Raw genomic sequence first — 72,089 nt, forward strand, 5'->3', positions numbered from 1 at the left:
CTTCATTTCACTCTATTATGATAACTTCTCTCATACGCTCCGAGTAATTGGATTGTTTTATCCATATTATTCAACGGTGATAAAAATTCTATTTATCAACTCATATTCGTCATGAAAACAATTTTATTGTTAGCCATGACGACCTTACTCAAATTTCGGGACGAAATTTCTTTAACGGGGAGGTACTGTGATGACCTAAAAATTTCTGACCAAATTTAAACTTAATCTTTAATGTTTCCGACACGATAAGCAAAGTCTATGAAGTTGAATCTCAAAATTTTGAACTATTCAATTACCCTTCGATTGTTCTCAATGATTCGCGAACAATTATATGTAAATAGATGCATATACTATAACTTGAAAACTTGACAAACTGCTGAGTATATGATACTGTGCATTAAACTTATTGGTTTGATTATCCGATTGATATATTTAACTACGGAGTTAAAAGATTATGCCAAACAATTGATATTTATTGAGTCCTTAAGGATTATGATATTATTATGGGTCTCTGTTGTGAGGTCCACGTTGATTTGGGAAATCATTCATTTTTAACGGTATTCGGAATAAATGGTAAAGTGTTCGTTTAATTAACGTAATTTGGACACATACAATAATAAGGAATATTAACTGTTGGAATTAGATATATGAATAACTTGCGATATGTATTTTAAAACGTGTTTATCAATATTGAAAATATATATTTAACAATACGATAAAATATAATATTAACTTGGTCATAAAAACGAATTGTTATTATATATATATTAACAAATAGCGAGACGATGATTTATAGAAGTAAATGATCAAAATACTCGAAAGTTTAAGATATACTTTGAGTTGTATAGTTTATGGATAATTTAAGGCTATATTTTGACAAAGGTACGTGACACGAAATGTAAAATACAAATTTGTACGAAAGGACATTTGAAAAACCGGAACCGGGACATAAGTCGAGTGATGACGTACGACTTATCGGAACAAAAATTACAAGTCAACTATGCATGTGAATTTAATATAATATATAATTAATTATATAAATTAAATATATTATATATTTTTTATAAAATTATGTCGACAAACAAAAAGTTAAAAGTTTGTGAGCTGGATCAGAGGGCCATGCGATCGCATGGCCTTGAAGCACAAATCCCATGCGATCGCATGGGGTACTTTTTCAGAAAAGGTTCTATAAATTGCACGATTTCAGTTCTGTTTTCTCACACTATTAATATTACTCCGTAAGTATTTATTATTATTTATATTATTATTATTATTATTATTATTATTATTATTATTATTATTATTATTATTATTATTATTATTATTATTATTATTATTATTATTATTATTATTATTAATATTTTTATTATTAAGATTAATATTATTATTAATCTTATTATTAATTAGTATTATACATAAAATACTACGACGAGGTCTTGAGCGTGTCACTTTCAAAATGGTTTTCAAGCGGGATAGAGCTAAGAAAATTATGGGTAATGTTCGGGGGTATAATTATGAATCAAACCTAGTGTTTATCATCTCCGTTACGTCTACGTACTTTCCTACAATATTGAATCTCAATATTGATACGTAAGCACTCATATTTTATCTTTTATATATTAATTGCGTATCCATGTCTAGTGCTCGAGTATATATATTTATACATACGTGTATGCTAAATTTCGTCGTTAAACAGTTTATAATGAATCACGAATTAATTACATATATTACTGGTAAAAGGTATATGATATATATGTTTTTGGAAAGCTGGCGAAAAATCAATAACTTTTCATTTAGATATCGAATAATATCGATGAACGGATTAAAAGATATGATCAACTGAATTATGATTAACGTTAATTGAAATTGCTTTTGAATTTACAATTAAGATTTAAACAACTTGTTTACGAGATTGATAAATTGTATTTTTGAACATTACCAACCGAGTAAATGAATCCTTATATAAGGTACGTCTCGTTTTGTTAAACAACTGTCAAAATTGTCTTTTTGAAACAACTTTGGATAACTTTTGTATGTCGATCTCGAGCATTAGGATTATGATACACTATGACGAGACCTAGCTTGGTAGACATTTATTGACTGACATATGCTCTCTAGGTTGAGATCTACGGTTATTTGGTATTCCGAGTTTCGATCACATTTCGGTGAACAACTTTATGTACTGCTAAGGTGAGTTTCATTTGCTCCCTTTTTAATTGCTTTTGCAATCTATATTTTTGGGCTGAGAATACATGCAATTTATTTTAAATGCAATGGATACAAGTACATACTAAATTCTACACTGAGTTTAAACCGAAAATCCCTTAGCTTTGGTAACTAGTAACTGCCAGTTATAAGAACTGGTGGGCGCGAGTAGTAGTATATGGATCCATATGGCTTGATATCCCCGTCCGAGATAGAGCACTAGCCTTTTAACGGATGTATGCTATTTGAGAAGCGTACACGTTGGTTTGCGTGTATTATTAAGATGATTATACAAAGGGTACAAATTATATATACGTTAAGTTTAGTTACCAGGGTGCTCAATTTCGTAGAATATTTTGATAAACGTTTTTCTGGATGAAACAACTGAAATCTTGTGATCCACCTTTATGTACAGATTATGCAAAACATTAAAACTATGAACTCACCAACCTTTGTATTGACACTTGTTAGCATGTTTATTCTCAGGTTCCCTAGAAGTCTTTCGCTATTTGCTTATATGTTAGACAAGCTATGTGCATGGAGTCATACATGGCATATTTTTCAAGGAAACGTTGCATTCACCAAATCATCACCATGTATCTTATTTTGACTGCATTGTCAACGGAAGTACTATTGTAAACTATTATTTACGGTGATTGTCTATATGTAGAAATCATCAGATGTCGAAAACCTTTGATTTAAATATTCATTTATGGTGTGCCTTTTCAAAAGAATGCAATGTTTACAAAACGTATCATATAGAGGTCAAATACCTCGCAATGAAATCAATGAATGGCCTATTGTCCATATGGACTTGGAGCGATCGTCACATAAAGCAAAGCCTTCTCGGCTTGACTGAGAGCACCGAGATGCCTTAACCGGGACCAACCTGCCGTCAGTACCGTCACGGCGTTCCATCCCGGCACGAAGATATTCTCCCGGGACAAACCCGTTGTCCCGGAGAAAGTGAACTACCCCGGAAAAGACACTCTGTCCCGGAATGATCACCTGATAACGGAACGAGCATGTAAGCAAGTTGCATGCCACGTCAGCTCGCAAATCTACGGAAGTTCGTTAGGATCTGTTATCCCCCACGAAAAGGACAGGTGCCACGTCACCCCTCGGGATTGACAAGGTTCGTTAGAACCACGAAAGGGACATGTGCCACGTCACCATTCCCTCCTAAACATCTATAAATACGTAAACAAGATCTTTCATTCAAACAACACTGGATGCATTAATGTTACTCTGCCCAAATCAATTGCGGTAACATCACTCCAGTCGTTAAACCAATTCCGGCCGGTGCTCCGATCATCGTCGGAATTAATCCTCACTCTTAGATATTAGCTTATTCGATTCCGATCGAATAAGGCTAATTCAATCGATTGTTTTACACCCTTGGAATCCAGATTCCAAATCGGGGTTTGCACAATTATTGGAGTTAAAACATTCGACTTACTCTTTTTCCCAAATTAAGCACTCAAACCCAAAATCTAATCACACTTAACGATTTTGGTTTGATCATTACAGTAATCTTTTATTTTCATAATCAACCCATAAATTTTGGTTAATTCACAAGTGTTAACTAAATCGGCGGTTATAAATTTGGTTTGTTTATTTCATTGGTTATCTAGGTTAGTATGGTTATATGTTAATTCGATTTTTTTCTCACTCCTAGCCTCGACCCCCACCATTGGCTACTGTCCGAGATCACCACCAACAGGGTGATAAGGGAAGTAGCTGATCAAATTTGATGGACATGAAAATGGGTGTGAAATTTTATCCATGTGTTCATTGACTTAGATCACGAAACCGAATCGAATCTTCTATTGAGAACCGAACAGATATTTTATGGTACGGTCATGAGTTCGACTTTTTGCTATAAAATGGAACTCAAGGCGGAACCGAACCGAATTAGTTTGGTTCGGTCCCGTAACATCCACAATCAGAGGCGAACTGATATTTTATGGTTCGGTCCTGAGTTCGACTTTTTGCTATATCTTGAATTTTTATAGCAAAAAGTCCGAATTCGTATGCATGTATTTTAATACGTATATATGTATGTATTGATGTGGATGATAAATTATCATCCATATCCGATTCACGAAATATTTTGATCATGCATATCCATATTTTGATCATCCATATTCATATTCATTTATCGTCCATTTACATCATCCATATTCATTATATATGGATCCGATCAAGTCAATATTCATGAATGGAACATCCACATTCGTAGTCCTCATCTCATTTCCTTTATTTTATTTGGTACAATAACTCGGCAATAGAGCTGCTGCTCTCTTTAGAAAAATAATCGACGTGTTAACCGCTTCCATCAAAATGAGGGCTTTATGGGAAACATGAAATATAAAAATACGAGTGATTCCGGCTAAAATTATTTTCCTGACACCTCCTACAACTCAAACTAATTCCATAAAAATGATTATCTGATTTTCTTTCTTTTCCTTTTCCGTTATAACCTAGTCAATCAAAGGGTTTAATGAAAAGATCAAAACAAGCAGAGAGATTTGGGAGTTAAATGACAAGCCCACATGTAATTACACTACGACCTCTGCTTATAAATACATTCAAAGTTTCCTAGTCGTAGTCTTGTAGAGTGTACATAACTCTCATACCGCAATTTTAAAAACAACAAATAATTCATTTTGTTTGGTAAAAACTCTTTGATACTAGTCAAATAGTATCAAATATCAAATTCATTTCAAATTCATTCAAATATATATTAAAAAAGGAAAAAAAAAAAAAATACTTGAACCGAAATATGTAATTGATTTGGCAAATTAATTTGATATGAGTTAAATGTGACTTGGATTTGGGCATATCGCCTGATATTCATTTCAAGGGCAAAAATGTGTCGATGAACTAATGATATTTTTCGTAAACCTGCAGGATGTGTGGGTGAAGAGTAATATGTACGTATCCTAAACAAAAGCAGCAAATTAGATTAGATATTGGTTTAAATTTCCTTTTCAATGTGCACACAAGGTGTTTGACAAAATGCTTGCAAGGAAGAAGGTACAAAAGTCGCCACATTAAATACATCAATAATAAATAACAAATGATACGGTGATCCGAAAAGTTGCTGAACCGGCCGGGTTGGGATCTATACAAAGCAGAAACTATAATATAATTTTAAGATGTTTTGAATAAAAAAAATGTAATTTTAGTACCGAAAGAATCTTATTACTAGTATTTAATTTGGAAGATGTCAAGATGTTATTATTCGATGTCCTGCTTCATGCTTTGAAGGTGCCAAATTGGGTTTGGAAAACAATGTTATATTAATTAATCTATATGTGTAGTTGATTGATAATTGGCATGTTCCACACGTATTAGTAAGTTGTGGCAAACCGCATGATACGGGTATAATTCATATGCATATACATATACATACATATATAACTATTACTAATTGAAAGTCAACTCTCTTGAGAATTTGTAACTTAATCTCTCATCATGTGTCCCTACAATTGACCATATAGTTGGTACTCTCTCTCTCTCTCTCTCTCTCTCTCTCTCTCTCTCTCTCTCTCTCTCTCTCTCTCTCTCTCTCTCTCTCTCTCTCTCTCTCTCTCTACTTTATATCTTTAAATAGAGTTGTTTTAACTAATAAAGTATCTTATCTCATCAAATAGTTCATCTTAGTTACTAATGCGTAAGGCATGATGCAATACCTTAGCAACTTATGAAGGGAAATACCCCCTTACATGTGCATGCATATGTGTGCTTTTTTTGTACACATAAAAAATAAAATATATGTATATGTATATACATTATAAATTATCTGTATATATTGGTCTTAGTAAAAGTACCAAGCTTTGCAAAGCCATTTAATATGGCTCAACTAGTTGGTTCGGAAGAAATTGAGTCGCTGAGAGTTGAGCTGTCAGAAATAGGAAGAAGCTTACGATCATCTTTCCGTCGTCGTGCATCATCTAGTTTACGTGCTAATTCGAGTATAACTTCTGCAGACAACCATGATGTAACAGACGAGAATCTTGTTGAGTGGGCTGCAATTGATAGATTGCCAACATTTGAACGTTTGAGATCGTCTTTAATCGTTGACGAAAATGGGAAGAAGGTGGTTGATGTCACAAAGCTCCTTGCTCCTGAGAGGCACATGTTTATTGAGAAGCTCATTAAACACATTGAGAATGATAACCTTCAGTTATTGCAGAAACTCAGAAAACGAACCGATAGGTAAGATTTATGTTGTTCATATACTTAATACTACTATTTAGTTTTTATATTTGATATTTAAATGTATGTAAGCTTAATTAGAGTTGAATATGTTTTAATTATAGAGTTGGAGTTGAGTTGCCATCAGTGGAGGTGAGATATAAGAATCTTTGCGTAGAAGCCGAGTGTGAAGTTGTTCATGGCAAGCCACTCCCAACTCTTTGGAATTCATTGCAAAGTCTGCTTTCTGTAAGTATATAGTTGTGCTTGTTTATATACTTTGAATGCAACGTGGGTCCTGATATGAACTGATGGTAATTTGAAATGGGTAAAATTTTGTTGGGTCAAACTTAATTTCCATTTTCCAGTGAACCTAATTCTAACTCACTCCCTACCGGGAAACATGATTAGTAATAATGTTTTGACAAATGTTTTACTTTTCATCTTGATAAAAAAAAGCTCGACTACAGACAGTGGCGAAAGTATGTAGTGACAGAGGGGGGCAGATGCCCCTAGTCAATCAAAAATTTTAATAGTTTTCATTTTGTCCCCAGGGATTTTTTTTTCCTTGCCCAAAAGTCTCCATATTTTGCCCCTAGAGCCTCCCATTTTTTGCCCAAAAACCTCCATATTTTGCCCAAAAAAAGTTGCTAAGCTTTTAAAAAAAATTTCGCCCCCGGTGAAAAAAGTTTCTGGTTGCGCCACTGACTACAGATATATCATCTGAAACGTGTTATTAATTACCAGAAATATAAACAAAACTAATGGCCGGAGGTCCACTCGGAAGCAATCTCTCTATTCGTCGAATAGAGAGAGGGATGACTTTCACTACTTTTGAGAGTGTTTTCACTCTGGGTGGAGAAATGACTTGTCTTTATTCTCGGATAGGGGAAGGATTGTCTACATCTCACCTCTCTCATACACCACTTAGGTGGTATTGAGTTTTGTTGTTGCTGTTGTATAAACAAAACTAAAAGATCTAGTGATTCAGTTCTCCGGACTAGTGTTTTGTGGATATCTTTCCTTGAATTAATTGTGAAATCTTAACTCTATTATTTGTATTCAACAGGGCATTGTCATGGTACCTGGTTTAAAGTCTAAACGGGCAAATATAACCATAATAAAAGATGTCAGTGGTGTCAATAAGCCGGGAAGGTAGGAATTAAAACATTTCAATCTCTCAAGCCTCATTTATTAATGTATAATTAAAATAAGCAGAGTATTCAAGTTTTGTCCTGTTTATTTCTTTCAGGATGACTCTGGTTCTTGGTCCTCCAGGTTGTGGAAAAACCACATTTTTAAAAGCACTTTCAGGAAACCTAAGCAAATCTCTCAAGGTTTTGCAACTTCCATTTTGAATATTTTTATAAGCAAGATATATAGTTTTAATACTGTTTATATACTTCTTGAAATATTAATGTGGATAACTCACTTTTTTCTTCATAAAAAATAGGTTAGTGGTGAAATTTCTTACAATGGATACAATCTTGAAGAAATTGTGCCCCAGAAAACTTCTGCCTACATAAGCCAAAATGATTTGCATATTCCCGAGATGACCGTCAGGGAAGCACTTGATTTCTCAGCCCGGTGTCAGGGTACTGGAAGGCGCGCAGGTGTGTTTAATTTCTTACTTCATGCGTTTATAAACTTCATACTTATATGATCAAGGTCTAAAGTCTTGATCTGTAAAGGTTTAAGAACTAAATGATGCTTAATTGTTTTCTTCTGATTAAGACATCATGATGGAGGTTAGCAGGAGGGAGAAAGAAGGAGGGATTATTCCTGAACCAGATATAGATACTTTTATGAAGGTAACACATTTATAGTTTTTTGTTCGTATATTCCTTTATTAATAGTAATATGGTGCAATTGTTGCTTAGTGATTTATTGTCATCTATAACTTTATAGGCCATATCTGTTGAGGGACAAAAGACCACCCTTCAAACAAACTACATCCTGAAGGTAATTGTTTTATATGTCCGTTTCTAAGCTGTTCTGTATTTGGATATGCATAAATGTTTCTTTTCCTATCATTAAAATGTGCTTTCAGATCCTTGGACTCGATATATGTGCCGATACAATGTTTGGAGATGCCATGCGCAGAGGAATCTCTGGTGGTCAGAAGAAAAGATTAACGACAGGTAACTTCATGTCAGTGAGTACAATTTCAAATGCTACCTTCATGTACACAGAATCTAACCTCTAAGGTTGTTGGCAGGGGAGATGATTGTGGGTCCTACAAAAGCTTTATTTATGGATGAAATATCGAACGGCCTAGACAGCTCCACTACGTATCAGATTATCGCTTGTCTTCAGCAGTTGGCACACATAACAGATGCGTCTGTACTCATTGCACTTCTCCAGCCATCACCAGAAACATTTGATCTGTTTGATGACATCATGCTGATGGCAGAAGGGATGATTGTGTATCATGGACCTCGCACTAATGTTATTGACTATTTTGAAGGTCTTGGTTTTAAGTGCCCTGAAAGAAAAGGTGTCGCTGACTTTCTCCAAGAGGTAGCATTGTCACCATCTCTCTAAAGTTTGCTACTTTTTAATTATTGAGTTATATTTTATGCAATAAATTATTTTTTAATTCACAGGTTGTATCAAGGAAAGATCAAGCAAGCTACTGGTGTCGAACTGAAGAACCGTATAGTTATATCTCGGTACCCACCTTATCAATGAGATTTAAGGAATCTGATTTGGGTAAAGATCTAAACGAAAAGATATCAAAACCGTTCACGAAATCACAGAGCCATGAGACAGCCATTTCATTCAATGTGTATTCCCTTTCTAAGTGGGCTCTTTTTAGGGCTTGCATGTCTAGGGAGATTCTTCTCATGAAAAGAAATTCATTTATCTACATCTTTAAAACAGTCCAGGTACTTCAAATATACCTTCCATTACTATATTGTTTATTACCAAGGCCACTCAAGTATTAAAACAGTTTTGCAAGGGAACTAAGTATTAGATAATGTATGTATCTGATATTTGGGCAGTCTATACATACATTGTCCCATATTATTACTTCCTAAAATTTCAAATAATGAAATAGATTATTTGTTGCAGCTCATCATGATTGCAGTAATCACTATGACAGTATTCTTGCGAACTAGATTAAAGGCTGATATACTTGACGCAAATTATTATCTTGGTTCACTCTTTTATGCACTCACAATACTTCTAGTTGATGGGTTTCCAGAAGCGGGTATGACAGTTGCAAGACTTCCAGTTTTCTATAAACAGAGAGATTTACGTTTCTACCCTGCTTGGGCATATGCAATTCCTGCTTCCATTCTTAAAATTCCGTTATCAGTTCTCGAAGCCACTATTTGGACGTCTCTCACTTATTATGTTATTGGATACAGTCCTGAACCAGGAAGGTGATCATAAATATTATTTTATCATTCTTCATGGTTTTTTAAGTCTTTTCATCTTTTAAATTGTACAATTTGGAATTATCTTTTGGTTTGTAGGTTTTTCCGCCAGCTAGCTCTACTTTTTGCGGCACACTTCACGTCAGTATCTATGTTCCGTTTCTTGGCATCGGTTTTTCAAACGATTGTTGCTGTTACAACTGCAGGGAGTATATCAATTTTATTTTTGTTAGTGTTTGGTGGCTTCATTATACCACACTGTAAGTTCTGTAAATACTTGCTTATTATATGATATATATGGAGTCCTGTAAAGACTAAAAGATCAAGGGGTGGAAATATTATGCAGCTTCGATGCCTGGTTGGTTAAAGTGGGCATTTTGGGTTTGTCCACTTTCGTATGGTGAAATCGGCCTTGCGGTGAATGAATTTCTTTCTCTCAGATGGAACAAGGTAAAAAAAAAAATTTGAAATGAAATGAAATAAGCTTCAGAGCATATTAATGTACTATATGTTATGTTTTCCAATTACGTAGATGACGGCTACAAACATAACCATTGGAAAACAAACACTTCAAAGTCGTGGGTTAGACTTTGACGGATACTATTATTGGATATCACTTGGTGCCTTGTTCGGCTTTGCAGTGTTATTTAACATAGGTTTCGTCTTGGCTTTAACCTACTTTAAAGGTAATATATTGTGTCCTTTAATATAGTAGAATTTAAACATAGGGAATGGCATGTTTTCATCGTAATTAAGTGTACTTTGAATACTTCAGCTCCTGGTACTCGTGCCATTATTTCGAAGGACAAGCTATCGGAAGTACATGAAGGTGAAGTATCCATACGACATACTAACGGGAATAAAACAACTAAAAGTTACAACAATATTGACTCCGAGCCTTTTGAAGGTTAAGACATTTTTTTTATTCCATGTTGGAACTCGGTGCGTTAATAGATATTAAATAAGCATTTTATGTTGCAGAAAAAATGGTGCTACCTTTTGAACCGCTAACAATTACCTTTCAAGATCTACAGTACCATGTTGAGCCCCCACCGGTAAATGTGTAAATGTATCTTAAATAGTAGATATAATATGATCTTCTAAACTTAAAATGACCTTTCTAATCTTGTCATTTGACATTAGGAAATGAGAGAGCATGGATTCACAGGAAAAAGACTTCAATTACTGCGTGATATCACAGGGGCATTTAGACCTGGTGTTCTTACAGCATTGATGGGTGTAAGTGGTGCTGGGAAGACAACACTTCTTGATGTTCTCGCTGGACGTAAAACCAGTGGCGTCGTTGAGGGAGAGATACGAATTGGGGGGTATCCTAAAGTCCAAGATACGTTTGCTAGGATTTCTGGTTACTGTGAGCAAACTGATATACACTCTCCCCAAATTACAGTTGAAGAGTCGGTCATATTTTCTGCGTGGCTCCGTCTTCATCCCGATATTGATTCAAAAACTAAATACGTACAAAATATCTGTATCAAATATTTACAAAAACATTGTCTACATAATTGCTTTTTGTTTGTAGATGTAACTTAACTAATGACTTGTGCAGAAATTCATAAGACAAATTCTGGAAACAGTCGAGCTTTATGCTATAAAAGATGCATTGGTTGGGATTCCTGGAGTTAGTGGTCTATCAACAGAACAACGTAAACGTCTCACAATCGCTGTGGAAGTTGTGGCTAATCCCTCTATTATTTTTATGGATGAACCTACGACGGGACTTGATGCCAGGTCAGCTGCAATTGTCATGCGAGCTGCCAAGAATATTGTTGATACAGGTAGAACAATTGTTTGCACCATTCACCAACCGAGCATCGACATATTCGAGGCCTTTGATGAGGTAATCTCGACTTATATTTAAATACTACACGAATAATGACAAAAAGAATCTCATGTATTGCCCCATGCATCCTTGTTCCTGCAGTTGATCCTTTTGAAAAATGGTGGACGCATGATCTACTGTGGGCCACTAGGTCGGAACTCATGTAGCGTCATCGATTACTTTGAGGTTTGTTGAATCGAAACAATGCAAATTTTAAATACATATCATATCTCGTGTTCTTACACTTACACGTTCATTTTATTTTACGTTCGCATGGAATTAATGTGTTTGAATCAGAGCATTAATGGGGTGCCAAAGATTAGAGACAACTATAATCCAGCAACATGGATGTTAGAGGTTACGTCAGCATCACTGGAATCTGAACTTGGAGTTGATTTTGGACACATCTATTCTACATCAACTTTGTATGAGTAAGTTGCACCTTTTAGCTTCATCGCGTTTGACAAAACAAAACCATGGTATCAACCCATTATATGCATCCCATTATCCATGTCTACTTTTATTTTGATGTGTTATGTGTTATGTTAGGTGCAATAAAGAGCTTGTGAAAACATTAAGTAAACCACCGACTGGTTCAAAAGACTTGTATTTTCCAACGCGTTTCCCACAAAACGGTTGGGGCCAGTTCAAGGCTTGCCTATGGAAACAATACTTGTCCTATTGGAGAAGTCCCTCATACAACTTGATGCGTTCCCTACATATGGTCTTTTCAGCGTGTATTTTCGCAATACTCTTCTGGAACCAAGGGAGAAAAGTGTAAGTTATAGTGCATTTACGCATTCCTTGTTTTCTTTTTGCGCAATTCTGTTCTTGATAGAGATAATATTCATTCATTATTTATATTTAGTTTGTTCAAACTTTAAAGTAAGATCTTTTCGTGTGACAGACATAACCAGCAGAGTTTATTCACCATTCTTGGTTCGATGTTTGCTGCTGTACTTTTTTGTGGTATAAACAACTCCTCTTCCGTTCTACCTTATGTCTCCATGGAACGAACAGTTCTGTATAGAGAAAGGTTCTCTGGGATGTATGCATCTTTGGCTTACGCTCTTGCACAGGTATCAAAAAAAAAAAAATTTCTTTTTTTTTTCTCCTTTTTTTTTAGTTCTGGAGCAGATTGTGTTCTTATCTTTTGTGGAGATTTATTTGAAATATCATGTATTAAGGATTGTTTTTTATTACCATATCTGGTAGGTGACGATCGAGATCCCTTATCTGTTTGGCCAGACGCTTGTATTCACTTGCATCACGTATCCGATGATCGGATATTATTGGTCAGCCTACAAGATTTTCTGTTACTTTTATACATTCATGTGCACAATGATGTACTTCACCTATCTTGGAATGCTACTTGTTTCGATGACACCGAGCTTTCCGGTAGCCGCCATTCTACAGTCTGCATTTTACACTCTGTTTAACTTATTTGCTGGATTCATAATTCCTAAACCAGTAAGTCTCTAAATTTCTAAAATTTAACAAATTTATGAATATGAAATTGTTCCGAGTCGAACTTATATTTATTTCTTGTTGCAGAAAATTCCTAATTGGTGGATATGGCTGTACTATCTGATCCCTACTTCATGGTCCCTTAATGCGATGCTTACTTCTCAATTTGGCGATGTTAAGAAGGAGATCGAGGTTTTTGGGGATACTAAGCCTGTTGACGCGTTCTTAAGAGATTACTTCGGGTATCATCATGAACAGTTACCGCTTGCATTTGTTGTACTTGCACTATACCCTATTGTTTTTGCTTCTCTATTTGCTTATTGTATATCTAAACTCAACTTCCAGAAAAGGTAGATTTTGTAATCAATCATACAAACTTCTTCATATGTGAATCTAGATTGAAAAATAGGAAATCTTGTATTGCATTTCTTCTTCTATATCCTGCTCTGCTTATCAGATAGTTGATCACATTATCGTATATATTCGGGCCTACCGTGGAATTATTATTCGACATAAAGTTTTGTAATTTGAAATGTTACTATAAATATCCGAATAAACGGAATTTAATGATGCCTAAGTATCTGTAAATAACAATAGTATTGTTGAGCAGCTATCAATCAAATATTATTTAAAAAAATAACATAAAAAAGAAGGTATAACAACATAGACTACTGTACTTTCCGTAATTAAAGTTGTTTATATCCAAAACATGAATGATATAACGCGAGCATGACGAATATGTGATAAAAATGTACCAGCTCTAATCGGACATAACATTTGTGTGATGGAGCAAGAGTAGCAATACCGGACATAACTTGTTACAAGAACAGCCACACCCCCATCCTTGTAATCCGCCTCCAATGAGTATGTAGATCTAATTACGATAACATGATGTGTTGGAGATACAGAGAACTTTAAACAATTAGAGGAAAGATTCCGGGAAACTCATACGAAGCTTTCACGAAGTTGTTAGGAAACTCACATGTAGCTTCCACGAAGCTGTCAGGAAACTCACAAGCTGTGAGGAAATTCACATGTAGCTTCCACGAAGCTGTCAGGAAACTCACATGTAGCCTCCATGAAGCTGTCAGGAAACTCACATGAAGCTTCAAGAAATTGTTTTTAGCTTACTCCTTAAACCATTCTATAAATAGACCCTCTTGCAACTCATTGTAAACACATCACAAATATTCAGTAAATACATTCTCTAGTTGGTCCGTGGACTAAAGCAATCACAACGATTGCATATAACCACGTTATCTTTTGTGTCGATTTACATTTCTTGCATTTATAATCTTTCGTTCATTAAGTGGGTTAGTAATCTTGTAGAATTACTATTTGTGAGTGATCTTGTTGAATCACTTGCGTTGTTTTGGGTCCTAATATCCTTACAACTGGTATCAGAGCTCAAGGTTTCGACTTTGGGTACGATGGCGGAAGACGGAAAGTTTAGAATCGACCGATTCGATGGGAGAGACTTTGGCTTTTGGAAGATGCAAATTGAAGATTACTTGTATCAAAAGAAGCTACATCAACCTCTGTTAGAGACCAAGCCCGAAAGCATGAGCGATGCCGATTGGACGCTTTTGGATCGTCAAGCTTTGGGTGCGATTCGTCTTTCACTTGCTAAGAACGTTGCATACAACGTTGTGAATGAGAAGACGGCGTTTGCTTGCTTGAAAGCACTCTCTAACATGTATGAGAAACCTACCGCTTCTAATAAGGTTTTTCTCATGCGACAATTGTTCAATACGAAGATGAAGGAAGGTACGAGTGCAACGGATCATATCAATGAATTTAATAATATCGTTTCAAGGCTTGAATCGGTAGAGATTAAGTTTGATGATGAACTAAAAGCACTAATCTTGCTTTCATCATTACCGGAAAGTTGGTCGGGTACGGTTACCGCGGTTAGTAGCTCTACGGGAACTACTAAGCTAGCGTTTGAAGCAATAAGGGATTTGATTCTTGGTGAAGATACTCGTAGGAGAAACTCGGGGGAATCGACATCCGGTTCTTTGTTATGTACCGACAACCGTGGTAGGAAATTTGATCGCGATGAGAAGAAGGGTAGAAAGAAGTCTAAGAAGAGGTATCCATCGAAAGATAGAAGTGAAGCTGTTTGTTGGGGTTGCAATCAAAAAGGGCACTTTCAAAGGAATTGTAAAAATGGTCTGGCGAAAGGTGTGAACTTGACCGAGGAAGAAAGTGATGATGCACTTTTATGTAGTGTTGAAAATTCTATGGAGTCTTAGATTTTGGATTCGGGAGCTTCATTTCATGCTACTCATGTCAAAAGCATGATGAAGAATTTTCGTCCATATAAAGGCAAGGTGAGATTGGCGGACGACAAACAACTCAATATAGAGGGCATTGGAGATGTTTTATTGAAGACTACTCTTGGCTCTAATTGGACCTTGAAAAACGTAAGGTACATTCCTAAATTAAAAAGGAAACTTATTTCGGTTGGTCAATTAGATGATGAAGGTAACGCGGTTACTTTTGAAAACCGCCAATGGAAGGTGGTTAAGGGTAGTTGTGTAGTGGCTCGTGGACATAAAAGGGGAACTCTTTATATGGTTGAAGTGTTTGATGAAGACACGGTGGTTGCTACGGTTAATGTTGAGTCTGAATCAACTTTATGGCAACGAAGACTCGGGCATATGAGTGAGAAGGGTATGAAGATGCTTGTTTCGAGTGGGAGAATTCCGGATTTGAAAAAGGTAGAACTTGAGTTTTGCGAACCATGTGTATATGGGAAGCAAAAGAAGGTGACTTTTGGGAAATCGGAAAATGCTCCTAAGTTGGAGAAATTGGAGCTTGTTCATACGGATGTATTTGGTCCAACGAATGTAGAATCACATGGAGGTTCTCGCTATTATGTCACCTTCATTGATCCACTCGAAAGGTATGGGTTTATTTTCTTAAAGCTAAATCTGATGTATTTAATACATTTGTGAAGTGGAAAGCTATGGTAGAAAATGAGACTAACTTGAAGGTCAAGTGCTTGAAGTCGGATAATGGAGGGGAATATGGTAGTCTTAAGTTTAAAGACCATTGTGCAGAGCTCGGTATTAGAATGTTGAAAACGGTACCGGAGACACTGCAACACAATGGGGTCGCCGAACGTATGAATCGTACGTTAAATAAAAGGGCAAAGAGTATGAGACTACATGCCGGTTTGCCTAAAATGTTTTGGGCGGATGCGGTTAACACGACTTATTTGATAAATAGGGGACCTCAACACCGTTGGGTTTCCGAATTCCCGAGGAACAATGGCATGGTAAGAAGGTGAGTTATGGTCATCTTAGGATCTTTGAGTGTAATGCATATATGAAGACCAAAGATGCGGATAGAGACAAGCTTGAAGCTAAGTCAAAGAAGTGTATTTTCATAGGCTACGGGTCGGATGAAATGGGTTATCGTTGTTGGGATAACGAGGCTAGAAAAGTAATTCGTTCTCGCGATGTTACTTTTGATGAAGATTCGGTCTATGGCAAACCAGAAACGTGGAGTCCTAAACCGGGTCATGTTACTTTTGACGATATTTCTATTGATGATCATACATGTTCTAGTGGGAGTACGGGAAACAATGAATTACCAACAAACGGTGAGGCGTCGGAAAATGCTAATGATGGGGATGGTTCGAAAAGCGGTGATGATTTCGAACATAGTGCGAGTTCTAGTGATGAGGAGGACAGAAATGAAACTGGTCCAACCATTTCGGTTACTCCTACACTAAGACGCTTGACTAGAGTGCCCAAACCTAATCCTAGGTATTCTCCATCAGCAAATTACTTGCTCTATACCGAGAATGGTGAACCCGAAAGTTACTTTGAGGCAAGAAAGACAAAAGAATCCATACAATGGGAGCTTGCCATGAAAGAAGAGATGGGGTCACTTAAGAAGAATAAAACTTGGTCACTAGTGAAGTTACCTCATGATAAAAGGGCGTTGCAAAGTAAATGGGTGTATCGAATCAAGAATGAGTTGGATGGCAAGAAAAGGTACGAGGCTCGTTTGGTAGTCAAAGGCTTTCAGCAAAAGGAAGGGGTTGACTACAAAGAGATATTTTCACCAGTAGTTAAAATGACTACTATCCGTTTAGTACTTTCTATGGTTGCATCCGAAGACTTACATCTAGAGCAACTAGATGTGAAGACCGCATTCTTGCATGGTGATCTTGTTGAAGAGATCTACATGAGGCAACCCGAGAGCTTTGAGGTAAAGGGTAAAGAGAAGTGTGTTTGTAAGCTAAAGAAAAGTTTGTATGGATTGAAGCAAGCACCTCGGCAATGGTACTTGAAGTTTGATGATTTTATGAAGAAGATTGGTTTCTTAATATGTGAAGCGAATCACTGTAGCTACTTGAAGAAACTCAAGTCTTCTTATATAATCTTATTGTTGTATGTTGATGACATGTTACTTACAGGTTTCAACATGTCCGAAATTAATAAGTTGAAGGGATTACTTTCCCGTGAATTCGAGATGAAAGATCTTGGTGGTGCTAGGCAAATACTTGGCATGAGTATTGTGCGTGATCGTGTGAAAGGTACTCTATACTTGTCTCAATCCAAATATATTGAGGAAGTAGTAGAGTGGTTTAATATGGAGAATTTAAAGGCTCGTTCTATGCCTTTGGGTAGCACGATTAAGTTATCGAAAAGTCAATCACCAAAGACGGTAAAAGACAAAACAGATATGGAAAAGGTTCCATATGCATCGGCCGTGGGTAGTATTATGTATGCCATGGTTTGTACAAGACCTGATATTGCTCAAGCAGTCGGAGTTGTAAGTCGTTATATGTCTAATCCGGGGAAAGAGCATTGGGAAGCGGTTAAATGGTTGCTTTGTTATTTGAAAGGTACTTCTAATATGGGATTGTGTTTCTCCAAAACCAATCTCATACTTAGGGGTTATGCGGATGCTGATTTGGGTGGATGTGATGATTCGGGGAAAAGCACTACGGGTTATGTTTTCACAATAGGGAAGACGGCGGTTAGTTGGATGTCTCGACTACAAAAGAGTGTTGCTTTGTCTACTACCGAGGCCGAATATATGGCTATTGCGGAAGCTTCTAAAGAGCTTGTTTGGTTGAAGAACTTCTTAGGTGAGTTGGGTAAAAGACAAGACTATTGCGTCTTGTATTGTGATAATCAAAGTGCAATACATCTTGGGAAGAATCCGGTGTTTCATAGTCGTACGAAACACATCAAGATAAGGTATCATTTTATTCGACAACATATAAATGATGGTACTTTATTATTGGAGAAAATCCTTGGTACGAAGAATCCTGCTGATATGTTTACTAAGGTTGTTACGACAGAGAAATTGAGGTTTTGCATTACCTCAATTGGTCTTCTAATGAATTGATGAGAGAAGACCCCAACTAGAGAATTAGAGAGTTAATGTTTCAATTCTAACAAGTAGTGTTGAAGACCTTGTATCAAAAGTCTGCTCATCCGAAGTATGTGTTGAGTGTGCGTGTCCCAAATGGAGTTTGGCGGTATAATGGTGGTTTAACGTTCTTGGTTAGATCGTTGATATTTTGGGTTGACGAAGGTTGGGTTTGTTCAAAGTCTCCAAGTGGGAGATTGTTGGAGATATGGAGAACTTTAAACAATTAGAGGGAAGATTCCGGGAAACTCACACGAAGCTTCCACGAAGTTGTTAGGAAACTCACATGTAGCTTCCACGAAGTTGTGAGGAAATTCACATGTAGCTTCCACGAAGCTGTCAGGAAACTCACATGTAGCCTCCATGAAGTTGTCAAGAAACTCACATGAAGCTTCAAGAAATTGTTTTTAACTTACTCTTTAAACCATTTTATAAATAGACCCTCTTGCAACTCATTGTAAACACACCACAAATATTCAGTAAATACATTCTCTAGTTGGTCCGTGGACTAAAGCAATCACAACGATTGCATATAACCATGTTATCTCTTGTGTCGATTTACATTTCTTGCATTTATAATCTTTCGTTCATTAAGTGGGTTAGTAATCTTGTAGAATTACTATCGGTGAGTGATCTTGTTAAATCACTTGCGTTGTTTTGGGTCCTAATATCCTTACATGATGTGTATAACAGCATCCATTCATTTCCATCAAACTTCTAGCAACGGATTATGACCTCATAACGCATCTTGACTGACTTCTTGACAAGCTCGGATTATACGGATCTCACTCCTGCCCAATAACAGCTCTCAGCCTGGATTTCCGATGTCCGAAGTTTACCTGCTATTAAGGAGTCAATGTGTCGGGTTCCTCGTTAAAAAAAAAAAAAAAAAAAAAAAAAAAAAAAAAAACTCTACACATGCTAACAATTTGTACTACCAAACCAAATCATCACTAGCTAGGAAGTTGTGATGTGGTCCAGCGGTTGGTGGCCTGCCTCCTTTAGATAAGGTCAAGAGTTCGACCCCCGTTGGCTACATATTAAAAACACAATTTCATCTCTGTCATATCCACTCATGACACCTTTCCCATATCATTTGGGGGTAAAGGGGAGGGGGTTTTACTTGGCCTTGCCCTTGGATCGGTTTCAAAGTTTCTTCCCAGGCAGCGATGGGGGTGGGGTTATTATCGCTGCATCGGCATAGTCGAAACGGGAGATGATCTCAACGGGTGGTTTAGTCCCCTCGGTTGATCTCAATCGTTGTCCAAAACAAAACAAAAAAATCACTAGCTAGTTTCCTATTTCTAAAGCATCGAAGTGTAGGGGCTAGTTATTCAAGTTAGATAAATATAGGGACCGAAAAGCAAACATGTTTTTTTTTTTCTCTCAAATTGCAGTCAATATTTTTTAGACCTTACCTGCACCTTCCTTTTGCACGGTGGAATACAGACACAAACCCTAATATATAAACCTCGATTCATCAATAAAAATACACTTAATCAGATTCAATAAACCGTCGCCTTTTGATATATTTCAAGTTTTTCATCTGAATCTATACGTACATATTGATCATGGCCGAAAACGACGCTGTTGTTACTAATCAATCAGAGGTCCATAGTTGCTAATTCTTAGTCTTCGTTAATTTTATTTTGTTAGTTATGCTTTTAATTGTTGAGTATACTCAGTATGTTTGAATTTTGATTTTGATTTTGTTTCGGTTTGATTTCTTATGTACGAATACTGAACTTATTGATTGATTGTTTGAAGGTTGTTAAATAATTATGTTTAGTGATTATTGATTTTAGTCTGTATGTATAATCTACAGGATATGTTTTGATAGTAACTTGATGTGTATATGTATGACTTTGAAATGGTGATCATGTGTATTTTATATGTATCCCACTCATCACTCATGTTTGCTAAATAATGTTTATGAGCAGAATTATTAGGATATGATTTAGTTGAAAAACTTTGATGTTAAGTAATAATGTGTATATAATAGGAGTACAGAGATATATGATTTCTAGAAGATTTGTATCTGCGTTAGCAATAACTTCAAATCAGCAGTGTTACGACACATAGCCATGAATAATGATATGTGTTTGAGCTATGGAGCTTGTTATTTGATAACAGGACCATATATAATAATTTGTGAATGTGGAACTAATTAAGTATTGATTTGTATGCTTTTTTGTTATAAAAGGTTGAAATTGAACAAGAGAAGTTGAAGTACCTGGAATTTGTGCAAGTGGCAGTGCTCCATGCAGTTCTTTATGCATCAAAGGTATACGGTTATGCTAAGGAAAACTCTGGTCCACTCAAACCAGGTGTGGAGACGATTGAAGGTACTATAAAGACTGTAGTTGGCCCTGCATATGACAAGTTCCATGATGTCCCTGTTGAGGTCCTCAAGTTTGTTGATCGTAAGGTCAGTTTTGTTTGCTGAATCCATTTCTAATTCTTGTAGGCTTATTGATATGTAGCATCTATGTACTATGATTGCTTTATGAGATTCATGTTTTGTCACTTTTAGTCTCATATGCTTGTGATATGAATTCAGGTTGACGAGTCTGTTACCAAATTTGACAGCCAAGCACCTCCTTTGGTGAAGCAGATATCAACTAAAACCAAAAACCTGTCTACCATGGCATCTGAGTTCAAGGCTGCTGGTGTGGTGGAAACCGTCTCTGGTCTAGCCAAAACTGCGTACACCAGGCTAGAGCCAGTTGCTGAGCAATATGCTGTTTCAGCTTGGCACTCTCTTAACCAGCTCCCACTCTTCCCTAAGGTGGCTAAGGTGGTCGTCCCAAAGGCAGCTTACTATTCTGAAATGTACAATCAGACTCTGCAGCAAACAGCAGAGAAAGGATACAAGGTTTCTTCATATTTACCATTAGTACCCACTGAAAAGATTGCCAAGGTTTTCAACTCTACCGAGCCGCAAACCCTATGATGTTACCATTTGATGGTCGTGATGAACGTTGAACTACATATTGTGCAAGTGTCATGTTTTCGTTTGTGTAGTAGTTTGTTTCATTCTATGTTAATTTTAGTTGAAGTCGTTTGACTTTGGTTTTACAATTTACATTGAAACTTTGTTATGTGGAGGTCCCTTATTGAAGATGAGGTCATAAATGGAATCCTCTCATATGTACAGTTTAAGGTTTGCTAGTATGCTGTGTATGTTGGTTCACTATTCTGCTTCTTTTTCAGTCGATAGAGTTACGGTTGCTTGTGCAGTATCAGTTGTTCCAGTAGCCATTTTGCAAAAAGACACGGTCTTCTGAATAAAAAGATTAATGGTGACGAAATTCATCATCTAACACTGAAATACTACTGAATCATAAACTCAACGAGTTAATGGTGCTTAAGTTCATCTTTGACAACCATTTTCTCTTCCATGATTAAGTCGAATGTTTGTTGCGTACTGGTACATCATAACAAACAAATTCTGGTTTATACTTCCCAAATAGATCTATGTACGGATACTATTTTCTCTTGATTGTTTATGATCCTTTGTGATCAAGGGTGTTCTTTAAAAATGGTGTATGATGGATCAATTTTTTAAAAGTTTTTTTCTATAAGGCAAGGCTCAAAGTGTAGATAGTGAAGATTGATCTAATGTAACCCTATCTTTGGATTAAGCTCATATGAGAATAGTTAAGAGGATTTATCGCTTTTAATATGTTGAGAATATTAAATGTTTTATGCGGTGCCAATAACAATCGAGGTATGTGAACCCTTTTAACGTTAGTTTTTGGATTGTATTTACGGTGGAACCCTAGCTTCCAATGTGTTATATAAGCACATTTGTTAGGGTTTGATATGTGAGGTCCACAAAGATATGAATATGTAAGGTATATGCACGTCATATGTAAATGTAAGCCCTATGTATACATATCAAAGGCATGATGATCATAGGTAACGATTGTACTTCCAACATCATGCGTGAACAAGCAAATAAAGTTTGTATCTGAAGTAATGAAATACGTACAAGATTCACTTAAAAAGTTTGTATGTAGTGAAGAAAGATCAACAACAAACGCAATTTGTAATTATTATATCAATTAAAATGAAAAGTCAAATTGAATCAAATCTCATTCAAACTGAACATGAACTGTTGTACAAGATTAGTGTTACATACAAGATGAATTTGAGTAATACAGAAAACTGAACACGATTACAGTGATAATCAACCTCAATTGATTATATAGCATGAATTGAACACCAACGACTAATTCTGTTGTAACAGAAAATAACAAAGCAAGTTTGAGAACCTGATAACTTTAGTCCCTGTACTTCTGAAGATTTTATATTAACCCCCTTAACTTCATAACAGTATGCTTAGATCACAAAATCTACCTTTTCTGGAAGTTGAGTTTAGATATACAATAAGCAAATAGAGAAGCGAGAACAATAGGGTACAGTGCAAGTAGAACAAATGTAAGTGGTAACTGCTCGTGATGATACCCGAAGTAATCTCTTAAGAACTCGTCAACAGGTTTAGTTTCCCCAAAAACCTCGATCTCCTTCTTCACGTCGCCAAATTGAGAAGTAAGCATGGCATTAAGGGACCATGAAGTAGGAGTCAAATAGTACAGCCATATCCACCAATTGGGAATTTTCTGCAAGAAAGATCAAATGAAATAAGTTCCAGTCGGAACGTTTTCGTATTCATTTATCAACTTCTAGAAATTTACTGACTTACTGGTTTAGGAATTAAAAATCCAGCAAATAAGTTACACATCGTGTAAAATGCAGACTGAAGAATGGCGGCTACTGGAAAGCTCGGGGTCATCGAAACAAGTAGCATTCCAAGATAGGTGAAGTACATCATTGTGCACATGAATGTATAAAAGTAACAGAAAATCTTGTAGGCTGACCAATAATATCCGATCATGGGATACGTGATGCACGTGAATACAAGTGTCTGGCCAAACAGATAAGGGATCTCGATCGTCACCTATAAAAAATAGTAATTAAAACAGTCCTTAAAACATAATATTATCATATGCTTCAGAATGTAGAAAATGAAAATTTTGATACCTGTGCAAGAGCATAAGCCAATGATGCATACATCCCAGAAAACCTTTCTCTATACAGTACTGTTCGTTCCATTGCGACGTATGGTAGAACGGAAGATGCGTTGTTCACTCCACAAAAAATTACAGCAGCAAACATCGAACCGAGAATAGTGAATAAACTCTGCTGGTTATGTCTGTCACGCGAAAACATCTTACTTTAAACAAACTGACTAATAAATAAGGAATGATTATTATCTCTAATTTGTATATGGTTGTGCAAAAAGAAAGCAAGGAACACATGAAATGCACTATAACTTACACTTTTCTCCCTTGGTCCCAGAAGAGTAAAGCGAAAATACACGCTGAAAGAAGCATATGTAGGGAACGCATCAAGTTGTATGACGGGCTTCTCCAATAGGACAAGTATTGTTTCCACAGGCAAGCCTTGAACTGGCCCCAACCGTTTTGTGGAAAACGCGTTGGAAAATACAACTCTTTTGAACCAGTCGGTGGTTTACTTAATGTTTTCACAAGCTCTTTATTGGCCCTAACATAATGCATGATGCATAACACATCAAATAAAACTAGACATGGATATTGGGATGTATATAAATGGCTTGATACCATGGTTTTGTTTTGTCAAACGCGATGAAGCTAAAAGGTGCAACTTACTCGTACAAAGTTGAAGTAGAATAGATGTGTCCAAAATCAACTCCAAGTTCAGATTCCATTGATGCCGACGTAACCTCTAACATCCACGTTGCTGGATTATAGTTGTCTCTAATCTTTGGCACCCCATCAATGCTCTGATTCAAACACATAATTAATTTCACGTGAACGTAAAATAAAATGATCCTTTTTCTTAGATCAAAAGACAAACTCAAGCTCTGTATAACAATACGAGTTATGATATACTCCGTATATATTTTAAAATTGCATCGTTCTAATGCAACTAACCTCAAAGTATTCGATGACGCTAGATGAGTTCGGACCCAGTGGCCCACAGTAGATCATGCGTCCACCATTTTTCAATAGGATTAACTGCAGGAACAAGGATGCATGGGGCAATACATGAGATTCTTTTTGTCATTATTCGTGTAGTATTTAAATATAAGTCGAGATTACCTCATCAAAGGCCTCAAATATGTCAATGCTCGGTTGGTGAATGGTGCAAACAATTGTTCTACCTGTATCAACAATATTCTTTGCAGCCCGCATGACAATGGCAGCTGACCTGGCATCAAGTCCTGTTGTAGGTTCGTCCATGAAAATAATAGAGGGATTAGCCACAACTTCCACAGCGATTGTGAGACGTTTACGTTGTTCTGTTGATAGACCACTAACTCCAGGAACCCCAACCAATGCATCTTTTATAGCATAAAGCTCAACTGTTTCCAGGATCTCTTTTATGAATTTCTGTACAACAAGTAATTAGTTAAGTTACATCCACTAATAGAAAGCAACACTATATATACAATATTTCATACAGATATTTCGTACGTACGTATTTGGTTTTTGAATCAATATCGGGATGAAGACGGAGCCAAGCAGAAAATATGACCGACTCTTCAACTGTAATTTGGGGAGAGTGTATATCAGTCTGTTCACAGTAACCAGAAATCCTAGCAAACGTATCTTGGACCTTAGGATACCCTCCGATTTGAATCTCTCCGTCAACAACGCCACTGGTTTTACGTCCAGCGAGAACATCAAGAAGCGTTGTCTTCCCAGCACCACTTACACCCATCAATGCTGTAAGAACACCGGGTCTAAATGCCCCTGTGATATCGCACAGTAATTGAAGTCTTTTTCCAGTGAATCCATGCTCTCTCATTTCCTAATGCCAAACGAAAAGTAAATTAAAAATTTAAAAGACGCCCAATCTGAACAACAGGAATCCAATATTTTGAATTTAGTTTACAATTCATATTATATCTATCTATTTAAGATACATTTACACATTTACCGGTGGGGGCTCAACATGGTACCGTAGATCTTGAAAGGTAATTGTTAGCGGTTCAAAAGGTAGTACCGTTTTTCCTGCAACATCAAATGCTTATTAAATATCTATTGACGCACCGAGTTCCAACAAGAAATTTAAAAAAAAAAATGTCTTAACCTTCGTAAGGCTCGGAGTCAATATTGTTGGAACTTTTAGTTGTTTTATTTCCGTTAGTATGTCGTAGGGATACTTCACCTTCATGTAATTCAGATAGCTTGTCCTTCGAAATAATGGCACGAGTACCAGGAGCTGAAGTATTCAAAGTACACTTAATTATGATAAAAACATGCCATTCTCTATTATTTAGGTTACCTTTAAAGTAGCCTTGTGTTGTACTTGTAGCTCATGTGTTATTGGCCTGCCTCTCTTAGCGAGAGGTCAGCAGTTCGACTCCCGTAGGGTGCAGCATTGCACACAAGGTTGCCCCTTTACCCTTGAATTCCACCAAGGGTGCCTTCCGCACATCGCGTTGCGGGGACGGTGGGGAGGGGGTTTTACTGCCCATGCCCTCGGATTGGGCCGGGTTTCCTCCTGGGCAGCAGTTGGGGGCAGGTTATGCAACTGCGGGAGATGAACGTGTGGGTGGTTAAGTCCCCCTGGGTGATCCCGTACTGCTGTCCAAAAAAAAAAAAATATTACCTTTGAAGTAGGTTAAAGCCAAGACAAAACCTATGTTGAATAGCAGTGCAAAACTGAACAAGGCACCAAGTGATATCCAGTAATAGTTTTCATCAAAGTCTAAGCCACGGCTTTTAAGTGTTTGTATTCCAATGGTTACGTTTGTAGCCGTCATCTGCATGGAAAACAACATAACAGTGAGTACAATATGCTCTGAAGCCTATTTCATTTCATATACAAGACTTATTATTACCTTGTTCCATCTGGGAGAATGAAATTCATTCACCGCAAGCCCAATTTCACCATACGACAGTGGAGAAACCCAAAATGCCCACTTCAAATAACCAGGCATTGAAGCTGCAAAATATTCCCACCCCTTAGATATTTTAGTCTTTACAGGACTGTATACATATCAAATATGGAGTAAAAAGCAAGAAGTAACAGAACTTACAATGTGGTATAATGAAGCCACCAAACACTAACAAAAATAAAAGTAATATACTCCCTGCAGTTGTAGCAGCAACCATCGTTTGAAAAACCGATGCCAAGAAACGGAACATAGATACTGACATGAAGTGTGACGCAAAAAGTAGCACTAGCTGGCGGAAAACCCTACAAACCAAAATTTAATTATTTTAAAACATGAAATGACTTTAAAACCCTTAAAATAATTTTTATGATGTTCACCTTTCTGGTTCAGGACTGTATCCTATAACATAATAAGTGAGACATGTCCAAATAGTGGCTTCCAGCACTGATAACGGAATTTTAAGAATGGAAGCAGGAATTGCATACGCCCAAGCAGGGTAGAAACACAAATCCCTCTGTTCATAAAAAACTGGAAGTCTTGCAACTGTCATACCCGTTTCTGGAATCCCGTCAACTAGAAGTATTGTAAGTGCATAAAAGAGAGAACCGAGATAATAATTTGCGTCAAGTATATCAGCATTTAATCTGGTTCGCAAGAATACTGTCATAGTGATTACTGCAATAAAGATTAGCTGCATAGAAATAATCTCACATTATTCGAAACTTTATAAGATAATAGTAATATGAGACGATGTAAATTAAAGAATGTATATTCAAAGTACCTGGACAGTTTTAAAGATGTAGACAAAAGAATTCCTTTTCATGAGAAGAATCTCCCTAGACATGCAAGCTCTAAAAAGAGCCCATTTTGAAAGCGAATACACATCGAATGAAATTGCATTCTCATGGCTCTGTGATTTCATGAACGGTTTGATTATCTTTTTGTTTAAATCTTTTCCTAAATCAGATTCATCAAATCGCATGGATAAGGTGGGTACTGAGATATAACTATACGGTTCGTCAGTTCGGCACCAATAGCTTGCTTGATCTTTCCTTGATACAACCTGCATGTGAATAAATTCTTATTGCATAATAACTCAAAAATTGTGTGAAGTAGCAAACTTTAGAGAGATAGTGACATTACTACCTCTTGGAGAAAGTCAGCAACACCTTTTCTTTCAGGGCACTTAAATCCAAGACCTTCAAAATAGTCAACAACATTAGTGCGAGGTCCATGATACACAATCATCCCTTCTGCCATCAGCATGATGTCATCAAACAGATCAAATGCTTCTGGTGAAGGCTGGAGAAGTGCAATGAGTACAGACGCATCTGTTATATGTGCCAACTGCTGGAGACAAGCGATTATCTGATACGTAGTGGAGCTGTCTAGGCCATTCGATATTTCATCCATAAATAAAGCTTTTGTGGGACCCACAATCATCTCCCCTGCCAACAACCTTAATAGTCGGATTCTAAAGGTAGGTAGCATTTGAAATTGTAGGACTCACTGACATGAACTGAAGTTACCTGTTGTCAATCTTTTCTTTTGACCACCAGATATTCCTCTGCGCATCGCATCTCCAAACATCGTATCAGCACAAATATCAAGTCCAAGGATCTGGAACCACATGTTACTTAGTCGTACGAAAAGCAACAATTGTGCATATCCAAATACACAACACTTAATTAGAAGCTCACGTATAAAACAATTACCTTCAGGATGTAGTTTGTCTGAAGGGTGGTCTTTTGTCCCTCAACGGATATGGCCTATAAAGTTTTAGATGATAATAAATCACTAAGTGCAAATATATATACATTATTACTGTCCTCTTTATTCCGTATAGTGTTATTTACTTTATCAAATGTGTTACCTTCATAAAAGTATCTATATCTGGTTCAGGAATAATCCCTCCTTCTTTCTCCCTCCTGCTAACCTCCATCATGATGTCTTAATCAGAAGAAAACAATTATCATTTAGTTCTTAAGCCTTTAAATATCAATATGTACTATAGACCTTCATATAAGTACATGATGTGTATGCATGAAGTAAGCAAAACACACCTGCGCGGCTTCCAGTGCCCTGACACCGAGCTGAGAAATCAAGTGCTTCCCTCACGGTCATCTCGGGGATATGCAAATCATTTTGGCTTATGTAGGCAGAAGTTTTCTGGGGCACAATTTCTTCAAGATTGTATCCATTGTAAGAAATTTCACCACTAACCTATTTTTTCAATAGTATATATAACACAATTAATTAAAACTATATATCTTAGCAATAAATTTAGTCAAAATGGAAGTTGCAAAACCTTGAGAGATTTGCTTAGGTTTCCCGAAAGTGCTTTTATAAATGTGGTTTTCCCACAACCCGGAGGACCAAGAAGCAGAGTCATCCTGAACATATTAAACTTGAATATCTTGAGTACTTTGCTTATACATTAAACGAGGTTGAAGAGATTGAAACGTACCTTCCTGGCTTAATGACACCACTGACATCGCTTATTATGGTTATCTTTGCCCGTTTAGAATTTAAACCAGGTATCATCACAATGCCCTGTTGAATACATATATCAGAGTTATCATCAACAATACCCTAACCCACGCATGTGAGGTATGGTGAGGTGAAATGTAAACAATCATTCCTTTACACAAAGCAGACTTTGCAATGAATATGTAAACAATCACATGCAAATAGATACTTACAGACAGCAGACTTTGCAACGAATTCCAAAGAGTTGGGAGTGGCTTGCCATGAACAACTTCACACTCGGCTTCTACGCAAAGATTCTTATATCTCACCTCAACAAAAGGCAACTCAACTCCAACTCTATAATTAAAACATATTCAACTGTAATTAAGCTTACATTATTTAATCATAAAAACTATGGAGTAAATTTAGTAGTATTAAGTATAAGTATATGAACAACAACGGAAGTCTTACTTACCTGTCAGTTCGTTTTCTGAGTTTCTGTAATAACTGAAGGTTGTCATTTTCAATGTGTTTGATGAGCTTCTCAATAAACATGTGCCTTTCAGGAGCAAGGAGCTTTGTGACATCAACCACCTTCTTTCCATTTTCGTCAATGATTACAGACGATCTCAGACGTTCAAATGTTGGCAAGCTATCAATTGCAGCCCACTCAACAAGATGCTCATCTGTATCATCAGCATGCAAGCTAGATGATGTATGACGACGAAAAGATGATCTTAAACTTCTTCCTAGTTTTGACAGCTCAAATCTCAGTGACTCTATTTCTTCTGAACCAACTAGTTGAGCCATATTAAGTGCCTTTCTAAGGTTTGCAAAGGTTTGTATTTATAGCTAGACCAATATATACAGGTGGTTTATTATATAAATACAAATATTTTTTTATGTGCATATACAGAACACATATATGCATAGGCATTTCCCTTCATAAGTTGCTAAGGTATTGCATCATGCCTTATACGCATTAAGTGATGAATGGTTTATAATCCGAATGATTCAAAGATTCTTAATGAACTTGGTTTTGAATGACAATAACATGTTTAAGTAATATTATGAATGAACAATATGAATGAGATAAAAATTATGTTATTAACCTTTTCATTAATAAAAGATTCAATATGGTTGTTTGATAAGTGTTCTGATATAATTTAAGAAAGATAAAGATATCACAGGAAATATAAATGATTAATGGTTAAGCGAGTGTTTCAACTCTGAATGGTTAAACACTGAATGTTGAACCATTCAACATCATATGTCCATATGTCATTAAGTGGTTAAAAACAAACGCGGTAAATTGTGAATAACTCAACATTCAGTGCTAAACATGTAATTAAGAATTAAACAAAGTGTATGTAAAGATAAAGAGTTTGTGTGTGTCATAGAGAGAGAGAATAGTACGAAGTTGATGATCAATTGTAATGACACATGATGAGTGAAGAAGCTACACATTCTAAGAAAGTTGACTTCTATTTAATAGTGAAAAAAAAAATGGAAATATGTTTTTTTTCTAAACTAAACATTCTAAGAAAGTTGACTTTTATTTAATAGTGAGAAAAATGAAATATGTTTTTTTTGTTGGTGAACCTTCAAATTCTATTCGTAAAATCCTAATTAAAATTACGGAATAAGACACCAAATGACATTTTCCACATGGTGGCTGCAGCCTGCAGTTGCGTAACATCCCAACAAATATAAATATACTCCGCATATTATAGCGGTCAACTAAGGTTTTGAGCATGTGCGTTGCACGGCTATTAAAATAATCCGTTAAAAATTAGTAGCGAGATTCTCGTAAAGTTAGTTTGTCACTTATTCTTCATCCCTAGTTAAACCCAACTCAAACCAAACTGAAACAAATAGTTTAAGCGGAAAATAGGTGGATTGCAAAATTAAGGGAGCAGAAGAAGCTGATGTCAATATACAAAACCTCAAGGAAATTTTGGGTCAGGAGCTACGGTCGAAATAAATATTAAACATTCAAAGTGCGTCACTTAGCAACTTACTATCGTTCTCATTGCAGGACATGGCAACATACTTTTTATGTGAAATTAACATTTTCACTACAAGTACATATAAGTATAAATCAACAAATATATATACTCTATTACTACAAGACAAACTATACATCATACCATCTATGCATCTCAATCAAATGATACAAGAGTGATGTCATCTTTGAACATTTGCAAGTCTCAACATCATAGTTGGTTATCCAACTAATTTCCACAGTTACAAAAGGTGATATTCACCAAAAACACAAACAAATAAACAAAAATTACTCGTAGTTAGCATGAAATTGTACATTGAAGTAACTTTAGCAAGTCATAACTGAAATCATGAAATGTAGCAAACTAGCAATCAAACATCTTCACCAAAAACACAAACAAATAAACAAAAAATAGTCAGCATGACTTGTGATTGACATACACATTCTGCTAAAGTGCTAATTCATCATCTTATGGTCACATTTGACTTTTTACAATCATAACTTTTCTAGTCTATATAAATCTATTCAATTGTGTATCATCTGTATGGCCACAATTAAATGGTTGGTGATATATCCACTATTTTCATATATCCACCAGAAACACTCATTCACATATTGTACTGAATAAATATGTTATAATGTTAATATATCAAAATCAAAACGGCAGTGGATATATCAATGCCCCAATTAAATAATACATGTTGAACATGTCAAATATGATTCAACAACACATAAAATCATATAATACTGTACTGTTTTCCCAACCCAAATTGGCGCCTTTAAAGAAAGAGGTAGGACGTCGAACAATAACATAGTTCTAATTAAATAATCAGATTCTTTTTGGCCGGTAATAAAAATAATATTCTGTACATTTTTTATTCACAGCATCTTATAAAAAAGGAAATTCTTCTGCTTTGTGAAGATCCCAACCCAACTTTTCCTAGCACCATAATTTATAGTAATTGTTAGTTAGAGATCGATGTTCTAATACGACAAAATTGGAACCTTCCCTCTTTCAAGCATTTTGTCAAACACCTGGTGTGCACATTCAAAAGGAAATATTAAACCAGAATCTAATTTGCTGATTAAGTTTAGGATACATACCTAGCACCAAGGTTGAAAAAGACGCGAGACGGGTCCGAAACGGTAGCGACCTCAAAATGTCGCAACGGAAAAAATGGGGCCGAGACGGGGTCGAAACGGATGTTGACTAATGTTGACTTTTATATATATAAATATATATTTACACATATTTTAGAGCTAAAAAACCTTCGTTGACAAGTTTGTACATATAATTGCTATTAGCGTTAATATAATACAAAATGGAATACTAAACTAAGTCAATTTTGATTGATTTGACCGACTTTTTACCGATTTTAACAGAATTTCTGACTTTTGACTGGCGTTAACCCAATTTTTTCTGCATTTGACCTGACTTTTGACCATTGACCAGCTTATAAGAAAACGGGACGGGGTCGAAACGGTTTAGTCACCAAAACGCCGCAACGGGCGTCGAAACAGACACAACAGACGCCGTTTACAACAGTGCCTAGCACTCCTCACCTACACGTCCCACAAATTTACGAATAATTTCATTGGTTCCTTGATAGTTGATACTCAGTACATTTTTACTCTTGAAATGAGTATCTGGTAATATGTCCAAAATCCAAGTTACATTTTTGCGGGATATCGTTTACGATGAAAAAAAGATTTTAAAAAATAAACAAAAAACATTCAAAAAAAATTATAATAGTTGATAAAAAGAATAAATATAAAATTGTTTGAGAAACGTATTTTAAAAAAAAAAAAAAAATACTGTTAACTTCCAAAACAATAAATGAGAGTCGTTAAAAAATCAATACATCATGCTTACGTTATTTTTTAAAAAAAATAATATGAGAAAATCTTTTAAAATCTTTTATCTTTTATATACATAAATCACAAACATAAATCCGATTACCGATGGCGACGCTGTTACACTTACCGATTACCGCAAGGTTTGCATACTGCTATTTTTGTACCTATAAATTAGTGTTTTATGGTTTGCATAGTAAGGTGTTTGATTTTGTATTTTATTGTGGGCTTGAAATCGGGTGATTCAGTATTTGATCGGCAATTGTAGGTCAAATAAACAAGTCTGAAAATTTTAATAAACAAAACTGAAAATCAAGCTTGTAATAATGCTTGATTCATATCATTTTTTGTTCGTTATAAAAAGATATGAATTAAATAATATACTGGTATGTGACAACCCAAAGTAGTTTAAAGGTGGTTAATATGTTGTTCCTTTGATTTTTGGTTGTTATTGTTCTGAATTCCATTCTGGGTTTATATTATGTACGGATAAACATAATAATGTTTTGATAATCACTTGGGTTATAATTGTTTTTGCGCACTTTAATATTTCTGTTTACATTTGTTATTTGTTGTGATGTATTTGGATAAGATGATCATGTAACTGTGTTACCGTGTTCTAATCAAGCTTTCTTTTGTTATTGTTGAACTACACATGAAGACAAGGTGTTTGAAGAAATGCTTCTGTAGTAAGTGTCGTGGTTGATTGATTTGGAATGCTCACCATTGGTATGCCACTTACTTTCACTGAGGTCATCTTTGAGGTAATGTTATTTTTTATGTATGTGTGTTTTGAAAGGGTATGTTTTATATTAATCTCATATATATGTGTTTGTTACTTCTAGATTTTTTAGGCATTGTTCTCATCCTTTTGGTTTATATCCTGTAATCTCATTACTAATTAGGGGTTTTGCAATGGGTTATGTGTTTGTGTTGTGTATTTGTAATTTGTTGTTTCATTATGTTTGATAAAATAGTATAAAATTAAACCAACTGAGTTTCCCTATTTGGTAAGCTACTAATGTACACATATATAATGTAAGTGTTTTCTTTTAATTTTTTGTGTCATTGCAGAAGCTTGAATGTGATATAGTAGGGTTTTTGTTACTGCACGGTTTTTTTTACATGTAACAAGCAATTTAGAGAGACTTATGTTGATTAACAGGTAGTTGATGATTCTGCAAGAAGATGTTTGAGGTCAGTTTTGGTTGTGATTTATAGTTGCATCTTTGTTATTTTTATATACTATGAACAAAATTGTTGTAAGTGATAGTGTTATTTGATATACAATTCCCAAAAACAGAATTCTGTTTAAAAACACTACCTAAACATGTAATTTTGATTTTAAATAATTATGTGTATGTTTGTAGAATATAGGTAGATAAGTAGTAGCTTCTTTCAATTATTCACATTATTTGGAATATAGGTAGATAAAGTAGTAGCTTCTTTTAATTATGTATAAGTATTTGCCTTGATGCTTATTTTCTTCTCTAATTTTTTCCATTTTTTTAATTTGATTGTCTATGTAGTAATGAATCTACGGGTTGAAATATTTGTATTTAAGCAATATGAAAGTGATGCTCAATTGTGTTTTAGAGCTTATGAAGACGGTTATTAAGGTAAAGATCAATAGCTGATACGGAGTATAATTTTAAGTGATTAGTGTTAATTTTTTGTGCCCACCAACTGTTTGATGTTTTGCCTGCGAGAGTTATGTGAATTGTTTTTTTAGATGACTTGCTAAGCACTGCTTTTGAAGTAAAAATTCCACTTTAGCTACCTAATAAGTTTACCACTAAAGCAATTTAGTTTGGCTTTAGTTTGACACCTTTATGGTCTGAGTGTAGTTATAATCACGACTCATATCATTAAGTTAGAATATATCGTTGTTATTTGTTTTATCACTATACAATTCTTTACTGTCATTGAATGGAGCAATCATGATTATAAAGATCAAAGAGCTATATGGTTTCATTCTCCGAGTCGAACAAGTTATTCTTTTATATGCATTTTCGCGTTAGAACTTAGCACTTTGTAATCAAGGATGATTAACATATGGAAGTAATATCGGATGTGTGACCCTTCAAAAGAATCTTATTAAACTAATAATTCTTCATTTTGATGGTGTGCTCAAGAACAGGAGTTAATTTTGATGTGTTTTTCAGTGTAGGTTGTATCCTCAAGAACATGAGTTCTTTTTAATTACAAGTAGGGCTTCTTAAAAGTCAGAAGAAAAAGGTGATATTTTAGTTTCTTTTTCGTATTGTTTTCGAGTAAAATATCACTTGTGTGGAGTGGTAGTTTGTCGCACAACCTTAAACCGATGTCAACTAAGAGCAACACATGTTCAGTTAAATGATTTTTAAGTTATAGTATGTGAATTGTTATTAGTAGATTGCTATTTTTTTATAAGATGAAATTAAGTTACTTTTATTTCCAATTTGATTTGGCTTTTCAGCAATTTCAGCGAGACATTGTTCCTATCGTCGAAGGGTATAGTCACCGGATCCAAGCACGTTGAGGTAGGCAAGGTTTTACTTCTTGGGCCGTGCATATGCACGACCATAGACCTCGAGGTAGGCGAGGTTTTACGTGTTTCATCAATAGGTTTATCCTGAGGGAACACACATAATGAGCCCCTGGTTTGAAAGACCTATAATCTATCATGTTCGTGCACGACCCAATTTGGTTGAAAGTACTTGTGGTATCCGTGATCTAGAAATGGTATTACTCCCTATTTACACACTCATCAAATGTCTGTATCTACAAATGATATACTGATATTAGCTTTAAAAACAGTTAAAATGGGCGAAAGTTGTATGTAGTGTATTATAATGTTCAAAACTTTGGGTCATTAGTTTCTGTATATAAATATTGCTGTTACATATAATTTTTGTTTTCAAAAGCAATTTTGGTTCATAAAGGAATTTTTGTTATCGATTTCACATTTTTTTGTGAATCTCATTTTGAAAATTGTATTTATATTATTATTTTTCAAAGTTTTATTAAGTTGTTAATATTTTGCAGAAATTTGCCATCAATCTTTCAAGTTTGGGAACACCTTTTAGATGAGATCCTGGAACGACAACCGAGTATTTTGGGTTAATTATCCGATTATAAGATTCAATTCTACGACATCTTCAAAAAGTTCAGGTTGATAATCATTTCCTTACTCATTTGTTACATCTGTTTAGCCATTTCATTGCATATCTATAAAAAGTTCCTTTATGTTTAACTTCAGGGTTTGCCATTTAAAGTTATACTCTGAAGTGGAGCATGGTTCTTTATCAACCAAGAAGTAAACATTTCATCGATCCAACCTTTGGGTTGTTTTCTTTTATCATTTTTCTATTCTTTTGTAAGTTGTTTGAATAGCAACCCGTTTCACTTAGTTCTTAATTTATAGTCTGGTCACTTGATTTTCAAGATAACATCGAAAAGCATCCTACTTTACAAAACCGTTAACCGTGTAAGCATTTTGTACTGTATTTGACGTAACATGTTTTCAACATCCTCATAGGCTTTAAACCGTTTGTTAGTGAGTGGCTTATTTTTAGTGGAGTATTAGTCAAAATTTGCTAATTTTAAGAGCATTTGTTTGGTTATGAGGGTTGTTAAGAGGTCTCATTTAGAAATGAGTTGAATTTGACTTTAGATGGGTCAAATGGGTCATAATGAGTTTATGCAAAGTATTCTTATTAAAAATTACAATTGGCAGTGCCGATAATAAAAGGTTTGTAGGTAAGACATAGTTGACTACTAAGTACTAACAGTAAAAAAAAAAAAAAAAAAAAAAAAAATTAATAAGAACATATACCAGATTAAGCAACCTGTCAAGCTGTTTGACCCGTTAACTAAACGGGTGTGTGTACCAGGATGGGGTTGAAAACCACAACTTATTTTTCAAATCATGCCATGCTTGGGTTGGGTAATTTCGATCCTTTAGTTTATCAACCCGACCTGAATTGTCCACAGATAAAGTAACCAAATATGTACAATAAAGATATGTAATGAATGATATGGAAAATGTTTTTATGCCTAAAAGTCTTCTTGAGTTGAACTTAGATTCACTTTTTTTTAGAATTTATGAAACACGTTTGAACTGCAAATGTCTTTATCATATCGTTAATTGATATAGCATTTTACAATTCAAGTTTATTTGCTGAAGAGTCCCCGTGCAACACACAAGCTCTTAAATCTTAATGAAATTGAAGTTGTCCGATCAAGTCTTTATGTTATTGATTCATAGTTGGTTGATCAAAAAACAAATATGATGCTATAGTATTATCTATATTACTATTTTTTTTAGTTGTTAAGTACATATCAAGTTATATTGATATTGGATAATATTGATATTGTCAATTATCATTCTGTAAGATAATATAACATTTTACATTTTAGATTTATTTTACTTAGGAGTACCCGTACAACGCACGGGCTCTTAAATCTAAGTAGATAAATAAAAACAAAATTAAACACATTATACTTTTTCTTAACAAAAATAACGCAAACTCATATAAAAATGAAAACGTTTTCCATAATAAAACGTTCTCAACGAAAGATACAAACAAGTGATCGAAAAAACTTGAACCTAGAGAGCGAGAACAAACTATAACTATTTAGTATCAAACACCGAGACTCAATTACACCAAAAAGGAAACCACAAAGCGAACAAACTATACTAAAAAATCAAAACTAAATACAAAGAACCACGACTTAAACGGGCCTAATTTATACCTGCGAACATAAAACACTCCAAAGCAACAAATCGACGAAACAATACAACCACCAAAGTATGGAGCCTAATTCTTGTTTAAAGTCTCACGATCAATCCTTTTCTCGGTCCGATTAATGATCTTGTACGTTAAAACATTAAAAGAACCTTCGCCAACCAAAATTTTCGAACAGGAAGCAATAATACCACGATCCTCGAGATCTTGGAAAAAACCATTTTCAACCAGTTTGCATCTCGGATCCATATAGCTTGGTACATAGCCGGCACCCGATGAATAACCGCCAACATCCCCGATTTATCAACTTTGTCGTCTTGAAATTCTTGTATTTCCAGTTAGTTTATACTTTATACCAAGCTATTTAAAACCCCTCGCACGAAGAATCTATACAATCGCAATACCTCCTACCCCTCAACCAACTTCCACTTGAATGAATTTCTCAGCATTCTGATTAGGAAAAACCACTGTTTCTACCTTGTCGGTGGTCCTTCCGTCTCGGTTGGGAGTATCTTCAACCACGATCTTACCGAACAAACCTCCAAACCTTAAGGCATTTCTTCTCACATGTTTTTGGCATACACGGGCATACAATGGCCCGTCTTCCAAGGACTTACTCGCGTTATTATGAATCGAAACACCCACTGACTCCATACTAGCAATACTATTATTAACAAAAAGTGGTAATTCATTTGGTACACCTTCATTAACATCATCCAATTTCTTTTTTGATTCAACATCCTTCATTACCAAACCATTAACTCCATCAACCACTTTTTCTTTATAACTTCAAAATTAATAGCACCTTCATTGGAAATAAAAATTCCAACCGAACCATCACCATTAGAAACCATATCATATTTGTTCAAAACATCATTATTGTGACCCAAAACATAAGAGTCCGCGCAATTGTTTGTGTCTTTGACTCCACTTTTAGTAACATCAACTTCAACTGAACCGACTTTAAAACCTTCCCTTATACGTTACAAACAATCCCCTAGTCGATCATATTAGCACCACAATCAGGGTCTAGACTCTAATTGATTGAACAACAGTATCCGAATCGTCGTTCGTCCCTTTTAACTTGACTGCATCAACATTCAACAAACAATTTACCTTGGTCGATCTTATTAGCACCACAAACAAATTAGATAGGTGAAGGAAATATGGGAGAAGATTGTTGTTGTCATGACGATCTTCATTCATGTACTTAGCCATGATAGAGGCTATGTTGATGTGCATGTGCTCAAGTAAGCACCAAAGTACTGCGATCTCAATGACAGTAATGTTGCCATCCTCAAGCGATCGTCCAAGTATGTTTCTCCAAGTATGTTGCTCTGAATGATGGATGACGTAGGCCAAAATGTTGAAGCTATCATTTGGTCATATTGTTTGACGGAGGGAATCAAAGGTGTGTTGAGGACCAAAGATCTTGTTAATCAATTATTGATAACGAATTGTGTCAGGAAGTGCATCAATTACTCGACGAGAAGTTCTCGCAGATAGAACACTAAGGGCTCTGCCGGATACCTCTAGCGTCCAAATGTACGTGTCTTCAAAAAATTTAAAGGTTACAGTGCTATCATCATTGAGCTTAAAATCGGAATAAAATTCCCGTATGAGTTACGGTTAAGTTTCTCCATAATGAATTTCTCTTTGACCCTAGAAAAACTCATAAGTATTCTCTCTTGCATCCAATATCCTTCGAGTGTTCATCGTTTCTTGAGATAGTGAAGAAGAATGATGGTTGGTTCAATGATGAAAATAACTGATAATAAGCTATTTTATTCAAGAAGATAAAACGTTATTTTAAAATTATGTAAAATGTAAGGAAATCTGATCCTGAAAATCCTTTCTTATCTAGTGTAACACGCACCACGCACAGACCAACACACAAGATGGGTGTTGCTTGGTGCGTTGTGTGTATTACTCCAGGAAGTAATATGTCTCGCTGAAAACGTCGGTAACACGCACCACACATAGTCTTGCACACACCATCGTTGTACGTGATGCGTAGTTAGAGAACATTTTTTGCAATTTTGACCATTCTTCCTTATCAAAATACCCTCACTTGCACTACTTACTCGGTACATACTTATTTACTTGCTTACTTACTCGATGCGGTACTCAGCCCAATTGGCCCATTGATGATTTGACATTTATTTTTTGGCAAATGCCTTACGTGCCTCTATTTTTTTCAGTTATTTAGCGTGCAAAAAATATTTGTACAATTCAATAGCCGCTACCATTAAGTCAACGCGTAACGGCCATGTTTTTGTTCAAACATTAAACTACCACTGAAAATAACTTTTATAATCTTATCCGGCACACCAACCATTTGTTATGTCAAAAAGAAGGTTGTTTGTTACTATATAAAATTCCAGGTAACTTGACCCGTACAAGAACCAAACCCATCTGATCCGAAATTATGTTGACCCATTACCCATTCCACCCATTTGACACCTCTAATAGGATATCATAATAAAGATATAATGCACTTACGATATTTATCTTTTTTTTTTTTAAAGCCAACAATTTTATTAAATAAAAAAGAGAGTACAACCAGGAGGCCCAAAGGGCTAATTACATCATCAAACTATAACATCATACTATGTATACTAAAACTAAACCCGAAAAAGGAAAGGGATCTATATGGATTGCACGAAATATAGACAACAAGATCGGTTATTTTTAAGTAGGAAAAAGCTTTCACCCATCGGTTACTACAAAGGTGGATCAACTTGAAAAAAAAAATCAAGCCGGATTAGAACTCGAAAAACAGTGCTGATCAAACGCAGCGACAAAGCAATCGAGACTAAAACCACTTAGACCCCTCTAAGCAATAATTCAACGGGATACGGCATAAAAAACCTACCTTAAACGACCCCTACTCTTGAGTATGTTGCATCGAAACATTTGGGATTCGTGATCCACGTTAGCCATTTCAGCGAGCCTTTTTTCCAACGGCAATTTATCCACTCGATATTTATCTTGTCATCATGTTTCATTAGGAATCTGATTGTGTACTTGTTCTTGTTTATTTGATGGTAACAATCAATTTAAATTCTTTAGGATTCCAATGCCCACGGATATGCTAGTTCAACATTCTCATATGAAGAGACTTGGATGTTGTTTGTTTTTTAGGATGTTTTTGTCTGAAGATCTGCGGACTACGTGTGGCCTGAAGGTGTTTATGCTGAATATTGAAAACTGTTTGTTTTTATGTTTGCAAATAACTTAATCATGTCTGCAGCAGTTAGAATCACATTTCTAAGTCTGTGAGGTTGCAGATAGTGGCGAAAACATAAAAATAAAAATCACTCGGGGCGAAACTTTTTTTAAAAACGTAGCAACTTTTTGGGTAAAAAAATATGGATGTTTTTGGGCAAAATATGGAGGTTTTTGGCAAAATATGGAGGTTTTTGGGCAAAATATGAAGGCTTTGGGCAAAATTTGGAGGTTTTTGGACAAAATTTGAAGGTTCTGAGACAAAATATGGAGGCTTTGGGGGAAAATATGGAGGTTTTGGGACAAAATTTTTTTTTACTAGATGACTTACATATGACATAATAAGATATGCAGACTGAAAAACAAACGACACCTTGATCATCTTATCTCATGTATACTTGTATGGCCAATTGCGGTTCTAGGAATGGTGGTCACTCGTTGAAAATCAAAAAAGATTTTTTACTAGGTGACATACTTCAATTGTGTCACTCAAAAATTTTTTACACTACTTACTAATGTTACTAGTTAAAACTCAAAAAAAATTCACTACATCACATATTTCATTGATGTCTCGTGCTAACTCTAATGTAAGTCCACACTTGTGTATGGCAGCATCATATTTAGTCAATTATACTATATTCTCTAAAAATATTAAAATGTAGAATAATTTCCAATACACGTGTATAATGTTGTAATCTCTTCAACAATACTCCGTAAACTAAAGAAATCCCTTTTCAGCCCCAAAAAACGATGAAAAAAATCAGATAAGAAAGAATTAAATGGGGAGATTAAAGACTAATCAAGAGACTTCAGGAGCAATAGAATGATCCCAGAATCTTAGTAGACCGTTCTTTAATCTCCACGAGTCCACGTCGTTTATGCAATTCATAATAGTTAACGCTAAGATCTCATCTTTTTGTTACTTCAGTCGAATTTGTCTGTAGCCTGATAATGGCTCCTAGTTATTAGTAATTGAAACTGATGGTGGATTGCTAGTGAGAATATGGTGTTTGTTCCAAAATGAGTCCAAGAGCATGCATACATTTTAATGCTTGAATCATTTTAATACATGAATCAATAAAGTATATGGCTCAAAGAGTATATTATTAAATAATATACTTGGATTGGATATCAAAAGATAAAAATAAATTTAATTAAAAAGTTCCATTGCCGGGAATCGAACCCGGGTCTCCTGGGTGAAAGCCAGATATCCTAACCGCTGGACGACAATGGAATTATGTTGATAATTAACATGTTTTTGTATAAATAACATTGCCGGGTTGATTACTTTTATTATTTGAAAGTAAATGCTAGTTTTAAATATAGTAATTATAATTATTCACTACATAAATATAAATGTAGTACTGTTATTTTCTAAAACTTTTATGTAATTGTAAGTTTAACATATATTACTGTGTATATATATAGAATTAAGGTATAATTAAGGTATATATAAAGGGAAGGTTTTACCGACCCGCTCCGGGACTAAGGTCCGGCTCGCCTGCCCCGTATGAGATGGTTTAAGGGTCGGATCCCCTGAGTGTGGTTCGGGTTTCCTGCCCGAACGCGTTTGTGTGTGCAAATGATGACTAGGCTTCGGTCCGGACTTATGCAAGCTTGCCGTTCAAAAAAAAAAAAAGGTATAATTTATTTCCTACTAAGTAATTATATAATTTTTTTATGGAAGTCATATTTACTAAGTTTTTATCAACTTAAAGCTTAATTAACGAAATCTTCTATAGTTTCTATTAAAATCTTATAATAATGATCTCATTATTAGGCTAATTCCCTTGTTAAGAAAAAATTAAAAATAAAAAGAAAAAATCTAAGCCCTGAAGGTGATATTAATTAGATGATTAATGACTAATTAAATTAAATCTACTTATTTATTTATTTCATGTTTTTCGATAAAAAAAATTCAGTCTCATTAATTATTAATTATTATTATATTATTATTCAAATTCAAATGAGTTTTCTTTACGAGATTAATTACGTTATATATGTATGTGAATACACGTCTCAATAAAAGGTTCTAATGTAGGCTTTTATGACAAAAAAAATAGTAATTGTGATGAAAATTGGAAGATGATGGTGAGAGAATAAATGTAGTTCATTTATTCCGACCAAGTTAAGTACATCAATGTGTTTGTAAACACAGCGAGAAGTTTCTTAGTTGGAATCCGTCGGGTCATTAAACTAAATGACTTTAGCGTTTAAATTCACTTAATAATTAAAATATTTCATTAAACTGTTTCGTTTAAACAATCATGTAGTTTCACGGGTCATTTCACTAGTAAAGTTGTTAAAGTCTAGTACCTATTACAACACATACAGAAATTTGGTCAGAATTCTTATAATTGTTACATTAAAAATTTTAAAAAGTATTATTGTAATAATTATTGTAAAATGTCAAATATACATTATTAGTCGGGTGTTCGCTTTAAATTATGTATAGGTGTTCAAGGGGTCGGCTGATTATGGTTTGAACGAGTACTACCCGTTTGGTGTCAGATTACGCTTTTATCACATGTATCACGATCATCGGTTAATCGACGTTCAATTTTCGGTGAAGCTTCTAGTTCTAGTAGTGAGGTGATGCGGATATTTCAGGATTGGATGTTTTATTGTGTAACGACCTAACCCGTTATCCGACCAAAAACACGTCCTAAAAAAATCCGTGGGACAGTACATCTGGACGGCGTCCAGTTCTGAAGGACTGGATGGCATCCAAGCCCTTTGGACGGCGTCCAAATGAACTAAAACATTCTGATCAGCTTTACAATTTTACGCGAGCGGAAAACCCGCTTCCCGACACTTTCACACGAAAATACTTTCACAATATGTTATAATAATTAAAACTAAGAGTTTTCCACGATAAAATCGAGTTTTACGACACCGGGCCCACATCGGCCGTGAAATGTCCCGTTCATATTGATTATAAACGTTCCATATTAATTGATTTCGTTGAAAAGGTTTTGACCTCTATATGAGACATTTTTCAAAGACTGCATTCATTTTTAAAACAGCCATAACCTTTATTTTATCAATAAAGGTTTCAAAAGCATTACGTAGATTATCAAATAATGATAATCTAAAATATACTGTTTACACACGACCATTACATAATGGTTTACAATAGAAATATATTACATCGACATATGTTTCTTAAATGCAGTTTTTACACAATATCATACAAACATGGACTCCAAATCTTGTCCTTATTTTAGTATGCAACAGCGGAAGCTCTTAGTATTCACCTGAGAATAAACATGCTTTAAACGTCAACAAAAATGTTGGTGAGTTATAGGTTTAACATATATATATATATATATATATATATATATATATATATATATATATATATATATATATATATATATATATATATATATATATATATATATATATATATATATATCAAATCGTAACAATAGACCACAAGATTTCATATTTCAATACGCATCCCATACATAGAGATAAAAATCATTCATATGGTGAACACCTGGTAACCGACATTAACAAGATGCATATGTAAGAATATCCCCATCATTCCGGGACACCCTTCGGATATGATATAAATTTCGAAGTACTAAAGCATCCGGTACTTTGGATGAGGTTTGTTAGGCCCAATAGATCTATCTTTAGGATTCGCGTCAATTAGGGTGTCTGTTCCCTAATTCTTAGATTACCAGACTTAATAAAAAGGGGCATATTCGATTTCGATAATTCAACCATAGAATGTAGTTTCACGTACTTGTGTCTATTTTGTAAATCATTTATAAAACCTGCATGTATTCTCATCTCAAAAATATTAGATTTTAAAAGTGGGACTATAACTCACTTTCACAGATTTTTACTTCGTCGGGAAGTAAGACTTGGCCACTAGTAGATTCACGAACCTATAACAAATATGTACATATATATCAAAGTATATTCAAAATATATTTACAACACTTTTAATACATTTTGATGTTTTAAATTTATTAAGTCAGCTGTCCTCGTTAGTAACCTACAACTAGTTGTCCAACGTTAGATGTACAGAAAAAAAATTGATATATATTATCTTGAATCAATCCACGACCCAGTGTTTACACGTCTCAGGCTAGATCACAACTCAAAGTATATATATTTTTGGAATCAACCTCAACCCTGTATAGCTAACTCTCACATTACTGCATATAGAGTGTCTATGGTTGTTCCAAATAATATATACACATGGGTCGATATGATATGTCAAAACATTTGCATACGTGTCTATGGTATTCCAAGATTACATAATATATTAGAATACATGTATAATACAATATAAGTTAGCTAGGATATGATTAATATAGATTTGTTACCAATTTTCACGTTGCTACAACAAGAAAAATTATCCAATCTTGTTTTACCCATAACTACTTCATTTTAAATTCGTTTTGAGTGAATCAAATTGCTATGGTTTCATATTGAACTCTATTTTATGAATCTAAACAGAAAAAGTATAGGTTCATAGTCAGAAATATAAGTTACAAGTCGTTTTTGTAAAGGTAGTCATTTCAGTCGAAAGAACGACGTCTAGATGACCATTTTAGAAAACATACTTTCACTTTGAGTTTAATCATGATTTTTGGATATAATTTCATGTTCATAAGAAAAATCATTTTCCTAGAAGAACAACTTTTAAATCAAAGTTTATCATAGTTTTTAATTAACTAACCCAAAACAGCCCGCGGTGTTACTATGACGGCGTATGTCTGGTTTTACAGTGTTCTTCGTGTTTTCAGGTTTTAAATCATTAAGTTAGCATATCATATAGATATAGAACATGTGTTTAGTTGATTTTAAAAGTCAAGTTAGAAGGATTAACTTTTGTTTGCGAACAAGTTTAGAATTAACTAAACTATGTTCTAGTGATTACAAGTTTAAACCTTTCGAATAAGATAGCTTTATATGTATGAATCGAATGATGTTATGAACATCATTACTACCTCAAGTTTTCTGGATAAAGCTACTGGAAATGTGAAAAATAGATCTAGCTTCAAAGGATCCTTGGATGGCTTGAAAGTTCTTGAAGCAGAATCATGACACGAAAACAAGTTCAAGTAAGATTTCTACTCGAAATAAGATTGTTATAGTTATAGAAATTGAATCAAAGTTTGAATATGAGTATTACCTTGTATTATAAAGATATCTTACTATAAATAAGAAAGATTTCTTGAGGTTAGATGATCACTCTACAAGATTGGAAGTAAGCTAGCAAACTTGGAAGTATTCTTGATTTTATGAAACTAGAACTTGTAGAATTTATGAAGAACACTTAGAACTTGAAGATAGAACTTGAAGATAGAACTTGAGAGAGATCAATTATATGAAGAAAATTGAAGATTGAAAGTGTTTGTAGGTATTTTTGGTCGTTGGTGTATGAATTAGATATAAAGTATATGTAATTTTGTTTTCATGTAAATAAGTCATGAATGATTACTCATATTTTTGTAATTTTATGAGATATTTCATGCTAGTTGCCAAATGATGGTTCCTACATGTGTTAGGTAACTCACATGAGCTGCTAAGAGCTGATCATTGGAGTGTATATACCAATAGTACATACATCTAAAAGCTGTGTATTGTACGAGTACGAATACGGGTGCATACGAGTAGAATTGTTGATGAAACTGAACGAAGATGTAATTGTAAGCATTTTTGTTAAGTAGAAGTATTTTGATAAGTGTCTTGAAGTCTTTCAAAAGTGTATGAATACATATTAAAACACTACAAGTATATACATTTTAACTGAGTCGTTAAGTCATCGTTAGTCGTTACATGTAAATGTTGATTTAAACCTTTAAGTTAACGATCTTGTTAAATGTTGTTAACTCAATGTTTATTATATCTAATGAGATGTTAAATTATTATATTATCATGATATTATGATATATTAATATATCTTAATATGATATATATACATTTAAATGTCGTTACAACGATAATCGTTACATATATGTCTCGTTTCAAAATCATTAAGTTAGTAGTCTTGTTTTTACATATGTAGTTCATTGTTAATATACTTAATGATATGTTTACTTATCATAATATCATGTTAACTATATATATATCCATATATATGTCATCATATAGTTTTTACAAGTTTTTAACGTTCGTGAATCACCGGTCAACTTGGGTGGTCAATTGTCTGTATGAAACCTATTTCAATTAATCAAGTCTTAACAAGTTTGATTGCTTAACATGTTGGAAATACTTAATCATGTAAATAACAATTTCATTTAATATATATATAAAAACATGGAAAAGTTCGGGTCACTACAGTACCTACCCGTTAAATAAATTTCGTCCCGAAATTTTAAGCAGTTGGAGGTGTTGACGTATCTTCTGGAAATAAATGCGGGTATTTCTTCTTCATCTGATCTTCTCATTCCCAGGTGAACTCGGGTCCTCTACGAGCATTCCATCAAACCTTAACAATTGGTATCTTGTTTTGCTTAAGTCTTTTAACTTCACGATCCATTATTTCGACGGGTTCTTCGATGAATTGAAGTTTTTCGTTGATTTGGATTTTATCTAACGGAATAGTAAAATCTTCTTTAGCAAAACATTTCTTCAAATTCGAGACGTGGAAAGTGTTATGTACAGCCGCGAGTTATTGAGGTAACTCAAGTCGGTAAGCTACTGGTCCGACGCGATCAATAATCTTGAATGGTCCAATATACCTTGGATTTAATTTCCCTCGTTTACCAAATCGAACAACGCCTTTCCAAGGTGCAAATTTAAGCATGACCATCTCTCCAATTTCAAATTCTATGTCTTTTCTTTTAATGTCAGCGTAGCACTTTTGTCGACTTTGGGCGGTTTTCAACCGTTGTTGAATTTGGATGATCTTTTCGGTAGTTTCTTGTATTATCTCCGGACCCGTAATCTGTCTATCCCCCACTTCACTCCAACAAATCGGAGACCTGCACTTTCTACCATAAAGTGCTTCAAACGGCGCCATCTCAATGCTTGAATGGTAGCTGTTGTTGTAGGAAAATTCTGCTAACGGTAGATGTCGATCCCAACTGTTTCCGAAATCAATAACACATGCTCGTAGCATGTCTTCAAGCGTTTATATCGTCCTTTCGCTCTGCCCATCAGTTTGTAGATGATAGGCAGTACTCATGTCTAGACGAGTTCCTAATGCTTGCTGTAATGTCTGCCAGAATCTTGAAATAAATCTGCCATCCCTATCAGAGATAATAGAGATTGGTATTCCATGTCTGGAGACGACTTCCTTCAAATACAGTCGTGCTAACTTCTCCATCTTGTCATCTTCTCTTATTGGCAGGAAGTGTGCTGATTTGGTGAGACGATCAACTATTACCCAAATAGTATCAAAACCACTTGCAATCCTTGGCAATTTAGTGATGAAATCCATGATAATGTTTTCCCATTTCCATTCCGGGATTTCGGGTTGTTGAAGTAGACCTGATGGTTTCTGATGCTCAGCTTTGACCTTAGAACACGTCAAATATTCTCCTACGTATTTAGCAACATCGGCTTTCATACCTGGCCACCAAAAATGTTTCTTGAGATCCGTGTACATCTTCCTCGTTCCAGGATGTATTGAGTATCTAGTTTTATGAGCTTCTCTAAGTACCATTTCTCTCATATCTTCAAATTTTGGTACCCAAATCCTTTCAGCCCTATACCGGGTTCCGTCTTCCCGAATATTAAGATGCTTCTCCAATACTTTGGGTATTTCATCCTTTAAATTTCCCTTTTTTAAAACTCCTTGTTGCGCCTCCTTTATTTGAGTAGTAAGGTTATTGTGAATCATTATATTCATAGATTTTACTCGAATGGGTTCTATGTCCTTCCTGCTCAAGGCGTCGGCTACCACATTTACCTTCCCCGGGTGGTAACGAATCTCAAAGTCGTAATCATTCAACAATTCAATCCACCTACGCTGCCTCATATTCAGTTGTTTCTGATTAAATATGTGTTGAAGACTTTTGTGGTCGGTATATATAATACTTTTGACCCCATATAAGTAGTGCCTCCAAGTCTTTAATGCAAAAACAACCGCGCCTAATTCCAAATCATGCGTCGTATAATTTTGTTCGTGAATCTTCAATTGTCTAGACGCATAAGTAATTACTTTCGTTCGTTGCATTAATACACAACCGAGACCTTGCTTTGAGACGTCACAATATATCACAAAATCATCATTCCCTTCAGATAATGACAATATAGGTGCCGTAGTTAACTTTTTCTTCAATAACTGAAACGCTTTCTCTTGTTCATCCTTCCATTCAAATTTCTTCCCTTTATGCGTTAATGCAGTCAAGGGTTTTGCTATTCTGGAAAAGTCTTGGATGAACCTTCTGTAGTAACCAGCTAGTCCTAAAAATTGACATATATGCTTCGGAGTTTTTGGGGTTTCCCACTTTTTAACGGTTTCGATCTTTGCCGGGTCCACCTGAATACCTTCTTTGTTCACTATGTGATCGAGGAATTGAACTTCTTCCAACCAAAATGCACACTTTGAAAACTTAGCGTACAGTTTTTCTTTCCTCAATACTTCTAGCAGTTTTCTCAAATGTTCTTCGTGCTCTTGATCATTCTTTGAGTAAATAAGTATGTCATCGATGAAAACAATGACAAACTTGTCAAGATATGGCCCACACACTCGGTTCATAAGGTCCATGAACACAGCTGGTGCGTTAGTCAATCCAAACGGCATAACCATAAACTCGTAATGACCATAACGCGTCCTAAAAGTAGTTTTTGGAATATCATCCTCCATTACTCGCATTTAATGATATCCAGAACGTAAATCGATCTTCGAATAAACCGACGAGCCTTGTAGTTGATCAAATAAGTCGTCAATTCTCGGCAGTGGATAACGGTTTTTGATGGTAAGTTTGTTCAACTCTCTGTAGTCAATACACAACCTAAATGTACCATCCTTCTTCTTGACAAACAAAACAGGAGCTTCCCATGATGATGTGCTTGGTCGAATGAAACCACGTTCTAATAGTTCTTGCAGTTGGCTTTGCAGTTCTTTCATCTCGCTGGGTGCGAGTCTATAAGGAGCACGAGCTATTGGTGCAGCTCCTGGTACAAGATCTATTTGAAATTCAACAGATCGATGTGGAGGTAGTCCCGGTAATTCTTTCGAAAATACATTGGGAAATTCTTTTGCGACGGGAACATCATTGATGCTCTTTTCTTCAGTTTGTACTTTATCGACGTGTGCTAGAACAGAATAGCAACCTTTTCTTATCAGTTTTTGTGCCTTCAAATTACTAATAAGATGTAGCTTCGTGTTGCCCTTTTCTTCGTACACCATTAAGGGTTCTCCTTCTTCTCGTACAATGCGAATTGCATTTTTATAACATACGATCTCTGCTTTCACCTTCTTCAGCCAGTTCATGCCAACTATTACATCAAAACTCACTAACTCTACTGGTATTAAATCAATCTTAAATATTTCGCTACCCAGTTTAATTTCTCGATTCTGGCATATATAATCTGCTGAAATTAATTTACCATTTGCTAATTCGAGTAAAAATTTACTATCCAACGGCGTCAATGGACAACTTAATTTAGCACAAAAATCTCTACTCATATAGCTTCTATCCGCACTCGAATCAAATAAAACGTAAGCAGATTTATTGTTAATAAGAAACGTACCCGTAACAAGCTCCGGGTCTTCCTGTGCCTCTGCCGCATTAATATTGAAAACTCTTCCGTGGCCTTGTCCATTCGTGTTCTCCTGGTTCGGGCAATTTCTAATAATGTGGCTCGGTTTTCCACATTTATAACAAACTACATTGGCATAACTTGCTCCGACACTACTTGCTCCGCCATTACTCGTTCCGACACCATTTGTTCCTTTCGTTCTATTAACCCCTGGTCCGTAGACCTCACTTTTCACCGCGCTATGGCCATTTCTTTTACACTTGTTGCAAAATTTGGTGCAGAACCCCGAGTGATACTTTTCACACCTTTGGCATAGCTGCTTCTGATTGTTGTTGTTGTTGCGGTTGTTATTGTTGTTGGGATGATTGTTGTAGTTGTTGTTGTTGTTGTTGTTGGGCCATTTTTTGTAGTTGCGATTGATGTTGCGATTGTTGGGATAGTTGTTGCGATTATTGTTGTAATTGCTGTTGTTGTTGTATTGGTGATTCTTATCACCGTTTTCCTCCCACTTTCTTTTGACTTGCTTCACATTAGCCTCTTCAGCCGCCTGTTCTTTAATTCTTTCCTCAATCTGGTTAACTAGTTTGTGAGCCATTCTACATGCCTGTTGTATGGAGGCGGGCTCGTGTGAACTTATATCTTCTTGGATTCTTTCCGGTAATCCTTTCACAAACGCGTCGATCTTCTCTTTCTCATCTTCGAACGCTCTCGGACACAATATGCACAATTCTGTGAATCGTCTTTCGTACGTGGTAATATCAAATCCTTGGGTTCGTAACCCTCTAAGTTCTGTCTTGAGCTTATTAACCTCGATTCTGGGACGGTACTTCTCATTCATCAAGTGCTTGAATGCTGACCACAGTAGTGCGTAAGCATCATCTTGTCCCACTTGCTCTAGATATGTATTCCACCATGTTAACGCAGTACCTGTGAAGGTATGCGTAGAGTACTTCACTTTGTCCTCTTCAGTACACTTACTTATGGCAAACACCGATTCAACCTTCTCGGTCCACTGTTTCAATCCGATCGGTCCTTCGGTTCCATCAAATTCCAAAGGTTTGCAGGCAGTGAATTCTTTGTAGGTGCATCCTACACGATTTCTTGTACCGTTAGCCGCATTGCTAGATTTGGAGTTATTGTTTGTATGTAGCGCAGCCTGTACTGCGGCTATGTTTGCAGCAAGAAAGGTACGGAATTCCTCTTCGCTCATATTCATGGTTTGTCGAGTAGTCGGTGCCATTTCCTTCAAATAGTCAAATGAAACAAGTTAATCATACAGAATATTAAGAGTAGTCAATAGTATCTCGTAGTATAATATGAACTCATTTATAAAAGCTTTTTTTTTCATATTAGCATTTTATATGTTTAAATTCGGGTAGTACCTACCCGTTAAGTTCATACTTAGTAGCTAATATACAATTCAACTACTACAATTCTATATGAAAAACTGATTATAATAATATTTCGAGTTCAAACTTTTACACAATATTTTACAAACTTACATTACCGCTTATTTTACATATAGCATGAAATATAGCACACTATAACTTTGATACAAGATAGTTGTGAAGATACTTCTAGCTAGTACACAAGTCGTTCAGCAAAGACAATAAAGACACGTAATTCATACGTCCAGAAACAAGTCATGCATTCTGGTTTTACTAGGACTACTTCCCATCCTTGGTCTTGTGGAACATAGCTGTTATGGCCGTTGATAAGACAACGTGTTGTAACGTCGTCAAAGGGACGAGGGTTACGTAATGTCCAACAGTCCCGTAACAATCTAAAAACCTCATTTCTTACCCCAATTACCGACTCCGTCACTTGTGGGAACGTTTTGTTTAATAGTTGTAGCCCGATGTTCTTGTTCTCACTTTGGTGAGAAGCGAACATTACTAACCCGTAAGCATAACATGCTTCTTTATGTTGCATGTTAGCCACTTTTTCTAAATCACAAAGTCCTATATTCAGATATATTGAGTCAAAATAATTTCTTAACCCGTTGCGTAAAATAGCATTTAGGTTCCCCGTAATATATGCGTCAAAGTAAACACATCGTAACTTATGAATTTCCCAATGTGATATCCCCCATCTTTTGAACGAAAGCCTTTTATAAACCAAGGCATTCTTGGAACGTTCTTCGAATGTCTTACAAACTGATCTCGCCTTAAATAGTTGTGCCGAGGAATTCTGACCGACTCTAGACAAGATTTCATCAATCATGTCTCCGGGTAGGTCTCTTAAAATATTGGGTTGTCTATCCATTTTGTGTTTTTATACTGTAAAATAGACAAGAGTTAGATTCATAAAAAAATACTTATTAATACAAGAAATTTTTACATATATCATAAAGCATAAGCACAATATATTACATATATTACACCACACGAATACAACTATCTTATTCTGACTCGCTCGTTTCTTCTTCTTCGGTTTTGGTTCGTTTTCCCAAGTTTCTAGGGATATATGATGTTCCCCTAATACGAGCCGTCGTTTTCCACATTGGTTTAGAAAAACCTGGTGGTTTAGAGGTTCCCGGGTTATTGTCACAACTTAAGAAATACGGGTGTTGACGATACATATAAAGTTCATCGAGTTTGAAATCAAATTTCTCTATTTTTATGTCCTTTCCCTTATTGTTCTCTTTTGCCTTATTAAATTGTGTTGGGGTAATTTCTATAAAATCATCGGAATCCTTGTCGGGATCCGATTCATAGGAGAATTGGTAATCCTCCCAATATTTTGCTTCCTTGGCGGAAACACCATTGACCATCATTAACTTTGGTCGGTTGGTTGAGGATTTTCTTCTACTTAACCGTTTTATTATTTCCCCCACTGGTTCTATTTCTTCTTCCAGTTCTGATTCTTCTTCCGGTTCCGATTCTTCTTCCGGTTCCGACTCTTCTTCCGGTTCCTCTTCGGGAACTTGTGAACCAGTCTACGAATCATTCCAATTTACATTTGACTCTTCATTATTATTAGGTGAGTCAATGGGACTTGTTCTAGAGGTAGACATCTATCACATAATATCAAACACGTTAAGAGATTAATATATCACATAATATTCACATGTTAAAAATATATAGTTTCCAACAAAATTTGTTAAGCAATCATTTTTCAAGTAAACACGGTCGAAGTCCAGACTCACTAATGCATCCTAACAAACTCGATAAGACACACTAATGCAAAATTCTGGTTCTCTAAGACCAACGCTCGGATACCAACTGAAATGTCCCGTTCATATTGATTGTCCCGTTCTTCTACAACGTTTGTAGGTGTTTTTGGTCATTGGTGTATGGATTAGATATAAAGGATATGTAATTTTGTTTTCATGTAAATAAGTCATGAATGATTACTCATATTTTTGTAATTTTATGAGATATTTCATGCTAATTGCCAAATGATGGTTACCACATGTGTTAGGTGACTCACATGGGCTGCTAAGAGCTGATCATTGGAGTGTATATACCAATAGTACATATATCTAAAAGCTGTGTATTGTACGAGTATGAATACGGGTGCATACGAGTAGAATTGTTGATGAAACTGAACGAAGATGTAATTGTAAGCATTTTTGTTAAGTAGAAGTACTTTGATAAGTGTCTTGAAGTCTTTCAAAAGTGTATGAATACATATTAAAACACTACATGTATATACATTTTAACTGAGTCGTTAAGTCATCGTTAGTCGTTACATGTAAATGTTGATTTAAACCTTTAAGTTAACGATCTTGTTAAATGTTGTTAACTCAATGTTTATTATATCTAATGAGATGTTAAATTATTATATTATCATGATATTATGATATATTAATATATCTTAATTTGATATATATACATTTAAATGTCGTTACAACGATAATCGTTACATATATGTCTCGTTTCAAAATCATTAAGTTAGTAGTCTTGTTTTTACATATGTAGTTCATTGTTAATATACTTAATGATATGTTTACTTATCATAATATCATTTTAACTATATATATATCCATATATATGTCATCATATAGTTTTTACAAGTTTTTAATGTTCGTGAATCACCGGTCAACTTGGGTGGTAAATTGTCTATATGAAACCTATTTCAATTAATCAAGTCTTAACAAGTTTGATTGCTTAACATGTTGGAAACACTTAATCATGTAAATAACAATTTCATTTAATATATATATAAACATGGAAAAGTTCGGGTCACTACAGGCCGTTTTACGACTTTCGTACAAAATTACGAGTTTTCGGCCACGTGAGTTTTAACATAAACTAAAGACCGTGCATGGTGATTGGGGATACGCTACCCAATCCTAATCAAATCCAAAAGCAAGATCTTCTAATCCCCACGCTTACCAGAGCCGCCAACACGCGAACCTATAAAAATATCAACAACGAGAGGGTAAGCTAATGCTTAGTGAATGTAAAGATACTATATACATACATATGCATAAAACGACTACGCATCACCAAGCACAAAGAGTAAACACATACCACCACTGCATAGCAAGCAAGCTATAAATAGGCACATACACAAAGTAGCTACACGCTACGAAAACTCCAAGCTAACGTCACAAGATTAGCTACAACACAACAATAAGTATATACGTGCATACACAAATAATATACTCAACAACATGACAAGGTTAACCCCTTAACCTAAACCACATGAAGGTTGGCCAAACATCACGCACCTTAGTGAATCCGAACATCACGCGACTCACTACCTCCAAACAATTTGACTATTAAGGATGGCCAAACTTCACGCGCCTTTATGAATTCAAACTTCACGCGATTCATACCTTAGTCATACATCACAATAGGGTTGGCCGAACTTCACACACCTTAGTGAATCCGAACATCACGCGATTCACTACCCGAATCATCACCACAACAAAAGCTAGCAAAACCCATCGCCAAAGGGTTTATCCAATACACTAGCCAATCACAACATCAAGGGTGGTAACCCAAAACGCATAAGCGTATCACATGGACCTGAAGCACAAGAGGTGTCCAATCGCCCACACATACCTAGAGAAAACCCGAGCAAGGGTCACTCCACACACACGCACCCATCATATGCATACATACACGTATAGTAAATTTACACTCACCTTAAACGCCTCGATGAAGTGCAATCCAAACCCGCAACTCGCCAATGGAACGTACCTATTCCATTTAACACATAACAACCAACATAATTAGGGTGGATTTACAAACCAACCCAATTAACACTTAGTGCAAATTCGACCCAAATGCACTTCCAAGCACAAACCGCGCCTAAACTAACCAATAATCACTAACACACGTGAAAATGGTCCTAAAACACCAATCAAACCCAACCATAAGTTTCAAACACTTATCTTCCCCAAATTGACACCAAAACCCTAATTTTGATCTATTTCAAAATTAGTCAACCAAATGCGCCCAAATGGGTTCCAACACTTCCATAATCACTAACACTAGTGATTATACCCAATTTACAAACCCTAACCATGGCCAAGTCGGTTTCTAACCCAAAACCCACCAACAACAACAATAAACCCGATTACTAGCATCAATGAACTCACTTCAAGAGTTCGAATGGGTTTCTCAACATTTTAAGTTCAAACCCTAACTTGAATATCAAATCAAACAATGAAATTCGGAGTTAGAACTTACCATAACAACCACAACGTAGCCAAGAACGAGATGAACTACTTTAATACTAGAGATTTTGATCGATTCAAGCTTCTTCTTCCTTTTCTCAAGCTTTCTCACTCTTCTCTCTCTCTCTAAAACTTGAGGTTGAAGATGAGAGGATAAGTTGGGTGAGGATAAGGTTGAATGAGCTCAACCTTGCTCATTTGTGGCTTAAAACCGGCCACCAAGTGAAAAGACCAACATACCCCTTTTAAAACCTTAAAATTACCAAGCTGGCCCGTCAGACCACTTGGACGGCGTCCAAACAATCTGGACGGCGTCCAGTCCTTCTTTACTGGACGGCGTCCCATGTGATGACCCAGAAAATTTCATATTAATAAATTAATTACAGGATAAATGTGTCCGACACGATAAGCGAACCTATTATGTTGAGTCTTAAAACTTTTTGAACTAGTTTACACATTCATGTACCTTTCGATTTTTTTTCGACGATTCACGAACGTCATGACCTGTAAAACAGTTTACACATAACACTATTTGCTACAGTAAACACTATTTGCTACAATAAATATTATGTCGACGAACTAGCAAACAAAAGCGGATCAGGCGGCCATGCGATCGCATGGCAAATACACTACAAACCCATGCGATCGCATGGGCTACAGGAAATGGAAAAGTACTATAAATACGCTAGTTTGCTCGACGAATTCTTCACGCTCTTTCTTTTCTTTCTTCTGTAATTTAAATTTAAATTTATAATTATAATTATAATTTTAATTTAAGTTTAATAATAATAAAGTATATACGAGGGTGTTTTAATTCGGGTTTCAAACCGTTTTAAGGTAAGGAAATATTGGGTATTGTTCGGAGTATTGTTCTTGAATCCAAGGCCAACCATACAGTCGTCTACCATCATTACGTCTACGCAATTTGCCTACAATATTGAATCTCAATATTGAACCTTGAGTTTATAGTCTCCCTCTTTAAATACTTTAAATATTTTTGGGCTGAGAATACATGCAGTTTTTTAAACGCAATAAAACACAAGTACATACTAAATTTTACACTGAGTTAAACCGAAAATCCCTTAGCTTTGGTAACTAGTAGCTGCCAGTAAATAGGATATGGACTGGTGGGCACGAATAATTGTATATGGATCCATAGGGCTTGACATCCCCGTCCGAGCTAGAGCGCTAGCCTTTTAACGGACGTATGTTATTTGAGTTTATGACACGTTGGTTTGCGTGTATTAAAACGAATAGGGTAATTATCATTATAGCATTAAGTTTAGTTACCAGGGTGCTCTGTTACGTAGAATCTATTGATAAACTTTTGATGAAATCTTGTGGTCTATCTTTATATATATTTATGACTCGAGCAATTAAACCTATAACTCACCAACATTCGTGTTAACTTTTTAGCATGTTTTATTCTCATGTCCTTAGACTGCTTCCGCTGTGATGTGCTTGTTGCCTGCATGGAGTCTCTCATGCTTTGTATAAAGTTTATTGCATTCGAAATAAAACTGCATTGTGTAATAAATAATTTGACTGTGATGTCAAACTATATGATAAAAACTTATGTATTTTGGGGATTTGCTTATACCTAAGCACTCACCCACATGTTTATAACTTTCTATGTTTAGAAAGTCATTTATTTTAATGAATGCAATATTTTATCAAAACGTATCATATAGAGGTCAAAACCTCACTGTGGAATCAATGATTAACGTGCCGCGTCAATAGCGATTTTGACGGGTCGTTACAGTTGGTATCCGAGCTTGAGGTTATAGGGAACCAGAATTTGCATTAATGTGTTTAACTGGTAATTGTTAGGATGCATTAGTGAGTTTGGACTATGACCATATCTGTTTTTACCGATTTTTTCTTATCATCTTGTCAAAAACACTATATATGATATATTTATATGCTAACGTAATTGTTGTTTCAATTATGTGATAGATGACTTCTTCTAATCCTATCATTTTGTATGACTCGGAATCGGACACTGAATCCATTCTCTCCACAACTAAAAAGGACGTTCCAATACCTATTAAAGAAGAAATTGTGTTAGCCGGGGAATCTCAACTCCAGGTAAACCCAGAGGAGGTCCCAGCTCCACCCATCCCTGGTTTTCTGGAGCCACAGTATCGTTTCGATGGTACCGTGATCCCTGGAATAAACAAGGATCGTACATTTCTAAACGAACATGGACATTGGGCCAGATACACCGCCGACGGGTGGGTTGTGCCGATTACGCCTGGCAGATATCGGTTCATGACCACCGGTACATATTCTCCTACACATGACTCAGACAGTTCATTAGGTGAGATCAGTGAGGAGGAGGAGGAAGTAAAGGAGATTACAGAAAAAGAAGTTAACAAAGAAAATGAACCTGTAGTCACCAACCTAGAATTGCCAAATTCAAAAATTAATAAAGCAATTGTTACTCCTAATATTGCTACCCCTAGTCACTCTTCTCTTAACAACTCTATTGAGGTATCAAGTACCTCAGAACCCCGACAAAAATATAAACCTACCGCTCGAATAAGCGATATTCCAGTACCTGATAACAAGAAGCCTCGCCGCTTTTAAAAACCATTTCCGCTACTACATCACTTCACGTATTGTATAATATTAATTAGTGTGCTTTACTTTATTCTACATATGTTTTATGTAAAATAAACTTATGTGAATAAGTGGTATTGTATCGTTGTACGAAAATGCATTGAAGAATAAAGCGTGAAATGAGAATGCATTAGTTTTTCATAATAGAATATTATTTGAACGGTAGTAGTTAATTGTTGTATTAAGCTATTAAGTATGAACTTTAACGGGTAGGTAATACCCTAAGAAATAATTATAAAACGCTAATAAGAAGAAAAGGCTTTTATAATAATTGGTTCATATTATTAATATGACACGATGTACCATTAATTACTCGCTACATTTATAATTTTCTACGTGATTAAATTATCTTATATGTTTATTGAAGAAACATGTCTCAAATGTCTGATGCTGAGTTCGAGGAACTAGTCGAGAAACGTGTGAATGAAAGAATTTCTGCAGTCGAGGCAGCAAAAGCAGCAACTGAAGCAGCAGCCAAAGCAGCAATCGTGAACACAAACTGTGACGATCGCTCCAAATCCATATGGACGAACATGTCATTCATCGATTTCATTGCGAGGTATTTGACCTCTATATGATACGTTTTGTAAACATTGCATTCTTTTGAAAAGGCTCACCATAAATGAATATTTAAATCAAAGGTTTTCGATATCTGATGATTTCTACATATAGACAATCACCGTAAATAATAGTTTACAATAGTACTTTCGTTGACAATGCAATCAAAATAAGATACATGATAATGATTTGGTGAATGCAACGTTTCCTTGAAAAATATGCCATGTAAGACTCCATGCACATAGCTTGTCTAACATATAAGCAAACAGCGGAAGACTTCTAGGGAACCTAAGAATAAACATGCTAACAAGTGTCAACAAAAGGTCGGTGAGTTCATAGTTTTAATGTTTTGCATAATCTGTACATAAAGGTGGATCACAAGATTTCAGTTATTTCATCCAGAAACGTTTATCAAAATATTCTACAAGATTGAGCACCCTGGTAACTAAACTTAACGAATATATAATTTATACCCTTTGTATAATCATCTTAATAATACACGCAAACCAACGTGTACGCTTCTCAAATAGCATACGTCCGTTAAAAGGCTAGCGCTCTAGCTCGGACGGGGATATGAAGCCCTATGGATCCATATACTACTACTTGCGCCCACCAGTTCTTATAACTGGCAGTTACTAGTTACCAAAGCTAAGGGATTTTCGGTTCAAACTCAGTGTAGAATTTAGTATGTACTTGTATCCATTGTATTTAAAATAAAGTGCATGTATTCTCAGCGCAAAAATATATATTGCAAAAGCATTTAAAAAGGGAGCAAATGAAACTCACCTTAGCAGCATATAAAGTCGTTCACCAAAATGTGACTGAAACTCGGATTACCAAATAACCGTAGATCTCAACCTAGAGAACATATGTTGATCAATAAATGTCTATATATGCTCGAGATTGACATACAAAAGTTATCCAAAGTCGTTTCAAATAGTCAATTTTGACAATAGTTCAACAAAATGAGACGTGCCTTACATAAGGATTCATTTACTCGGTTGGTAATATTCAAAAATCCATTTTATCAATCTCGTAAACAAGTTGTTTAAATATTAATTGCAGATTCAAAAGCAATTCCAATTAACGTCAATCATAATTTAGTTGATCATATCTTTTAATCCGTTCATCGAAACTATTCGATATCTAAATGAAAATTTATTGATTTTTCGTTAGCTTTCCAAAAACATGCATATCATATATCTTTTTCCAGTAATATATGTATTTAATTTGTGATTCATTATAAACTGTTTAACGTCGAAATTTAGCATACAAGCATGCATAAATATATATACTCGAGCACTAGACATGGATACACAATTAATATATAAAAGATAAGATATGAATGCTCACGTATCAATATTGAGATTCAATATTGCAGGAAAGTACGTAGACGCAACAGAGATGATAAACACTAGGTTTGACTTGCGAACAATACCCATGAATATTACCCATAACCTCCATAGCAATAACCCATAATTTCCTTAGCTCTATCCTGCTCGAAAAACTATTTTGAAAGTGACATGCTCATGACCTCGTCGTAGTATTTTATGTATAATACTAATTAATAATAATACTACTAATAATATTAAGATTAATAATAATATTAATCTTAATAATAATAATAATAATAATAATAATAATAATAATAATAATAATAATAATAATAATAATAATAATAATAATAATAATAAATATAATAGAGAGATTGAGACGAGAGATATAAGTAAATAAAACTGGTACCAGACTTCACGTTTTATAGCATCTGGCCTGAAAAAGTACCCCATGCGATCGCATGGGATTTGTGCTTCAAGGCCATGCGATCGCATGGTACCCTGGGACAGCTCACAATTGTTTAACTTCTAGTTTGTCGACATATTTTTATATTATATATAATATATTTAATTTATATAATTAATTATATATTATATTAAATTCACGTGCATAGTTGACTTGTAATTTTTGTTCCAATAAGTCGTACGTCGTCACTCGACTTATGTCCCGGTTCCGATTTTTCGAGTGTCCCTCGTACGCTGAGAAAACTTGTAATTTACATTTTGGGACACGTACCTTTGTCAAAATATAGCCTTAAATTATCCCTAAATTATATCACTCAAAGTGTATCTTAAACTTTCGAGTGTTTTGGTCATTTACTTCTATAAATCATCGTCTCGTAGTATATACATATACATATATACATTTTCATTTTGAAATAGTGTTTTACTGTAGCAAAGTTACTGTAGCAAATAGTGATTTTCGAAAACACTGTAGCTTTTCGGGTACTGTAGCAATTCAAAAAATACTGTATCAAATTAGTGTTTTACTTCTTCATCTTAAACGTTTTAGTTAACTTATCTAAATATCAATCGAATCAATAATCGAATGTTACTATCGTTTACTAAATAACTTGAAATCATATATATATATATATATATATATATATATATATATATATATATATGTACATTAAGTTATATATATATATATTGTTCGTGAATCTTCGAGAACAATCAAAGAATAATTGATTACATGAATATAGTTTCAAAACTTTGAGACTCAACATTACAGACTTTGCTTATCGTGTCGAAAACATTAAATCATTTAAAGATAAAGTTTAAATTTGGTCAGAAATTTCCGGGTCATCACACAAACTCACGAAACGGATGCTCATACAAAACTTTTCAAGGATGCAAACCACAGACGTTTAGTGGGACCGAGGGACCAGTCGATCTAACCCGATGGTTTGAAAAGACAGAGTCCGTTTTCAAAATCAGTAATTGTGCGGATGGAGACAAGTCAAAGTATGCTTCGTGCACATTGCAAGACGGTGCACTTACTTGGTGGAACAATTATGCTAAAGCAGAAGGAGTAGATACGGCATATGATATCTCTTGGGAAGAACTGAAAAAGATGCTAATCGAGGAGTACTGTCCTCGAAACGAGATCAGAAAAATGGAATCTGAGTTACGTAATCTGAAGGTTTTCGGCGTGAATATCAATAACTATGAAAAGCGTTTCATGGAACTAGCCTTGTTGTGTCCCGAATTGGTGCCAAACGAGAAACGAAAGATAGAAATGTATATTGACGGTTTATTGATCAATATCAAAGGAAATGTTACATTGTCCAAACCGAATACGATGCAGGAAGCCATGACAATGGCACACCAACTCATGGACCAGATCACGGAGAGTTCGATTAAGGCACCAATTACTAAAGTCAAGACAACTGAAGGAAAGAGGAAATGGGAAGACTATAAGGGCAAAAGTACTCACCTGAAGAAGCAAGAAACTTTTAAAGGTAAACAAGATAGGGCAACTGCTAGTCCAAACTATAAGGGACCCCATCCGTTCTGCAAAAGATGTTACACACATCATGCAGGTTATTGCCAAGTGGTCTGTGATAAGTGCAACAAGAAAGGACATGTGGTGAAAGATTATTATGCCACCGTTTTTGAAGTAAAGACAAAACCGACCAATGTTAAGAAATGTTTTCGATGCGGGAAGCCTGGTCACTTTTATAAATCAATGCCCTGATAAGAAGAAGAACAAAGATCCCGCACGTGGGAGGGCATTTAATGTTAGTGCCAGTGAAGCACGTGAGGATCCTAATCTTGTCACGGGTACGTTTACCGTTAATAATCAACTAGCTTCTATTATGTTTGATACGGGTGCTGATAGAAGTTATATGTGTAAAGACTTTAGTCATCATTGCCTCTAGACGATAAATATACTATTGAATTAGCTAATGGTAAACTGATAAAAGCCGATAAAATTTGCCATGGTTGCGAAATAAATCTCGCTGGTGAAACCTTCAAAATCGATTTGATACCTGTAGAATTAGAAAGTTTTGACGTAATTGTTGGCATGGACTGGATGTCTAAAACAAGAGCGGAAGTTGTTTGCGCTGAGAAAGCAATCCGCATCCCTCGTAAGGATGAAACGTCATTAATGATTTATGGGGAGAAGAGCAACTCGAAGCTGAACCTTATCAGCTGTATGAAGGCCCAGATACTTATAAGAAAAGGTTGTTATGCTATTCTGGCACACGTAAAGAAGATTGATACTGAAGAAAGAAGCATCGATGACATGTCGGTTGTAAGAGAATATCCCGGAGTATTTCCAGAAGAATTACCGGTGCTACCTCCATACAGATGTGTAGAATTCCAGATTGATCTCGTACCAGGAGCCGCACCTGTAGCCCGATCCCCATATAGACTTGCACCTTCAGAAATGCAAGAATTACAAAACCAGTTGCAAGAATTATCGGACCGTGGATTTATTCGTCCCAATTTTTCACCTTGGGGTGCTCCTATTCTGTTTGTCAAGAAGAAGGATGGATCTATGAGAATGTGCATAGATTACCGAGAATTAAACAAATTAACGATCAAGAATCAGTACCCATTACCGAGGATTGATGATTTGTTTGATCAATTGCAAAGATCAAGTGTTTATTCTAAGATTGATCTACGCTCCGGATATCATCAGCTGAGAGTGAAGGAAGAAGATGTTCCTAAAACCACGTTCAGAACCCGTTACGATCACTATGAATTTTTAGTCATGCCTTTTGGATTGACTAATGCTCCAGAAGTATTCATGGATCTAATGAATCACATCTGTAGACCGTATTTAGACAAATTTGTCATTGTTTTTATCGACAACATATTGATTTACTCGAAAAACAAGGAAAAACATGAGCAACACTTAAGACTGGTACTTGAGGTACTCAAGAAAGAAGAATTGTACGCAAAATTTTTAAAATGTGATTTTTGGTTACAAGAAGTACAGTTTTTGGGCCATGTTGTCAGTAAACATGGAATCAAAGTTGACCCTGCCAAGATCGAAGCCATTAGTAAATGGGAAACACCGAAGACTCCAACACAAATCTGTTAATTTTTAGGTCTTGCTGATTACTACCGAAGATTCATTCAAGATTTCTCTAAAATCGCCAAACCCTTAACTACATTGACTCAAAAGGGAAAGAAGTATGATTGGTCCACGGAACAGGAATCCTCATTTCAGTTATTAAAGACGAAGTTAACGTCTGCACCCATTTTGTCATTACCGGAAGGAAATGATGATTTTGTGATCTATTGTGACACTTCGCGCCAAGGTTTGGGATGTGTATTAATGCAACGCACAAAATTTATCGCATATGCCTCACGACAACTAAAAATTCATGAAAAGAACTATACGACGTACGATTTGGAACTTGGAGCAGTAGTTTTTGCACTCAAAATATGGAGACACTATCTATATGGCACCAAGTGTATAGTGTACACAGACCATAAGAGTCTTCGGCATATTTTTGATCAAAAACAACTCAATATGAGGCAACGTCGCTGGGTAGAGTTGTTAAACGATTACGATTGTGAAATCCGTTACCACCCCGGAAAGGCTAATGTTGTAGCTGATGCCCTAAGTTAGAAAGAAAGAGTAAAACCTCTTAGGGTCCGAGCTTTGAACATTACAATTCGTACTGATCTCACAAAGCAAATTCAAGCAGCACAGTTAGAAGCTTTAAAAGAAGAAAACGAAAAAGGTGAAATGAGCAAAGGATTAGAAAAACAACTTGAAGTAAAAGCCGATGGAGCCCTGTATTTTGCTGGTAGGATATGGGTACCAAAACATGGTAACCTAAGGCAACTACTACTGGATGAAGCACATAAAACGAGGTACTCAATTCATCCAGGAAATGAGAAAATGTACCACGATCTCAAGAAGTTCTATTGGTGGCCTAATATGAAGACAGAAATTGCTACTTATGTAAGCAAATGGTTTGACGTGTGCAAAGGTCAAAGCTGAGCACCAAAAGCCACCAGGATTACTGCAACAACCAGAAATTCCGTAGTGGAAATGGGAAAGAATAACCATGGATTTCATTACGAAATTGCCAAGGACTGCAAGTAGTCATGATACTATTTGGGTGATAGTTGATCGTTTAACTAAATCAGCTCACTTTCTACCAATAAAGGAGACAGACAGTATGGAGAAATTAGCACGCCTATATTTGAAGGAAGTAGTTTCCAGGCATGGTGTACCCATCTCCATCATATCTGATCGCGACACCCGATTCACATCACGTTTTTGGCAGTCATTACAAAAAGCATTGGGAACTCAATTAGATATGAGCACCGCTTATCACCCACAGATAGATGGTCAAAGTGAAAGAACAATACAAACATTAGAAGACATGTTACGGGCATGCGTGATTGACTTTGGAACCAGTTGGGATCGACACTTACTGAAAGGACCCGTTCATATACATTATAAACGATTCACAATAGTTGATTACATCGCGAGGTATTTGACCTCTATATGATACATTTTACAAACATTGCATTCGTTTTTAAAAGACAAACTTTCTTTACATCAAAAATTGATGGCATGCATACCATTTCATATTACATCCAACTATAATTGACTTAATATTAATCTTGATGAACTCAACGACTCGAATGCAACATCTTTCAAAGTATATCATGAATGACTCCAATTAATATCCTTAAAATGAGCTAATGCACAGCGGAAGATTTCTTTAATACCTTAGAATAAACATGCTTTAAAGTGTCAACCAAAAGGTTGGCGAGTTCATTAGTTTATCATAATCAATCATTTCCGTAATAGTAATAGACCACAAGATTTCAGTTTCCATAAATATTCATACACTCGCAAGTGTATAAAAGTATTCTATAAGTTGTTGAGCGCTTCGGTAACCATACTTAACAATTAATGTGGCATATTCCCTTTATTATGAAATCTCCCTACACTGTACCAAGTGTAGTAAAAACGAAGTACTATGCAACCGTTTACGATACTAGAGAGACTAGCCCGGTTGGGGTTGTCAAACCTGATTGATCTATCAATAGGATTCGCGCGTACATGCTCATACAACATGTAAATATTAGTTACCAAGCTATTAGGGAAAAATATGCAAAGTGGTACAACTCAACGTAGAATATGTTTCTAGTACTTGTGTCCATTTCGTAAAACAGTTATAAAACAGTGTATGTATTCTCAGCCCAAAAATATATGTAAAAAGGGAGTAATGAAACTCACAATACTGTATTTCGTAGCAATTATGTATATGACGGCACTGAACAAGTGCAGGGTTTGTCTCGGATTCACGAACCTATATCATATATATATATATATATATATATTTATTAACATATAATATTGATAAAACAAGTTTATATATTAATTATATAATATTTTTACTTGTTTAAGTTAGTAATTAGTTGTTAGTCTTATTTTAAATCTTATATAGATTTCCTGATTTTAAATAGTCAACTCCCGATAGGTATATCTCATAGCGTGTTCAACTTCTATAGGTGTAAGAGCCATTATTGGAAAGGTATTTGAGTCCTATAATCATCCATAATTGGCATATGTTCTGAATCGGAGTATAGGTTAGTTAAAATTTCATTTTGTCATAGGTGCGTAAATCTGTCCGCACAGTTTAATAATTCGTCATAGGAACAGTTCGTAGGCTATGAAAAATAGCTAAACTTAATATTTTTAATTTTCCTTCTATATTTTAGTTATTAACATATATACTAATAGGTGTTATCAAGGAAAATAGCCCAGGTCTTAGTTAGCATAGTTTTCTAGTAAGATTGATTAAGCATACAAGATTAATCTTAGTCAAATCTTTCGGTTCATAAATTATTTGTTACTACATGGTTTTTAATGAATCAAGTTGCTGGAGACTCCTTAATATGTTGTGTTTTCAGAACATAATCGAAAAGTTTTGGTTTCATAGTCAAAGTTAGGCTTATGCCATTAACTTGTAACGGTGGACAGATTTGGATAAAATCTGTCATCAGTCAACTAATGAATTTTTGAAAAGTATTTTCACTTCGTCTAAAATCATGAAAAAATTACAAAAATCTTGATTCATATATATTAACATATATCCAGAGTTATATTCTCTAAAACAAAGTTTAAGATAGCTTTTAAATTCGTGTGTCAAAACAGTTTTCAAGAACCGAAAGAGACCAATTGTTGTATATTAAGTTCTAAGGTGTTATACATATATACAAGTTATAAATTCTTATAATAACTTAATATAATGTCATAATACATATAAATAAGTGTTTTTAAAGTCAAGTTAGTAAGGTTACATTAGTTTATAAACATGCTTGGTTTCCACCAAAACAAGTTCTAGTTTTTACAAGTTTTATAAACTTATTAAGATAGCAATAGAGTAGGAATTTAACAAGAGTTTTAAGAAGTGTTCTACCTTGATTTTGAAGCTAGATGATGAGGAAAATTCTTGGTGATGATCTAGTATGAAGATAGAAGTATTTTGAGAGAGTAATTTGGAGTAAAGAATGAGAAAATGGAATGGAAAAATGGGGTGGTACATATGGACAAATTTTAAGTTAATAATGGAGTCATATGTTGCCAAAATGGTTAGTAAACTTGTGAGTTTTTGTCTCATGACTCATTAACAAGACAAAAGATGCTAGGATCCAAAAATGGGGCTGCTAAGGAGTGTATTTTTCAATAGTTATACATTTATAAGCTGCGTATTAGACGGGTAAAAATACCATAAAAATACGAATAGAATTCATGAGGAAATAGAATGCGAATACGAGTATAGCTATCTTTGTTGAATATACTTATGTTAATATATGTATTTAAGTCTTTCAAAAGTGTATTAATACATCTTAATACAATACATATATATTCATTTTAACATAAGGGTTATTACAGCGTTAAATGTTACATATATATTATTTTCGAAACCCTTAAGTTAGTAGTCTCAATTTATATATATAAAACCCATTATTAATATACTTAATGAGATACTTAACTATCATATATTCAAGTTAGATATAATCCATATATCCATATATATACATAAGTATATATTTAATACAAGTTATGACGTTCGTGAATCGTCGAACAAATGGTTGGTCAATTGTTTGTATGAAACTCATTTCAAAAGTTTTAAAACTTGTCAAAATTTATTGCTTATCATGTCGGAATAATGTTATCATATAAAGATTAAGTTTAAATTTTGGTCGGAAATTTCCGGGTCGTCACACTTACCGTTGGCAGAATTTTCATACAATAACAGCTATCATACGAGCATCAACGCAGCGCCATTTGAAGCACTTTACGGTAGAAAGTGCAGATCTCCTATTTGTTGGAGTGAAGTAGGAGAAAGACAACTTATCGGACCAGAAATTATTCACGAAACCACCGAAAAGATCATTCAAATACAACAGCGATTGAAAACGGCCATGAACAAAAGAGTTATGCTGATGTAAGAAGAAAACCGCTAGAATTTCAAGTGGGCGACAAAGTCATGTTGAAAGTGTCACCCTGGAAAGGCGTTGTACGATTCGGTAAACGAGGAAAACTAAGTCCTAGGTACGTAGGACCCTTTGAAATCACCGAAAGAATTAGAACAGTTGCTTATCGATTAAAGCTACCGCAAGAACTTAGTAGTGTTCACGACACATTTTCACGTGTCAAATTTGAAGAAATGTTTAGCTGAAGAGGATATCGTAATTCCTCTGGATGAAATACAAATCAATGATAAACTCCATTTTATTGAATAACGTGTTGAAATCATGGACCGTGAGGTCAAACAATTAAAACAAAGCAAAATACCGATAGTTAGAGTTCGTTGGAACGCTAGACGAGGACCCGAGTTTACTTGGGAACGTGAAGATCAAATGAAGCAAAAATATCCACATTTGTTCACTGATATCGCATATAAAACAGGTACTACTCAAAATTTCGGGACGAAATTTTCTTTAACAGGGAGGTACTGTGATGACCCAGAAAATTTCATATTAATAAATTAATTACAGGATAAATGTGTCCGACACGATAAGCGAACCTATTATGTTGAGTCTTAAAACTTTTTGAACTAGTTTACACATTCATGTACCTTTCGATTTTTTTCGACGATTCACGAACGTCATGACGTGTAAAACATTTTACACATAACACTATTTGCTACAGTAAACACTATTTGCTACAGTAAACACTATTTGCTACAGTAAATATTATGTCGATGAACTAGCAAACAAAAGCGGATCAGGCGGCCATGCGATCGCATGGCAAATACACTACAAACCCATGCGATCGCATGGGCTATAGGAAATGGAAAAGTACTATAAATACGCTAGTTTGCTCGACGAATTCTTCACACTCTTTCTTTTCTTTCTTCTGTAATTTAAATTTATATTTATAATTATAATTATAATTATAATTATAATTATAATTTAAGTTTAATAATAATAAAGTATATACAAGGGTGTTTTAATTTGGTTTTCAAACCGTTTTAAGCTAAGGAAATAGTGGGTATTGTTCGGAGTATTGTTCTTGAATCCAAGGCCAACCATACAGTCGTCTACCATCATTATGTCTACGCAATTTGCCTACAATATTGAATCTCAATATTGAACCTTGAGTTTATAGTCTCCCTCTTTAAATACTTTAAATATTTTTGGGCTGAGAATACATGCAGTTTATTTTAAACGCAATAAGACACAAGTACATACTAAATTCTACACTGAGTTAAACCGAAAATCCCTTAGCTTTGGTAACTAGTAGCTGCCAGTACATAGGATATGGACTGGTGGGCGCGAATAATTGTATATGGATCCATAGGGCTTGACATCCCCGTCCGAGATAGAGCGCTAGCCTTTTAACGGACGTATGTTATTTGAGTTTATGACACGTTGGTTTGCGTGTATTAAAACGAATAGGGTAATTATCATTATAGTGTTAAGTTTAGTTACCAAGGTGCTCTGTTACGTAGAATCTATTGATAAACTTTTGATGAAATCTTGTGGTCTATCTTTATATATATTTATGACTCGAGCAATTAAACCTATAACTCACCAACATTCGTGTTGACTTTTTAGCATATTTTATTCTCATGTCCTTAGACTGCTTCCGCTGTGATGTGCTTGTTGCCTGCATGGAGTCTCTAATGCTTTGTATAAAGTTTATTGCATTCGAAATAAAACTGCGTTGTGTAATAAATAATTCGACTGTGATGTCAAACTGTATGATAAAAACTTATGTATTTTGGGGATTTGCTTATACCTAAGCACTCACCCACATGTTTATAACTTTCTATGTTTAGAAAGTCACTTATTTTAATGAATGCAATATTTTATCAAAACGTATCATATAGAGGTCAAAACCTCACTGTAGAATCAATGATTAACGTGTCGCGTCAATAGCGATTTTGACGGGTCGTTACATCCCACTTAACTGATCAAGGCTGAACTGAAACAGGGTCTTACAACTCTCCCACACTTAAATTGGATCACGTCCCCGTGATCTCCATTACTTAACCAACCAAAACCACACTCTATGGTCCTTAACCATGCATTCCAATCCAACTTCCGCCACGTTTATTGTCAAACTCGGAAATTATCCCACTTACTAAATACACACGTGTACGCATGCCGGAACATGCAATGCACACAACATCCAAAATCTATCACCATCGCTTAACATATGCAGAAACATCGTGTTTCCTTCTAACTTCTCTAGGCAATCCTTCTCAATGAATCACCTTTAACACTAAATCGTCATTCGCGATTTATCAAATTCACAAATTCTAGCACTAAAACTTGCTCAATCCCTCACATCGGGAAAACTCAACCAATCTCGTACCGAGATATTACCCCTTTAGCGTACCCCTAACAAGTACAATGCTAAAGTAACCACATACCCAAAATAAGGTCAACAACATGAACGGTGAAGACCGAATAAATGAATCCTTACGGATTACCCTTACCTCTTAACATCCCTTGTAGTGCGCAATACGACCAATACACAACTAACGTAACATTAAAAGCAAACGGCCAAAACCGATAGCGCCCAAAACAACTATGGCAACGCTAAACCCAAGGTGTACAAAATCGACTATTGTCACACCCGTAACAACATGTGAGCGAAACACGGCTATCGCATCACTAATCACACAACATGGTCCTCGCGACCCCACCATTGGTGTATAAAACAACCAATAGTTCACAACACAACCACATGAATGGTACTCCCATTCCGATAATGTTATAACGTGCAAATACAACGTTACTCCCAAGGTGAAGTTAGTGGACCGAGTCAACGGCCACAACCCACCCATCGCACATGTCATGACGAAGTAGTAAAACTACCAACACCAAGACACACATGTGGCCCCCATCGTACAAAGGGTAGTGAAATCCTCACGCACGGATAACACTATAGTGCAACCTCACGCACGGATACACTAACCACAACCCATACACAAGCAAATAAATTATATACACATACATATAATTATTCCACTCACATCAAAAATCTTTGCACACGCATCACACGTATGTGTACACAATGCCACCACAATCGGGCAAGAAACACCTATATCGCACATAGGCACAAAACAATAATTCTCTAGAAGAGATTCCGACACGCGCATCCCTTAATCGAGGGATCTCACATTGCTCGTCAAACACATCCATTTATCTCCCAACGAGATTCACCGTATTACTACCTCGGTGATAATTCAAATCCGAAACCTTAAGTACAATTTAACCGAAATTGTACTCTACCACAAATCGACCAAATCTAGGTCTCGACACAAATTTCGGATCTACTATGAGCATTATCCGAAATCTCACGCTAAAACCTCCTCGTGTGGGAGTGTAACTCCCCTACTTGGAACTACGTTCCATAACCGCATCGCCGTGGTAACATCATCCGCGATAATTACCACTCTCCGACATACGTGACCAATTTCTCCATCGGTCGTAATACTCGAAACCTCACGAATTCATTTCGTACATTAAAGATTGACGCACACCATCACCCGTTGGCTTTATTTAAACAAAGACACAAAAC

General features: G+C 35.3%; 3 protein-coding genes and 1 non-coding gene across 6 annotated transcripts; 2 read left to right on the top strand and 2 right to left on the bottom strand.

The window, feature by feature from the left end:
- Nucleotides 1-4,862: 4,862 nt before the first annotated feature.
- On the top strand, nucleotides 4,863-13,555 carry LOC139851982 (pleiotropic drug resistance protein 3-like). 3 transcript variants are annotated; one of them, XM_071841191.1, is made up of 26 exons: nucleotides 4,863-4,881; nucleotides 5,119-5,244; nucleotides 6,201-6,429; nucleotides 6,534-6,657; nucleotides 7,478-7,563; nucleotides 7,661-7,745; nucleotides 7,862-8,021; nucleotides 8,143-8,219; nucleotides 8,317-8,370; nucleotides 8,459-8,549; nucleotides 8,627-8,928; nucleotides 9,015-9,296; nucleotides 9,484-9,797; nucleotides 9,891-10,051; nucleotides 10,138-10,241; nucleotides 10,324-10,477; nucleotides 10,567-10,698; nucleotides 10,773-10,846; nucleotides 10,935-11,267; nucleotides 11,359-11,649; nucleotides 11,734-11,817; nucleotides 11,929-12,062; nucleotides 12,181-12,408; nucleotides 12,539-12,710; nucleotides 12,847-13,101; nucleotides 13,186-13,554. In XM_071841191.1, the coding sequence occupies exons 3-26, from the start codon at nucleotides 6,350-6,352 to the stop codon at nucleotides 13,450-13,452; spliced, it is 4,044 nt and encodes a 1,347-aa protein (XP_071697292.1). In that variant the 5' UTR covers nucleotides 4,863-4,881; nucleotides 5,119-5,244; nucleotides 6,201-6,349; the 3' UTR covers nucleotides 13,453-13,554. The 3 variants fall into 3 exon arrangements, with proteins under 3 accessions (XP_071697292.1, XP_071697291.1, XP_071697290.1); XM_071841190.1 differs by lacking the exon at nucleotides 4,863-4,881 and having other exon boundaries at nucleotides 4,996-5,244; XM_071841189.1 differs by lacking the exons at nucleotides 4,863-4,881; nucleotides 5,119-5,244 and having other exon boundaries at nucleotides 6,044-6,429; nucleotides 13,186-13,555.
- A 6,383-nt stretch (nucleotides 13,556-19,938) lies between these two features.
- LOC139851983 (stress-related protein-like) lies at nucleotides 19,939-21,688 on the top strand. Its single transcript, XM_071841192.1, has 3 exons — nucleotides 19,939-20,105; nucleotides 20,699-20,923; nucleotides 21,056-21,688. The coding sequence occupies exons 1-3, from the start codon at nucleotides 20,067-20,069 to the stop codon at nucleotides 21,446-21,448; spliced, it is 657 nt and encodes a 218-aa protein (XP_071697293.1). The 5' UTR covers nucleotides 19,939-20,066; the 3' UTR covers nucleotides 21,449-21,688.
- Nucleotides 21,689-22,766: 1,078 nt separating this feature from the next.
- Nucleotides 22,767-29,992, bottom strand: LOC139852906 (pleiotropic drug resistance protein 3-like). The gene is made up of 24 exons (XM_071842248.1): nucleotides 29,394-29,992; nucleotides 29,152-29,275; nucleotides 28,917-29,002; nucleotides 28,758-28,842; nucleotides 28,513-28,672; nucleotides 28,323-28,399; nucleotides 28,165-28,218; nucleotides 27,979-28,069; nucleotides 27,596-27,897; nucleotides 27,231-27,512; nucleotides 26,827-27,140; nucleotides 26,591-26,751; nucleotides 26,393-26,496; nucleotides 26,161-26,314; nucleotides 25,639-25,770; nucleotides 25,486-25,559; nucleotides 25,024-25,356; nucleotides 24,645-24,935; nucleotides 24,477-24,560; nucleotides 24,192-24,325; nucleotides 23,839-24,066; nucleotides 23,542-23,713; nucleotides 23,204-23,458; nucleotides 22,767-23,120 (listed from the first exon to the last, which is right to left on the bottom strand). Exons 1-24 carry the CDS (start codon nucleotides 29,726-29,728, stop codon nucleotides 22,854-22,856), a joined length of 4,299 nt encoding a protein of 1,432 aa, XP_071698349.1. The 5' UTR covers nucleotides 29,729-29,992; the 3' UTR covers nucleotides 22,767-22,853.
- An 11,905-nt stretch (nucleotides 29,993-41,897) lies between these two features.
- On the bottom strand, nucleotides 41,898-41,969 carry TRNAE-UUC (transfer RNA glutamic acid (anticodon UUC)). Its single transcript has one exon. It is a non-coding gene; the product is annotated as a tRNA-Glu (tRNA).
- Nucleotides 41,970-72,089: the final 30,120 nt, after the last annotated feature.

Source organism: Rutidosis leptorrhynchoides, chromosome 6, assembly GCF_046630445.1.
Source record: "Rutidosis leptorrhynchoides isolate AG116_Rl617_1_P2 chromosome 6, CSIRO_AGI_Rlap_v1, whole genome shotgun sequence".
Classification (NCBI taxonomy): domain Eukaryota; kingdom Viridiplantae; phylum Streptophyta; class Magnoliopsida; order Asterales; family Asteraceae; genus Rutidosis; species Rutidosis leptorrhynchoides.

Excerpts from the sequence above, each read along its gene's own strand:
- LOC139851982 (XM_071841189.1), top strand. The coding sequence starts at position 6,065 with ATGGCTCAACTAGTTGGTTCGGAAGAAATTGAGTCGCTGAGAGTTGAG. Across the intron at positions 8,022-8,142 it reads GGGTACTGGAAGGCGCGCAG|ACATCATGATGGAGGTTAGC; the intron begins GTGTGTTTAATT and ends CTTCTGATTAAG. Across the intron at positions 10,847-10,934 it reads ACCATGTTGAGCCCCCACCG|GAAATGAGAGAGCATGGATT; the intron begins GTAAATGTGTAA and ends ATTTGACATTAG.
- LOC139851983 (XM_071841192.1), top strand. The coding sequence starts at position 20,067 with ATGGCCGAAAACGACGCTGTTGTTACTAATCAATCAGAG. Across the intron at positions 20,106-20,698 it reads TTGTTACTAATCAATCAGAG|GTTGAAATTGAACAAGAGAA; the intron begins GTCCATAGTTGC and ends TTGTTATAAAAG. Across the intron at positions 20,924-21,055 it reads TCAAGTTTGTTGATCGTAAG|GTTGACGAGTCTGTTACCAA; the intron begins GTCAGTTTTGTT and ends ATATGAATTCAG.
- LOC139852906 (XM_071842248.1), bottom strand. The coding sequence starts at position 29,728 with ATGGCTCAACTAGTTGGTTCAGAAGAAATAGAGTCACTGAGATTTGAG. Across the intron at positions 28,219-28,322 it reads ATATAGATACTTTTATGAAG|GCCATATCCGTTGAGGGACA; the intron begins GTAACACATTTG and ends AAAACTTTATAG. Across the intron at positions 23,121-23,203 it reads GATTTTTAATTCCTAAACCA|AAAATTCCCAATTGGTGGAT; the intron begins GTAAGTCAGTAA and ends TCTTTCTTGCAG.